At 40.6% G+C, this 71,415-nt stretch overlaps 4 protein-coding genes across 5 annotated transcripts in view; 2 read left to right on the top strand and 2 right to left on the bottom strand.

Annotated features, from left to right (window-relative positions):
• LOC141471470 (dipeptidase 2-like) overlaps positions 1 to 4,411 on the bottom strand; it is a 20,235-nt gene extending 15,824 nt beyond the window's left edge. Inside the window, exon 1 of the mRNA XM_074158024.1 lies at positions 4,202 to 4,411. The gene's annotated coding sequence lies outside the window, so the exon portion shown is untranslated. The remainder of the gene's footprint in view (positions 1 to 4,201) is intronic.
• Positions 4,412 to 20,628: 16,217 nt separating this feature from the next.
• Positions 20,629 to 34,741, top strand: LOC141471530 (galanin receptor type 1-like). The gene is made up of 3 exons (XM_074158099.1): positions 20,629 to 21,336; positions 22,931 to 22,996; positions 34,424 to 34,741. The coding sequence occupies exons 1-3, from the start codon at positions 20,629 to 20,631 to the stop codon at positions 34,739 to 34,741; spliced, it is 1,092 nt and encodes a 363-aa protein (XP_074014200.1).
• A 3,663-nt stretch (positions 34,742 to 38,404) lies between these two features.
• On the bottom strand, positions 38,405 to 40,060 carry DDX28 (DEAD-box helicase 28). The gene has a single exon (XM_074157993.1). It carries the CDS (start codon positions 40,058 to 40,060, stop codon positions 38,405 to 38,407), a length of 1,656 nt encoding a protein of 551 aa, XP_074014094.1.
• DUS2 (dihydrouridine synthase 2) lies at positions 40,059 to 70,290 on the top strand. Of its 2 annotated transcripts, XM_074157994.1 has the most exons (16): positions 40,059 to 40,193; positions 40,581 to 40,720; positions 43,689 to 43,734; positions 45,310 to 45,401; positions 46,325 to 46,368; positions 47,156 to 47,216; positions 50,203 to 50,250; positions 54,771 to 54,836; positions 58,087 to 58,157; positions 59,009 to 59,095; positions 62,095 to 62,263; positions 63,235 to 63,356; positions 66,547 to 66,690; positions 67,818 to 67,905; positions 68,521 to 68,594; positions 69,814 to 70,290. In XM_074157994.1, the coding sequence occupies exons 2-16, from the start codon at positions 40,598 to 40,600 to the stop codon at positions 70,049 to 70,051; spliced, it is 1,473 nt and encodes a 490-aa protein (XP_074014095.1). In that variant the 5' UTR covers positions 40,059 to 40,193; positions 40,581 to 40,597; the 3' UTR covers positions 70,052 to 70,290. The 2 variants fall into 2 exon arrangements, with proteins under 2 accessions (XP_074014095.1, XP_074014096.1); XM_074157995.1 differs by lacking the exon at positions 40,059 to 40,193 and having other exon boundaries at positions 40,547 to 40,720.
• Positions 70,291 to 71,415: the final 1,125 nt, after the last annotated feature.

Raw genomic sequence — 71,415 nt, 5'->3', positions numbered from 1 at the left:
CGGGCCGGCAGCACACGGACACGCGCGGTGGGGAAGAGATAAGGAGGGAGGTGCAAAACGCAGCTCTATCCCTTCTTCCACATTACGCTTCCATATCTACTTCTGTGTGTCTTGTTGAGAGCATCACTGCTTTTCATCCCCACCACCCATCCCCCTGCACACGGGATAGACACAGCGATTCTGGGGCATCGAGCTTCGAAAAGCCACCAGCCCGCAGCCCAGAATAAACGGTGGCCGTCCCTGGAGAGCTGCTCTAGGCACAGCGTGGGGCTTGGTGGATCACGCTGCAGAAATAAAGCTTTACTACTTTGCACTAGTTAGCTTTTGCCATTGGTTTACATTCTCCAAGCTCTGCTCGAACAGCTAGGAAGTCGCTGTCGATAAAAGATGAATGCTGAGACAGCGTACAGGACACTGAGCGTTCCCACGTCAGGGAGCCCGGAGCCGCAGGGAGGCAGGACGGCCGCGTCTGCCGTATAAGGATGCAGCGAGGGTGGTTTGCTCTTTTAAAATAGATACATTTTAATGGCAAGTTTCACAGTAAAAAAAAAGGAAAGTTTTTCTGCGTGCTTCTGTCATTTACCATCTTCGGAAGCGTGGGCAAGCTGCCTGGCCCCTCTTCTCCTTTCCAGCCAGACCTCAGCGCAGAGCGTCCAGTAAACAGCTGCTATTTAAGCGCAGCAAATCTCAGTTAGGAATGGCATTCCTTTCATCCCATTTGAAGTCCTTATTTTCCATCTTAATCTTTATTAAAACACCGCATGACAGCCATTACACGAAGACTTAAACTTGTTGAATTACTGTGCCAAATCAAATATATAAAGTGCAATAAAATAGAGCTCGCAGACCAAGATAGTAACATATCCTGAAAAACGAAGGTTCCCCCCTGCCCCCGGTCCAGTTATGCTGAGAGCTCTTGTAGATAATTCTAGGGTAGCTCTGAATTAAATACCTCAGCTTAGTTGCAGCAGCACAGAAAACACAAGATGACCAGGACCCTGGGTAAAAACTTTCTTGCTGATTGCTGGCAAAAGCATGGATTCTCCCTATTCCTTAAATAATAATTAAAAATAATTAGTAATACATAAATATTAATCATACTTCTGGGAGCAGTACCCACGCATCATACTATGAAGTATGTTTTTAAGAAAAGATACCGATCCCTTTGAAATTCACCTTGTCATCAAGAGAGTCTTTCAAATCTTTCTCAATTTTTGCTTGAAATTCCTTCCGCCAGCATCAGCTGTGAATCATGTCAGGTTTATCTGTCCCCTGCTTAGAAACCGCCTCAGTGCTTTCCCAATCCAGGTATTACAATTTATAATTTCCAACCTGCTATTCCTTCCCTGCCTGTGCAAAGGTGCAATGAAGCGCCGCCAAGGAATGAGAAAAAAATAGCCCTGTTAAACTTATTGCTTAAAACAGGCATAAAAGGGAATAAACACAGTAAGGGCTGGAAGGCATTTCAGGATCTCTAGGGAAGAGAAAGGAACAAGCAGAAAAGCGTGTCCCAAACTTCCTGGAAAAGAGGAACCCACTAGGGGAAATTACAGTGCTTCCATATATAGAGATAGTCACTCAGCCTTCAGTCGTGAAGAGGCCGTGCAATGTCCCTGGGCATTACACGTGCACCCACCAGGCATGCAGACGGCAAGTTTTTCAAATGCAATATAACCTCAGTTGGCAAGAATTCTTTGCGAGTGAAGTACAGGAGACACATCGCTTTCTCCCTTAAAACAATTCCAAGGCAGATTTTATTATTACAGATAAAAATGACGTTTTAACTCCAGAAATATTTCTCACAACTTCCCTTAAGAAAAGGACAGCTACTGAATTTCTTTCGTATTAGGTTCTCATCCTTTACTTCACTGTTGCTTTTTCCTGTCCACAGTTTTTAACACTTTCTGAGAAATGCAAATTGCTGAGTCCAGTAATTTTGAAGTAAACAGGAGCTCTGCTAATTCTATGCGGTTTGTTATCTTATTACTAACGATAAGGACTATTTTCTCAGAAATCCTAGATTACTGAAATTCTTTTAATTTCAAGACAGATACGCTTTATGGCATTATTTCCTAAAGGCAGAACAAATCAGAACAGCCTGACAACTACTTCTGTAGTACTGTAGCGGACCACCTATTATCGGGCAAAACTGTGTCCAGTTTAAGAGTGCTGACCTCAGTGGAAGGGCTTGGTGCAGGGAATCTGCCGGCTTCTTTGTTAACGTGCGGTCTCCTCCGGCTCCTGCCTGGTGACGCTGCTTTCCCGGGACACAAACCGGGACCCATCGAGCAGCACCCACAGACCTGAGCAAACAACTCCAGGGTTGTCCTCAGCGAAGGTACCCTCCACTGTAGGGACCACAACAGGTTCCAAAGCTCCAGACAGCAGATTGTATGACAGCGATGCTCTTCCTGCCAGTCACCCCGTTTGGGACCCCTGCCCCACGCTCCTGTCCCATCCTTATTGTGTCTCTTCTCCATGCCCGGGTCAGTGCAAGCCGTGCCCCCTCCAGCCCCTACTCCTGACAGAATCATTCTTTTTGGCAGAGTTTTGCCCAGCTCCAAAGTATTCCTAATAGTCTGGAAATGTCTGGATGCTGTTTCAAAAAAACAGTGCTACAAACTAGTGAGAGAGACAGACAAAGGCCACAAGGATGAGCATTTCTGAGCATTCACAATCGATTTTAGCTGTAATGGGTGCAGCCTGGGGAAATACTGCTCTCACAGGAGGTGATGAACTTTGCTGCAGCACGAGGAAGCCTATTTGAGTACTTGTGCCGTCGTGGAGTTTACCTGCCTCTCCTCTCCCTCACAGCTGGTAAAAAGACAGCATTTTCAAACACACCATCTGTTCTTTTTTTGGTTGGTATTTTTTTTTTTTTTGGTGCTGCCCACACATTGCCAGTCTCAAAAAGAACTCTTTGTTTTCCTGTTTTCTTCATCATGGCATGCAAATAAAAGATTTTGAGGAACATCAGTTACTGAAAACACAATCATCTTCTCAATCCTTCCTCAGATGGGAGTGCGGTCTTAGAGGAGAAGTTTTTCTTCTGTAAACATGCATAAAAAATATACCTAAGTTCTGAGACCCAAAAACTTTAGTGAAACAGCACTTCTACAGAACTGTAAAAGAGAGAGAGTAATCACAAGTTGTATCTTTTCTGCTTTGTGGCAACCATAGAGATTTCCCTCAAATGTCAAAGCACAAACACGGACTTACCTTTTTTACCACAAATGCTGACTTTATTAACACAGTGAAAAAAATTCTTGTATCTCTAATCTAGAAAATGTTAAATTTGTTTGTGGCAGCTCAGCATGCTCAATGTTAAAAAAGAAAGGTCAAAGAATTGCCCAAGCATGAGGATTCTGGCAAAGTGGCATCACAAAGGCAAATTAGTTTATGCAGGCATTCTTTGGTTTCAAATTCCTCAAACCAAAATACAGATCAGATCTGCAACCTGTATCTCTACAACTCTGCCAGATCCTGACGAAATGACTCTAAAAGGAACAAGATTTTATAGCTTATTATGTACTCTGTGGCATAGTACAGTATAACTGCTATTCCAGAAAGCCACATAATTTGTCAGTTCAAAATGCGTAGCGAGAAAGTAGCAAGCCTCGTTCACACCATAGCACTGTTCTGATGCTATAAAAACTGCTACACAATGTAAATTTTGGTCCAAATATTTACTATTTTTCCATCAATATTAAGTCCGTAGAGATTTTCAGGAAGATTTTTAAGCATGAAGTGTACCTACATGTTCTTCAAGCAGTTTGACTGCTAACAGAAATTATATTTATCTATCCATTACCAAATCTCCATTCCGTGTGTTTGTACAGCAGTGCTAGTCTTGGTAGCTACAAGAATTTCTTATAGATTTGCTATATAAAAGTACCTTCTAGGTTTCATGCAAAATAGCCTTTATACTTTGACAGTAAGACTCACTTGCCTTTGGAACAGTTTAGGTAGGAAAAGGCACAGATCATCATTCAGAAATCAGTTCTTGAAAACCGAAGGAGCATCGCAAGCACTACACGACGTTAGGAACATGGTTTAGACACCCCTATTTAAACAACAGTTAAAATACAAAAACCCACATAGCTTTTTTTTCCATGCTGACTGAGCAGAGTTGAAAAGTGGAAGCTGACATGAGATTTATAGCTTTTTCTGGTTTATCTAAAGGATCCTTGGAGCAGGTTACCTTCTTAGGAAAATGCAGCAGAGTCGAAATCCACATTCCACTGTGTTGGATGCAACAGCTAAAGCTTGGCACCGGGTCCTCCTGGCATCAGAGCAGCAACCAAGAAACCTCCTCTATTTCTCTAGCTCACGTCACAGGCTTCCCACTCACACAGGCATTTGGAGATTGCCCCTTTCAGAGATATAAAGCCTGTGAGAGAGCTTTCAGTTCAGCTACCGCCCACCCGGGAACCCACGAGCCTCGTGCTGAGCCGTGTTCAAAATCTGGCATTTCCTCCCTCTTGCGGCAGGCTGTTTGTGCAGTCCATCAGGCATCTGCTGGAGAACATATGTGTTCAATGCTGCTCTGGGGATATTGGTTTGCAAATAGGTGCCCCTCATGACAGAATAACTTCGTTTGGAAGGGATTTCTAGTGGAATGCCATTTAGTCCAGCCACCTGATCCCAGCTAAGGTAACTTCAAAGACAGAATGGGTTGCTCAGGCCCTCGTCCAGTGGAAGTTTTGATGTCTTCGAGGAAAAAGATTATCCAGCCTCTCCGGTGCTTGCTTATTCACATTGTGATTACCGTTTTTCCCCTTACATTCAACTGGACTCTCCCTTGCTGCAGTCTGTGATGGTTGCCTCTCATCCTCTTGCTGACCTGCTCTGAGAAGAGTCTCTTAGACTTGAAATCACAGTGACCACAGGCACAGGGATGCACCTTACTGATGGCCTGATTCTCCCACATTGAGTTCACCTAAACCAATAAATACCAGCCCCTTGTTACTATCCCTGCTGGATTTTAATCAGGATCCAGATTGCCATTGTGTGATAGTTGTGAAGGTCAAAATGCTCACAAGTTACAGATGACCTTTTCAAAGACACCTATGTCTCTGAACTTACTGGGACTTCTCCTTTGTGGGAGCTGACAGTTTGGAAACAAAAAAATGTGTGCGAAAACATGATCCTGCAGTTCCACAAGAAGTAAGGTTTGCTTATCATAATTTTTATGTTCATGTTTTCTACAGAACAGCAAAAGGGCATCAGTGCTTTTGTTTATGATTCCATTGCAGAGAAATAACCAAGTCTCCCAATCAAAACTCCCACAGAGCTGTTGCGCAAGTCATGTCTTAACTGGAACGTATGGCTGTCATCAATCCTCAAGTTCCCAGTAACGAGAACACTTAAACAGAAACCCTCACTTCACTTGGAATTCTGCTGCACGTTTCTAATTTGGTGAACTTCACTTATAAACATTTACACATCAGCTCAAGTGGACTAAAGAACCTAAACAATATGAATTCAGTATCAAGAGAAAAGACAAATATTTTCTTTAGTTAACCTCTACCTAATCTGAAGCTTGATCCAGGCCAGGTCATAGGCATTTTTATGCCTATGACAGGAAATTATCTTCCAAATTTAATTTAAAGCAACAAATAACAGGCTTAGATTCATTTTGCCACTTGTGGTCTAGTTCTAGCTCGCGTTTCCTTGTTAATTTTCAATTTTTCAAATTCTCATCCTCTTCTTCTAAGGTAAGTAGTATCACATAACTATCATTGTTTGCAATTTATTTTTCCTATTTTCTCAGTTTTCTGTCCTCACAAAGTCAAGCTTCATCTGTAATCTGGTTTCTGCCTAAAAATCTCATTTCCACATGCCTCCAGCTCCTTGTTCAAGGACAATTTTTGCTGAACCACTAAGCTTCTGCTCGGACTTTTAACAGCTCACCTCTTTGCAGATTCAGAATGTAACTGATTTTTAAAGCTACTAAAAGCCAAATTCTTCCTTTGGCTCACAGTTATATTTCTTCTGTCTTCTTATTCCGATAGCCCTGGATGAGCCTTAGGAGCTGATTGTGTATAATAATTCGTATAATATGGCATTTGTGATGTATGTCCTTCCCGCAGAGTCCATCTGGCAGGACTGTTCTCTTAATAAATACCCTGAGAGCTGTCTTTATTGTCCAGAATGTTGTTACGCAGCTGTCTCTCCCTGATAATAGCTATATTATATCCCTATATGTTTATATCATCTTGGATTCACTTCAGACATATTTTGGGGCAAGCTGAGAAGCTATAAAATAGCTGCAGCCTTTACACTCGTACCAGCTGCTGTCAGGACGCAGAGGGATAACATTACGTGTTGGAACTGGTTTTCACACTGGGAAGGCTTGTTCCAGCCACAGGACAGCTTCACTAATTTCAATACTTACACATCCAAAGTGCTAGTGTTTTTACTACCAGCAGAGATTAAACTGCAGATTACTAGAGCTGGGAAAGTAGGGCTTTGCAAACGCAGATGCCTACTGTGGCAGCCGTTTTTAACCGCAATTTGGTTTCTCTATAAAATCCTTATACTCTACCAGCTTGTGGCATCTTCTACCCTACGTAATTGCACTCCAGCATTTGGCACGGGTAAAGTTTTGTGCGGGAACGTGCTTTAAACCCACATACAGTGAAATGACTTAGGTTCGAGCCACATTAACACAGTATTATAAATGCTGCTTATCAAGTATCCAAACTTGGTACCTTACTTCAAGATAAAGATTGCAGTCTCCAAGACTGTCAGTTTAGCATTTCGTGAGCACAGGCACCGGTGTCTTAATTAGAACCTGTTACAACATGTTAGGAAGAGGAAATCCCATGCGTCAAGACTTCTGTTTGCATAAAAATAGCAATACAGACAGTCTTAACTATTGCAAATTAAATGCCATCTGTTTCTCCTACTGATCTCAGTATTAGTTTCAGGTCCTAAAATGGAGTGAGTTTGCACTTGGGGGGAGGAGGGGTGCTGGGAGAGTTGTTGGTTGCTTTAATCTATTTAAATCAGCACGGTTGCAACATGTTTCGTCAGATAAGATGTTGCGAGAAACATTAATCTAAGCTTGGGAAATCAAAGTTACAAACCAAGTCAGTAAAAAACTTCTTTTTTCCCATGCTACACTGTCTGGCGGGTGGCTGGAGCTGCCACAGTTTCATGACCCCGGTCACCCTGTTTGATCAGCAGCCGTGAAACCAGTTGCCACATACTCTCAGGGTATGGATATACAGAACCACATCAGTTGACAGCAAATGCAAAAGAAACAGGAAGGAATACCAAGATAAACATTCCTCTTCACAGATGTCGGTTTTATTTTCCCATGTTCTGAGCGGAGAAAAGGCTTCATGAAGCACATCAAGATGTCACAAAAGCTTTGTAGTCACCAGGAAGGAAGCTATAGCTGAATGTTTCCTATAGTTGAAAGCAAACAGCGCCATAATGAAAGCAGATACCTTTCAGGATGAACACAAATGAGTACTACGCTGACACCTTCAATTACTCTTGTCAACAACTTTTTCTACAAATACCAAAGTTGTTGTGGGTTCCCCTGGCTCAATACTCCCACAGAATTAATTTCCGTAGTGTGTTGCCAAGAAAGATGGAGAAGCAGCTGTAGAAAAAAAGTCGCCATAAAGTTATCTATTCATTTAAATTATGCTTATTTTAAAATACTAGCAATATTTACAAGTGATAATGCCCAAATAGTGAAGCAAACCAGACAAAGCATCTGGTCTCGTGCTTTCTGCTTGGTTAGCTAAACATTTGTTCTACCAAGGTATTAGGTATCCATTTTAATTCTTTCGATTCAAGAAAGGTGAAAGTTCTTGCCACAAGGTGGCAGGAATTTCCCAATTAAAATCATACCTAATTTGTGATCTAATGACAGATTACTAATTGTCAGGACTATGGACCATTTCTGCGAACCAGGATGCTAACTAGCTTGCTTCAGACGGGTGCTTTTTGGTGTTGAGTTTGTTGTGGTTTTTTTGTTTTGGTTTGGGTTTTGTTTGTTTGTTTGTTTGTTTTTTGGTGGTTTTTTTTCGCCACAAGAAGAAAATAAAAACAAAAATCTTTTTTAAAAAGCAACAGACGAGATCCCAAAAGCCTTGTGGACACCAGAAGTTGTTGCCTATTCAGTTCAGGAATTACAGCTAAAAAGGCTTCCAGAAACAGGGTTGGTTTTTTTTTTTTAAAAAAAAAGTACTTAGAAAAATTATTTGCCCATTCTGGATTGATTCCTATATAAGCAATCTTTCCTGTTTAAAAGCAGAATTCTCAAAGCTCTATTTCTGCCCCTTTCCACTCCAATTTTTCAGCAAGAGCAAAGCCATTCCTACCTATTTAAAGCAGCAGTTGCGCTTGTGACATCAGGCACCCACAGGCAGGCAGGGCAGCGAGCTCCACGCAGCGCTGTGGCTCCTGCTCAGCACAGGTTTCTAAGAAAAGCCAGTCCTTTTGGCATCAATAAGAAAACCCGATTTAGTAGCAAGTCTACTAGGTCAGCTTCATTTCTGCTACCTAATAACGGGTTGGCTTTGATCTGCAGATAATGTCCGGGTAATCCTTGACCCAGGCCTGCGTCCTCCTTATTCCTTCCTTTTCTTCCTTCACGGGAGCTCATGCCCTGGCGTGGAGCAGTTGTGCTGGTTTGGGAGATGTTTTACCCCTGCGCTCACAGGTCTCCTGGTGTGAGGTTAAGTACAGACCTAGCCAAAATCTTTCAGTGATGTAAACCGACCAATGTTCCTGAACGGAACATTGCAAATTACATTTTTGTGCCTCGGCCTATGTAATAATTGCATTTTTACTGACTTTTTTTTTTTTTCATTTGTGTTTACTCTTGGGATTATTCTGGGAAAATGGAAGACCATACAGCTCAGCAAGGACAGGAGTGTTTCATCCACTGAAGTCACTCACACTGTGCTGTCAGCAGGAAGAGAGTTACTGGGTTACAGCTATCGTGGTTCACTGGTCTAACACTTGTAACTTCAGGTTACAGTGTTCACTGGTGCTTGAGACTGTCTCCACAGAATGCTTCAAATCTACTGTCACGTAGCAACAGCCAGATTATGGTGGCAGAGAGGATGGTAACTTCTGTCTTCCACTGACTTTAAACTTTTTTCCTACATATCTTTGCTTTAAAGCTCTTACTGTTTGCTACTTATTCTGCTAAATTTTAATTATTATAGATTGTGCTCTCAAGACGTAACAAAATCCCAAAGATATTTCTGCATAAGCATCACTGAAGTTGACCATAGCATTATTTGTAGATTACAACATTTTGTTAACAAGAATAATTATATTTGGTTCCTGACAAATTCAATTTTAAGTTAGAGGTGAGGATATTGCCCTTCTCTTTCCCCTTTTGTCCCAAGCAGCGGGTCAGCTATTTTCAGCAAAACTTTTCAGTTTTGGGAAACAAGCATTTCCACCAGAAAATTGTTACAAGTGGAAGCTCCCAGCCACCTTTAACTGCAAGTTCGTCAGCATTCTCTAGGATGCTGGAAGAGTCTCGGCTCTACTGATTTAGTTTGAGTGTCCTCTATATAACACCGAAGAACACGCTCTTTTTTTATTTTTAAATGTCCATGTAAAACGCAATTCCATGGAGAAGGCCAAGGCAGTTATTCTGTAATATGCTAGTGAGCTGGACAGTAAATGCGTAAACTTAGGGTTGGGTTTTTTTCCAGTTTAACAAGATCTATTGAGGCAGTCAAGGTTTTCTAAAAATTCTTTCCAGTTTCAAATGTCAATCCTGAAATTAATTTTCCCAACAAAACGATAGCTTTTGCATTTATACACAAAGATACAGAGAGTAAAGACTAGAACTAATCATTTGGAGGCAAATTCTCATCAAGTGAATCCACATCCACTTTCCCACACTTCTTAGGAGGAATCATCTTCTGTCCCACTGCTCCTTTCCCCATCCCACCCATCCCAAACCACTTCAAGTCAGCTCCCGCTTGCCTTTTTGGTAGACGCAAGAATGCGAAAGGTCAGACATCAGCCCTCCTGCCCTCCTCTTCCTCCCAGGAGATCTCACAGACTGTCTCTCGGACTGTGGCCACACATGTGCATTGGAAAAGCAAGAACTGCCTTCAAATGACTTGGGGTCTCTGAAGCTAAGGATTTACCAGAAAGAGCTCAAACTTTCGAGAGCCATTGAAGCGGTCTCACATATGTCTTTTTTGACAAGACTCAGGATTAATGAGAGCAAAATATCAGCAAGGGATACAGACAAAAAGTAACAAGCCGTTTTCTTTCATTTTCAGGAGTCGATTCCTTACCAATACTCTGAATTTGACAACTGGTTTTCAGCCCTGACACACAGTGAAAGCGGATACGTTTTACTGCCTCCTCACCTGCACAGAGCCTGTTTCAAGCCCCTGCGGTGGTCCAGGGATTATTACTAATCTATGATATTTGAAGTGGCCACATTCCAAAACAAGACCTTTGGATTCTACAATAGCAACGTATGTAGCAGGTCCCATGCCTAAGCACAAGTCACAGGACTAAGGAGCAAACTAAATATGAGCGGGGCTACAGAAGGTCTGTTATTGACTGTTATACCTTACTGTACCACAACAGAGCTACAAATACAACAGATATCTATTCTATGGTAGAGTTCCACTGCATTTACACTGAAACACATTCGTGTTCTTCTGCCAAATTTCTAAATAATCAATTGTGTGCTTGTTGCTTCATTAGCAGTTCCTAAAGGCTTATGCAATGACTTTGCTTTGCTATATATCTGCAACCAACTGTACTGGGCACACACACAAGTAGAGGCTATTTTCCTACTTCAGAAGTATTACGAACCTAAATGTAGCATGGAAATAAATTGGCTAGCTGTGCCATCTTGTCCAGATCATGCTGAAAAAACTGGAAACAGTAAAATTGCTCATTCAATGTCCATCAAGGGCTTTCAGAGAAGTTATTAACTCAAATCTAAAAAAATTAAATTTGCTGCAAGTTTTTTTTAGGTTAGCTGCCTCAGAATCTGACATGAAGCACAAGCATGTGCTCTTAAACATTCAGAGCTGTGGGTACATAAGAGATCCTATATATATATATATTATTATTATTATTTTTTACAGAAGTGTTTTAGAAGACTTCAACATACTGTTGTCTTGGGATGTCTTTATTAGATCAGAAAATTTGCCAACTTAGGATCCATTTCTGGCTCCTAAGTTTCTGAGGTACTCTATCACCTATACAACATATTGTTATACTTGGGAACGGCTTTCGTTTAACTGAGGAATTTGGCAGTAATATGAATAAGGCGGTAGACAGAAAATTGCCATGGTTCTACTGGAAAGAGCTCCCTTGCAGCTATGAGAGAAAATCACCATGGAAACTTTTTGCTAAGATGATATTAAAGAGCAGCATGTACACTTACATCTCTCTTTTTGTAATAAGTAGCATTTTGTGATACAGTCTGGAGTGACTGAGTAAAAGGGCTATTTGCACAGCAAGAGACCAGTACTTGCTCAAGAGAATTGTCTCAGAATTTTGTTATGCTCCAGAGCTGGCCATCTGACAGTGTATGTTGTTGCAGAAAGAGGAGTATTAGGAAATGAACCAGACAAGTGATCTAACCCAACCAGCTAGGTAAAGCCAAGTTGATACACATACAGGAAAAAAAGGTTTGTGAACTCGCCTTAAACTAGTTTATCACCACAAGAAGCTAACTTAGTGTTTTCATGCTGTCATAAAACGATCTATTTTTCAAACCAGAATGGACCACGCTCATAAACTCCGGTGATGTTGTAGTATCATCTTCTCACTTTTCTTCATCTGAGCACCAGCAAGCCTGGTATTTAAGAAGGGGAGCAGCGCTTCTCCGGGGTGACGTTGTGCTTCTAGCTTTCACAACACAGTATGTCTCCTCAGACTCTGCACTGGGATTTGATTACCCTTCACACAGAGTATTTATGTGTTTACCGGTATATCACATATAAGGACCCAAATCGAGACACCTTGTTCTTCCGTGTAAGGCCAAAGTGTGAGACATCACTCACATCACTTTGACCACACTCAGTTCGAAAAAGAGCCGTGCACAAAACCACAGGAGCACACAGGAAGAGATATGTTGTCTCGAATCTGATGATCAAGCCAGGACACGTTCCTTATTCTCTAGAGAATAAGAAACAAGTATCAACAAGCATCCTGTGTTGAGGTTTATTCTGGTTTTGACATCTTCTTGTCCTAGTTTTACATATATCTACCAACACTGTATGCCCAGTCTTGTCTTTCCATAGCTTTATTCTAGTATAATTTCTATTAGAGCCAAGATCATAATTTGCTACTTGGTTGGTTGTAAATGAGCAAGAAGCTTTGTTAAACAACTCTACATGCATTATCAAAAACTAAGCTGCAGAAGAAAGTCTGCAAAGGAAGTGTGGATACAATACTTTTGGCTGCCCAAATGCACTTGTTTTATTTTTATTGTAAGTTCTATGCAAGGCAAAAGTAATTTGTAGGGTGTTTATTATCAGCAACAGCTGTCATGTATCTACATGTCCAGTAAGGAAGACATGAAAAAGTCATATGAAGTATTTATCCCCACACTAAGGGGCATCTAGCCTGCTGTGTGTTTAGCCAGACCTGCCTCATCGTGCCTGTGACAGAGCCAGTTTCGGAGAGATAGGGAAATCACCAGTTCTTAATTCACTTCACTGCAACAAAAGAGGCGGCCAAAGTACCTAAAGCAAATTCAACGGCATCACAGACCTCAGTTTACAAAAGGACAGCCCAAAATTTCTACGCTGCTGCTTTTACTCATAGGTGCAACCATGAGATCTACTACACAGAGATGTCACTGCCTGAACTTTGAATTTTTACAGTTTTCAAGTTGCCACTGCTTCAAAAGTGGAGCCAATGGGACCTAGACTGTTGACTAAGTATCAAGCTAAAGCTGAAAAACTTTTACTGAAGTACTAATTTCATTTCTTAGCAGTCTAATTCATCAGCATGGCAAAAGATCTCTGGATATTTTTTTGACATGTTCTCAAGTAACTGGAAAGTATTATTACTGATTCTTTACCAAAAGGAAAAGGTTTCACTAAAAGGCTAGAGCCTAACAAATCAAAGACAGCTGAACAGTTCAACTTCAGTCTTCCTAGTCATTCAGCTTTGATTTATTTCTGCTAGTAGTGCTGATTTGTACCTCACTTTGAAGAGGCTCTCACTGGAGTTCACAGAAAAACGTACTCAAGAGTTCCTGTCACGTCTGTATAGTTAACATAGATAATCTCAAAGAAATTTAAACGAAAGAATCAGATCTTGGATTGCTGGGTCATACGCTGTGGGAGTTGAAAGATTTCAAACACAGGTTAAGTTAAAATGGATTTTGACAAACTACCCTTTTGTATTACCTAGTGCTCCTGCAATGTAGAGACGGATGCAGGTTATTTATATTATTCACAGGTGGTTTTGAATTACATGATTGCTTGTATTACAATAACATGGAGCTTAACTAAAAACACTCTCACTGTAAAGCTACACTCACTGTATCTTTACAGAATATCTGATGACAAAAAGACTGAATCAGCTTGGGCATATTACAACCTTCCCTGGCCTAAGCATATACTGCATACTGAATCTAAAACCTATATTATAAATTACTGCAAGTTTCAAGTGACTTTTTCTATTCCTAGTGAAGAAGTTAAATGAGAATAAGCTGAACACAGCATGAAGTTGAACTGTAAAAAAGCATTTTGAACACTAAACATTCTAGTCACAGAAGACAAGGAGCAAAAGACAGTCTTTTTTTTTTTTTTAATTTTCAAAAAGTAGTCTCTGCCCAGTATACAGAAAATAGGAGATGAAAGAGGAGATAAAAAAGGAGAAAAGCTACTTTAGCAGAGCATATAAAGTGTGTTATAGTTATTGTGAGCCTTAAGTCTTTTACCAGAATGTATTTAAGTTTCTTTCTTTAGCAGATGGGATTTTCTGGCGTTGAGAAAGAAAGTCTTTATCGTAGCATACAATATAAAACAACACTTTAAGAGACAAAAGAGCTTGGCAAAGAGATTATTATCAGTTGTTTTAGTAACTATATGGTAGACTCATGCTCAGAGGAAGATTAGACAAAATGTTTCTGTGCCATTGATCTGTATCAGGTTGAATGTGGTCTGTTTATTACCAACATCATTTTCCATCTTGGAGACTGACTTTACGAGTCATTATAAGACAGCTCTTCAAGGATGAGAAAGGCAAATCTCTGATTTGTTTTGAAGCTTTCTACAGACACACTCTTAAAGATATCTGTTTGAAGATGAGCCCCATGTGTCTACAGTTTAGGCGACGCCAAATTATGTACACACTCAAGTAGTAGTCATTCTGCAGAAGTTGTTTGGATTTTTTTATTATTCTAGCTGTTCCCTGAGCTTCTGAATAACTACCTTAGTTTTTTCTCATACATCCAAGAATGTTCTGTAACACTGGATTTATCTCCTCACCGCTACAGGTAACTATTTTCACACAGTCTACATTATTCAAGAAATGAGTTGGGTTTCTGCTGAACTGCACATAAGCAAGCTGGGCAGTCAGCATGCAGGCCACATGCTCACTCCTGTGGTCTGAATCTTCTATAGAGCCTCCTAAGAGGTCTGCGAAACAGATAAACTACCCACAGGTCATTTCTAGTGAATCATCTGAAGATGTTGCAACATATAGAATAGAAAACAATTCAGCAGTACCTTCACTCATGTACTGAGAAAAACAAATAGTTCCTCTGAAAAACTGAGACTGTTCCATAAGACTGTGTGAAGGTAAACTGATGGTATACTTCAGCTTTCCCTCCCAACCCGTTACAATACACGGGAGAAAGCTGGAATTTGCAAGAGCTGACGCTCCTGGAAATGAGCATACTCTTGAGAGCAGTACGGATATAGCCCTAGAGGACTTGGAATCAAAAGGACTTTTCTTAGTACTAAACCAGCCATTTCTTTGATTAACAATCAAAACTCAGTTAGAATTTTATCTAAAGTTGTTTAATCTGTGGAAACAGTTTAACAGGGTAATCATTTGAGGGAAGAATATTAACTTTGAATCCATGCAAATTTTGGAATGAAATATAACATGAAGTTCTGTCAGATCAGAACATTTCCAGAGATTAGCTTATCATATTTTAGGTTGTGTGTTTGCTAGGAAGTAGCGCAGGCCGATAGAAGCCCATTTGGAGAGTGACTGTGGTAGAAGAAGCAGGGGCAATTAGCAGTCTCAGTTCAGAAGTGAGTTTTTGATCCAAATTTGTGTAGACACACTCTCATGATCTTCCTGTCCTTACCGGGGATGGAGAGCACTGAACGCTTTTTCTTGCTTTGTCACAATTGCAGTATTTAGCCTATATTTACATTTAAGAATATGCTTTGTTTTGCCTCTGTTACATGGTTGTATACTCTACGAGATCTTCACCTCAGCCAACACTTAAGCTATACAAACAAAGCAGATCCACAGAGCCAGACAATAGCTCACTCAAACAGTTCCATGACTAAGTCTTATTAAAGAGAAAAATAGTACAAACTGATCTAATAGATTAAGAATCAATCAATAAACCTCCATCTGCTGTCAATCCTGACTGTACCAGCTCAGTGGTAACATCACAGGGCTCAGAGCAGCTGCGCTAGAAGCTCTCATCAATTAAAATGAAAGGACTTTTCTCAGTTACGCTCAATCTAAATCCCTTTCATCGGCAAAGAGTTTTACAGCCTCCTAAACTGTTCAGGTGAAGCTGAAACTCTTCAAAAAAGACCAAGTGATTGATCTTTGGTAATTGTGACTTTAGTTACCCGTACGCAGCAGGGTACCCTTTCAGCCAGCTGTTTGATTAAACCAACCCCTTCTGCGCTTTGAAGGCTCTCGTTTCTGCACACACACAGGCTTGTGCCAAACGGGCAGTTATTTACCAAACTCCTGTCCAGCCTTACAAGATCCACAAGTGAGAGGGAACAGCTCTTTATTACCCTTGAGGTTCCAGTTTAGTTCACATACTGACATAGCACATGAACTATATCAGACTCCTCGTAAAAGATATTTCTATCTTTTCACATCACACAATATTCAACATTTTCATGGTCAGAGTGAGATTCCAATCCTCCGCTCAAGAGGCTCAAACCTTACAGCTCACAAAACTTGAAAGGATTTCCTTATTCACTATATTGACTTTTTAACCCTAAAATTGATGAAGCAGAGAAGTCGCACGTCAGAACCCCCTCTTTCCTCCACAAAGTGCCTAATTTGAACAGTCAATTATTTTTTCTTCTGGCCCTATGATGATTGTACTCTCTGCAGCACTTCATCATAGTTCCCACACAAGCAAGACTACCCTGTACAATTTGGCTTGTGGGCTGCTGGACAAGTAACTTACTGTCTAGGGCATGAAGGTTTCAGTTCCTTTAGGAAAGGGATTACATGGAGTTGGAAAGGATTTGAATCTCGGCTCCCATTTTTGGGGCAATATATGCAGAGCAGGCACCAGGACGTCCTGTTCCTCTTGGGATCATACTTTAAGAGGAACGGACACTGCGCCTTCCCTCACCAGGACATAACCATGCTCAGGATCACAACTGGAGAGGGTTGCAATCCAAGTGCAGATATTTCAGACCTACCCGGTAGCTGCATCTAGGTAGATCATTACTCAGCCTAAAGGGCTTTTCAGCCCAAGTCAGCCTTCTGAAGAGCACTGTATGCTAAGACAGATGCCAAACTCAAAGACACAAACTGAACTTTTGGGTCTGAATGCCTGTTTGTTTTCCTTTAAATGGATCTGCATCTGAGATGTAACCAACATTCTCCAGAGAGAGAGTCAGAGAGAAGTGTGACAGTAAGATTCTTGCTCGCTGTTGTGCTTGAGAGCCCTCCTTCCACTCAAAAGCCAAGAGGCTTAGCGAGCTAATGCACAGGTATCAAAAAGCTGAACCATGACTATCAAAACAGTAAGAGTGATTTGCAACATACCTGATATTCAGTGCAATTAGGAGCTGAAGCACCCATTAGCAATCAGAAAATGGACAAATTAGCTTGTACCTACACAGGCTAAAAATACTACCATCTAATGTTTTGGGTTTTTTCCCCCTACTCTTGTTCCTAGGGCTGACGTTCTCCCTCTCCTCTCCTTACTGTGGGACTGCCCGTTTATCAATAGAGGTCAAGTGCTTTCCTCTTTCAACAAGACACCTCTGATGCCTGCTTAGTCAGGCACTCAGCATGCAAGTCCAATGCTTTCATTTACCCCAACATCTACTCAGACAAAGGCAACGGTGTTTGGCTTCCAGTTCAGTCTTGACTGAGGTGGTATCTATCAGACTTCTACCATTTCCTCCTCCCACAGAGAATACTCAGTTTCCTTTTCCTACATCCTTTTACTCATGTTTAAATCTTTGTTGTCTTCATCCAGGAAGCAACAGTTTCTAAAGAACAGCAGAATTTGTAGACCTCAGATATTTCATGCAGCTCAACACACAGTGCATTAATTGTTTCTGGTTTTCAGATGAAACACCACATATTTTAAAGTACCACACCCACCGTGGATGCTCCCATCAAATCAGATATTAGAACTTCACTTGCTATTTGTGCTCCTGCACTCAGTAAAGTGCCTTGATCTTCTCCTATTTGGACTAATTAATGTGTCTTATGGCAAGTATTTTGTCTCAGCATGGTCACTTGCCTTCCAACTGCATTTGGGCTGTGAATTCTCAAGGGCAGGGGATTTCTCCCTATCAAAACACACCATTTAAAGCAGTTGAGAAGTTGCAGAAAGAGGGAAACAGAAGAAGGAATCTTTACCTTTTTTGGAACTTTTGAATGCCACATCAAGCACAGTTTCAGGATAAGAATTACTACTGGAAATTATTTCCTCCCAAGTAAGACCAGCCAGGAATACTCCTACACCAGCCAGCCTCCACTGGAAGTCAGATTTGCAGCATCTCAGTACTCAGCAAGCTGAGTTTTTGCACCTAGTTTACCGGATGTCTGATTCAGCCTGTCAGTGCCACTTTCCATCCAGAGCATTCACCTTTCCTCCCACTGCCCAGTTATAACTCTCACTGAAACCAAAAAAAAAAAAAAAGCCAAAACAAACCTAGAGCCATCCATTTTACCAAAAAAAAAAAACTGAATAGAATTCTGAAGATGGAGAAGAAAACTGGTAATGTCCCTTCGTAGGAATTTGGAGATTTTTGATTATTTTTTTTTACAAATCTAAACAGTCTTATGCTTTGTTCATCCTCCAGCTAGAGCTGTGCTGTCCTCTGCTCGTTTGCTGCTTAGTGTGCCACGGACTCTTTTAGATCTGCAAAGCTGAGTTTGTTCTGCAAGTGGCACGTACATGCACATCTCAAATTCCTGCATGCCTTGCCTCAGATCCCCTGCAGCAGAAATCATGCATGCTACAATTTTTTATTATTTTGCCCAAACCCACTAAAAGAAAAAAAATGCGTGCTTTCATTTGCTGTGATTGCTACAGGTGCTTCTTAAATAATATTTTTTGTATGACTGCCCACTAAAGAAAAGCGGAAAAAACCCCAAACCCAAACAGATCTAAAATATAGAAAAAGCTATTGAAATCGTGTTCAATAGCCTTCTCTCAAACGTTACATGAACTTCTATGAACAGTATTACAAGAAGTAACCTCACAGTGGTCGCATATTATCACAAAAGGAAAGTAAGCATAATTAAAGTTTCATGATTTAGTGGTGCGTACGTGCACAAGGATGAGACAGAGTCGGTTACTGAGCGGTCGGAGCGTATGTTTGAGTGGAAGAAAGGCCGAGCACCGCCGCAGGAGGTGAAGTGCCAGTAGATGGCACTGAAACCTGCAGCACAACCCCAGGGCTCGCAGGGTGCTGCAAGCGCTGCGCTGCAGGCGGCTGTCTGCAAGGTGCAGGCAGAGATCCCAGCAAACAGACAGAAGATTTGGGGGACTGGAACACTTGATGGTGCCTAAGGTGCTGTGCCACAGCATGCAAGGCAGCCGGGCCGCAGAAGACTAAGAGAGCTGCAGGTGGCATCCAGGTATCTGGTCCAGCCACGGTGATCGCTCACCGGCACGCAATAAGGGTAGATGTATTTTCCATTGCAACTTTCACTCCCTGACCACTTCCCGCCTCATCCCGTAACTAGCCTCAAAACTATTGGGGGGAAAATAAGGAATCTAGCTTCATAATAGATTTTAAACAAGTATATCGGAGCAGGCTATGGAAGGCAGCACTATCACCTCTCCCAACAAGAGCTTAGAGACAAGTCACAAGGCAGGGCAATTCTCAGCCACTGAACTCCGTTTCAAAAGTGAAGGGGCTCCCTCCAGTCTAACCCCCACACCCACAGGAGCCAGTGGTAGCCGCTCTGACCAAGTGCCCAGACTTGTAACCACTGAAAATCGAGATGTGCTCTGTTCTATACAAGAAGCTGTCCTGCAGAAATCACTGCGGGCAGGTACCGTTAACATTTACCTGCATTTTGCTTCCCCCCTTACTGCCTGTGGAGTTCATAGAATCCCTTAAGACGTATGAGGAAACAGACCATTAAACCCAAGTTACTTAGTGCCTTCTCAAACATACATGCTGTTTCTATAAGTAAGCATCAAAAACCCAATAACTAATCCTTAATAAAACTTTTTTTTTTAAATTCATGTCTCTGTTCCCTCGCAGGGAACATTACAGCTGCTCACAGCTACCAAGACCAAATCTTTCCTTTTCCAGTGCAGATGCTCTTGACACTACTGGGCTGAACCTGAAACTTCTTTACAGCTGGATCAAAGAGATCAATGAATCCTCAGGCACTAAGGAATTTGGGCAGATATCCAAGTGGCAGGAGCCAGCTGCTGAATCTACGGCTCTCCCAGTTCTTTGTGTTGAAAATACTACCATTCAGATTGCTTTATGCCCTAATGTGAGCACACTAAAGACTATGAAACAAAAAAAAAACCCTGCTCTGTTGATAAAAAAACATATTTTAGCCTTTTTCCTCTTCGTGCAGCCAGTTACAATGCTGCTCCTCACAGAACTACACGCGCTATCGCTCAGCAGCTGCTGCTCATCCCATCCCTTTGGATGAGAGCTTGCTTTTGCTCTGTTCTTCCCCTCCCCAGGAGCAGCAATCCATAGGTACAGAGCTGATCAGGGGTCATTTGGAGGGCTCAGGTCACAGACAGCATCTGTTCTCACTGCCACAGCTCCGAGTGGCGCTGGGAGAGCAGGTACCACAGCGGCAGATGCAGGGGCTGGTGTGGGAGGGAAGCAGAAGAGGAGGGGCGTGAGGAAGCCGAGCTGCAGCCGCTTTGCCTCTGCTCCAAGCTCCCTGGGCAGCTTCATCCTCAGCCCTGCTGGCACGGACGCTTCCTCTGCCACAAGAGCTTCTCCCGTAGCAACTGCCAAACCTGCAGTTACCTCCCGGATAAGAAAATTCCTCAACCTCCTTTTTTGCCAGTTCATAGAAGAATCAGCACCAGAGACAGACAGAGCTTGGAAAAAACATCTGGAGACAATTGCTCCCCAAAGGAAAGACACAGCATCGGAAAACCCAGGCATTCAGCCTCTGGCCCCCGCTAACAAACACAGACCTGCCCAATAGCAGCCAGGGCTACAGCGGCGGCTCCTGGCCTTCCAGCAGCCTGGCTCCATGAAGGAGCAGGAAGACAACTCTGTGCTTTCCCTCGGAGACAATACCAGCAAGTGCCGCCTTGAGACTAACCAAACACAGGCCCCAACGTGCTGGTCAGGAGCAACCAGGGGTGGCCCAGAGGTGGTGATTGTACCAGTGCTTTTTGGGTTGATTTTTCTCCTGGGAATGGTGGGAAACACATTGGTGTTGGTTGTTTTGGGGCGCCTCCGGCCTGGAGGGCGCCCATCACGCAGCGCTACCAACATCTTCATCCTCAACTTGAGCATTGCAGACTTCTCCTTTCTGCTCTTCTGCGTCCCCTTCCAGGCCACTATCTATTCCCTGCCAGAGTGGATCTTCGGTGCCTTCTTTTGCAAGTGGGTTCACTACTTGGCTATGGCAACAATGCTGGTCAGCATCTTTACTCTGGTGGCTATGTCTGTGGACAGATACATTGCTGTGGTCCATGCCAAGCGTTCACCCTGCATCCGCAGCAAGCGCAACGCTGCCCTCGGCGTGGGTGTCATTTGGCTGCTGTCTCTACTCATTGCCATCCCTGTCGCCCAGCACCAGGCCCTCATGAGTGGCCATCAGCAAGCACCCAACAGCTCCTTCTGCTGGGAGCACTGGGCAGACGGTTCAACAGCCAAGCAGATGTACAAGATTACCATCCTGCTGGTGGGATACCTCCTGCCCTTGGTGCTCATCACCTGCTGCTATGCCAAGGTGGGTGAAAGGGTTTAAATGGGCAAGTAATGTTTAAATGGAGGAAAAGATCATGCCCAGACTCTTGGTGGCTTGGGTATGTACACTCAAGCTACCCAGGGAACAAATAATAGAGCCAATCCTTCCGTATTCTCTCCTGGTATAGAATACTTCTCTGAAGCAGAGGGAGGGAAGGAAAACAGAGAATGAAGTTATATCAGCTCACGAAAGGGATTACAACTGTTGACACCCAGCCTGGCACCCAAATCCCCTAAAGATTCTTGCTGGTTTTCCTATTTTTCAGGTTCTTTTCTCTTTATAATAAGTGTTTCTGGCAAGAGGAAAAGCCAATGGAGGGAGAAACTATGCAGAGTGTACAGAAATGGTATTAGAGACATCACCCCGATTTTTTTTCTTTCCTTTCTTGACACAAAGCTCCGACACTGTGTCTTGCAAAGACTTGCAATAGGAGATCTTAGGATCGGAGTTTTATTCAGCAAGAAATCACTTCTTTTCTTCTTGTGGATTGCTATCACTTAAATTTTTGGTTTCCCCTTACTGATCTTTAGCAAGTTTAAGACTGATAGTAAGCCTATGAGCTGTGCTAGCACGCAGAATAAGTTTTCTGTGAATTTTGAATTAATACCCTATCATGCAGGGACTGGACTTTCTTGACACTAGTCAGTTGCAGGTCTACCTGCTTGGAAAAAAATGTTTTCCTGGAGTTTAAGTTCATGTTTGTTTAATCAAAAATACATTAGTTTCAGTACTAATCTGTTCTGCTATCAACAGTGCTAAGGACAGGACAACGCACTTAGATGCAAGCTAAAAATCTCTAAACTTTTGGCCTTGCTTGTCACAAGAGGAAAAAGCCACTAGAGCTATTAACTCCTGTCACTGTAGCTGCAGCTGTCTGTGCCCTCACTGCCCTACGTGAGACAGCAGCAACTGGAAGCTGAGCTGCATTTAACAGAGGCACATTTTTTGTTCATTAACCACTTCAGATAATTTAGTCTGTCGGCTCCAAAGGCGAAAGTATAAACATTGCCAGGTTACTGCCATGCTGTAACCAGGTTTCAAAAGCTTGATCTAGATGTTGTTAACTGAGAATTTCCCTACAGTGCTCTAACATTCCTTATGACTCTCCCTCTGAAAGGGGAACCCACTCCGACCGCCCCGTTTGTTAGTGCCGCGTTCAGGAGCGGCAGCACAGTCACACCAGGGTACAGAACTGGCAGCCTGCTCTCTGCTTTTGTATATAATCAGCCTAGAGAATAAACGCAGATAATCCGAGGCACAAACTGCAATTCAAAATCCATGGAAAGACTCCTGTGGATTTCAGCATAGTGCCAGCTGAGCTCTTGATACATGCTGAACTGCATCTTCTGGAAGCACAGCAGTTTTAATGCTTTTTCCAAACCTTGTTTCTTGAGGAGGGAGAACTGTGGAGGACTTGGAATCGGAAGTCTCAAAGCGTCAAATTAAACTTTGGTTGAAGTCATGCTAAAACAATTATTTTCATTTTTGTTGCTTGTATGAGAAGCTCGAATACTAATATACACAATTCAATTTCCCATTCAATATATTGCTTCTTTCCCCCCTCCCCCCCCCCAAGGTTTTATACCATCTCCATACGAAAGTAAAGAACATTTCCAAGAAGTCTGAGAGATCAAAGAAGAAGGTAAATATCTTTGGTTTAATCTGTACACTGACTATAATGTAATAGTTATCTCAGGTTTCTAAAATAACCAACAGCCTTTTCAAACTGAAGTGTCGTTCCTGTACGAGTCTTGCAGCTCAGGTTCAGAATTCATGTTGACAGTTTGTTACATCTTTATAGACACGAGACACAGTGATATTATTATTGAAATGCTATATTGGTGTCTATATGCAGGCCTGCTGGACTGCCTTTTGATTTATTGTGCTATAATAGAGTCCCACAAATACCATCTTTTTACGTTGGCACCCAGTAAGATACTCGGACTATAAAAATATCGAGGTGTTCTGGGTATACCTCAGCAAGCTAAAATGAAAATACAGGAAGAACCCTGAAACTGAAGTACTTTGGATTTGCTGCAGTTTGCATTAAGATCTTTCTTAAGGTTTGCATCTAAGTAGGTGGTGGATTCAGATCCTAGTTTGATCCCTTGGCAAACCAAAGAACAGGGTTATCCTTGGCTCAAGCTGTATGAAATAAACAAATAGCAAGTATTCACAGAGAAAAACGTCAAGGACAGAATTTATTTTCTTCTGTCTAAGAATCTTAGAGTGAATAAGCTGTAATTAATAGAAGTTTTCAGGTAGCAAACCTCACTGACTTCAGTGATGCAACATCAGATTTACCTGATGTGAAAGGCGAAAATGCTGTTTCAGTCAGAAATGTTATAATTGTTGAGTGAGCAGTGATAAATCAAACCGTAGGCTATCTGGCTAGTCAAACCCAGCAAGCAATGGAGTACTATCATTAGCTGTTGACAGGACAGTCAGGTCACAGCCTGTGCCAGTGGCACAGCAACTGTACAACCCAAATGAGCAGTGTGTGCGCCTCTGAGCAGATGTGACAGCCAGCGGAGATGACAAGGGAGTGCTTTGATTTGCTCTCAAGCCAATGCAGTGGCCAGTTCCAGTGGCTACCTGCCACATCAGAGCAGCCCTACGAGATGTTGCTATGTTGCTGCCTATGACAAAAAAAAATGAGGGTCATTACAGCAAACACGGCCATTTGATTGAAAAGGGTGCAAGACACAGAAATCAAAGATTTTACATGACTCCAGCAGAACAAGACAGACGCTGGCATCACAGCTGCAACAAGCTACATGATGTTTTGAAACACAGGACCATTTCTGGGCATGGCAAGTTGCATCCAGTAATTTACTCACCAGCATTACAGAACCACCCTGTAAACCTAGCTCACTCGCAAGATGAGGAATTCAAGATACTAGAGTTTCAGCCTGCTGCAGCTGTAACTCATAATAGCTTGGACTGGTACTGCTATCGCTCTTTTGCCAAAGAGACTTACTCTAATGGAGACAAAAAGGTATATCCCTAAACATAACATAGCCATCTGTTCCTTATCTCAAAAGAAACCAATCTTAGTAAGTTAGTGTTTTGTGTGCAGCTAAGGTATCACAGAAAAATGTGCAGTTCTCATCAGCATAGATGTCTTCACGATCAGCCTATTCAGGAAAATGCAGAGGTACTCTAGAAGCTTAGCTGTGCAATTCAGCAGGTACGGTAGCATCTGAAACAAAACTTGAGTTTTTTAATACAAAAGTAATATTATGTTCCGGGTGTATCCTCTGCAATATTGTGCTACAGTTTTAATGGTCTGGTCTGTGCTGCTTCTAATTGATTTTGAGTTGTTACAGGGATTTTGCCAATCCTTTGTGCCCTGAATCGTAACCAAGTTTATCTATAAATTATATTTATTTTCTACTTCTTCATTACATTCACTAACATACACTCAGTTTTGTTGGCAATACACTTAAGAGTATCAATCCATAACTGGTCTTGCACCTACACAGCCTGTAAGGGTAGAACTCAACTGGTATTTGCAGTATTATCTCACAATATACAAGGTGACTGTAGAAGTTATAATACACCACACAATATTTCTTTGATGGGAGGTACTTTCCCTTTCTCCTTAGAGTGATTCTGATCATGTTTTCTGTGTTCAGTTGCTGAGTTCACAAAGTAAGCATAAAGCCTCACAAATACCACTTTTTTTCATCTGCTTGTTCCTGAACCTTATTGAGATTAATGTCATTAGTTCAGCTTTCTAGTAGATTCTGATAAATATTCCTTTAATCACCATTTCTAAGGCAATAAATTATGAAAAAATTAGCTGCTATGTATTGCCTGCTGCAGGAACACCACCAGACCTAGATGAACCAGACTACATTGACAAACACCATGTCTAATTTTGCCGACTGACTTTCTGCTGAATGCTGATGCTGCCACAGATATACTGTGAATTAAAATTTGAAAACCAGGAGTATCATTTCTGGGCAGCTAATGCAAACTACAAGCAGAAAGCACAGTCAGAGTCTTGTATGCTTAACAACTAAAAAAAATACCTTTGACTTCACCTGTTCAAACAAGTTAATGGTACAACATTCTTCCTCCCTCATCTTAAGTATTCCCCTGGCCATAACTCTGGAAAGCCCAGTAGCAATTCTTGTTCCACTTGGCACAGTTAGGCCTAATTAAATGTGATCCTTTCAGATGAATGAAAAAAAAAAAAAAAAATCAAATACATTCCTCTATACACACACACATCTTCCACGACTTGTCTTCTTCCAGCACTTTCTGTGTAGAAATTGCTCATCTAGCCTTTCTGCTGCATCTTTAGTGTACCTATTTCAAGTATTTTTTTTTTATTTCAACCACTTCTCTTAACACTTTATAAAGAGTCTTTCTTGAGTAGGTTGCAGACACACTCAATGCCTTCATGTGCTTTCAAAGTATACTTGAAACACATTGAGTATCAACCATTTCAAGCAGATCTTCTTAAGAACACTTCACACCAGAGCCTAATAGGAAATTCGTTATGCATGTCAGTTCTGTTAAATTACCTTCCTTCATATGTACTTAATTGGTCTATTAGTGACAAGCAATTTTGTTTGGTTTTAATTCATAACCTTCATCAGAGATTAAGTGAACAGCTTTTGCTTATTTTGCTCAGAGATGCTTGACAAATCAATCTTGCTCCCCATTTGAAAGGTTAATTTAGCATCTAGCTTCTTCTGAAATACGTGTGTGACTTCAGTGGCTAAACCCTAATTGCCTTGATCTATCAAAAGACAGTGTAACATGACAGCAAAGTCCTCCAATACGAGGTGATAAGATTATCAGATTCACATCTGTTATGCACAGAATGTATCTTGACCACACTGATATGGAAAACAAAGTGTCACACTGGTACAAAAGACTACAATCTGGAACTATGACCCCTCAGTTCCTATTTCATTCCTGTAATTTCAAGAAAGCAGGACACTTGAGCTATTATCCTCCTCCTAAGGAAAGGGGGTTTGGGTTTGCTCTGTTTGGGTTTTTTCCTGGGGTTTTTTTGGCTGGTTTGTTTTGTTTGGGGTTGTTTTGTTTATTTTTTTAAAAAGATAAGTAGTAAATTTTGCAAACAGCTATTTGTTCAGATCTCACTACATTCATCTGGGCTACATTATGTGAGTAAAGGTCTCAAGGGAATCAAATTGCGGACTCAGAGTCCTTGTTGAACATGATTTTCCAGTGCAGTGAAATGATCGCCGGCGTTACCACTGCAAACAGTTTGTTTTGCTGTTCAGAATTCCAGAAACTATAATATCTCTTTTGCTTTGTGCGATACAGCCTCCTCAAGATGGAACACTTCCAAGACAAAACATATTTAAGAAACAAAGCAATACCATAAAGCTTAGGGAAGGGATTTCTCATAAAGAGCATTCCACATACTGGCTGAAAACACATTGCAATTATTCTCCATTATTGGCTGCTTCTAAAAACACCAGTAATATCAGGTAAGATTTTGAAAGATGTCATGATTTATTTCTGGATCTATAGCTTTCATTGATCTTGTTGGAGTCTTAGCATAATACCATCCCCTCCAACCCTACCTCCTGCAAACACTGATTACAGGCAGCAGAGTCATCATTCTAATTCACATAGTTTGAGACACCGAACACAGGAATGCATGCAGTAAGGAAGCATTACAGGAACAAACCCAAATTCAAGCCACCTGAAAGCTCATAGAGGAGCAGGTATTTTATCTATTATTAGTACATCCCGTGAACTTTGAAACATGTCAATCTGGATAAACCCGCCTGGACACGTTCCTGTGCAACCTGCTCTAGGAGGACCTGTTTTGGCAGGGGGTTGGACTAGATGATCTCCAGAGGTCCCTTCCAACCCCATGTGATTCTGTGATTCTGTGATCTACAGAACAAGTGAGAGAGACTGCTAGATGCAGACCTAGGGCAACTTCTAAAGAGATGATGATAGCATGGCCAAATGAACAGTCCCAGTGGTGTGCGAGTACATGCCTGACTTCCCTAGTTGCATTGTTGTAGCAAAGCAAAATCATACTGGATTTAGCTGAATCTGTGTATGTGAAGTGCATTGCTGGAGTCCAGATAGGCGGTAATGTAGCTCAACCTCTCCCTTTAAAAATCATATTGTAACAGTAATGTGTATCAATACCTTTAAAAGAAAAAAAGAATTTTTTTAGAATAAAATCAGACCTGCAGAAACAAAGCTTAATGAACTATAGTACTAGAAATTTGTTATTCTAAGAACTCTCTTGCTTGTTTTCTCTACCACTTCTTTCTGCCTTTTTCTGACACAGCATGATTTTCCAGTGCCTGCCCCCACAGCGCTGTGCTCAGCCATCGGCACAGGCTTACCTGGTGTGCGCTGGCTGCACCCCGCAGAGCAGCACCAGCTGCCCCGGCACCGTGCAGAGCTGCACATGCAGTCAAGTGTGCCTGTCACGTTGGCCACCCTCCAGTCATCTGGTACCTCCCCTGCTGATCCAACAATCCTGGTCAACAGGAGAGGTACCAGATGACTGGAGGGTGGCCAACGTGATGCCCATCCACAAGAAGGGCCGGAAGGAGGATCTGGGGAACTACAGGCCTGTCAGCCTGACCTCGGTACCGGGAAAGATCATGGAGAGGATCATCTTGAGTGAGCTCTCATGGCAAGTGCAGGGCAGCCGAGGGATCAGGGCCAGCCAGCATGGGTTTATGAAAGGGAGGTCCTGCTTAACCAACATGATCTCTTTCTATGACCATATGACCCACCTTCTAGATGCGGGGAAGGCTGTGGATGTTGTCTACCTAGACTTTGGTAAGGCCTTTGACACCATCCCCCACAGCGTTCTCCTGGAGAAGCTGGTGAATCATGGCATAGACAAGTGTACTCTTCACTGGGTAAAAAACTGCCTGGATGGCCGTGCCCAGGGAGTTGTGATCAATGGGGTGAAATCCAGTTGGCGGCCGGTCACCAGTGATGTCCCTCAGGGCTCAGTTTTGGGGCCAGTCTTGTTTAATATCTTTATTGATGATCTGGATGAGGGGATTGAGTGCACCCTCAGTACGTTTGCAGATGACACCAAGCTAGGTGGGAGTGTTGATCTGCTTGAGGGTCGGAAGGCTCTACAGAGGGACCTGGACAGGTTGGATCAATGGGCCAAGGCCAATGGGATGAAGTTTAATAAGGCCAAGTGCTGGGTCCTGCATTTCGGTCACAACAACCCCAGGCAACGCTACAGGCTTGGGGAAGAGTGGCTGGAAAGCTGCCCAGCAGAAAAGGACCTGGGGGTGTTGGTGGACAGCCGGCTGAACATGAGCCAGCTGTGTGCCCAGGTGGCCAAGAAGGCCAACGGCATCCTGGCCTGTGTCAGGAACAGCGTGGCCAGCAGGAGGAGGGCAGTGATGGTGCCTCTGGACTGGGCACTGGTGAGGCCTCACCTCGAGTGCTGTGTTCAGTTCTGGGCCCCTCACTACAGGAAGGACATGGAGCTGCTGGACCGTGTCCAGAGGAGAGCCACCAAGCTGGGGAGGGGTCTGGAGAACAAGTCATAGGAGGAGAGGCTGAGGGAACTGGGCATGTTTCGTTTGGAGCAGAGGAGGCTGAGGGGAGACCTCATTGCCCTCTACAACTCCCTGAAAGGAGGGTGTAGAGAGGTGGGTGTTGGGCTCTTCTCCCAAGGGAATAATGACAGGACCAGAGGAAATGGTCTGAAGTTGGGGCAGGGGAGGTTTAGATTAGATATTAGGAAGAATGACTTTCCTGAGAGGGTGGTCAGGCACTGGAACAGCCTGCCCAGGGAGGTGGTGGAGTCATCATCCCTGGAGGTATTTAAGGAACGTGTAGACGTGGCACTTCAGGGCATGCTCTAGTGCCCGAGAGTGTTGGGCTGGGTGTTTTTGTTTTGTGTTTGGTGTTGTGTTGGTGTGTGGTGGGGTTTTGGGGTTTTGTTTTTTTGTTTTTTTTTGTTTGGTTGGTTTTTCGGGTTTTTTGGTGTTTTGGGTTTTTTTTGATTGTTTGGGTTTTTTTGTTTTGTTTTGTTGGGGTTTTTTGTTTGTGTATGGTTGGACTTGATGATCTCAAAGGTCCCTTCCAACCGTAAAGTTTCTGTGATTCTGCTGTCTGTTATCCAAGTATGGAAACAAAAACCCAGTTAAAAGTTAAAACAATTATATGGTTTTCTCAGCTGTCTGCTGGATTAAGAGGAACTCTGACACATACACCTGCAACAGTGGCACTGCCACCCAATTTCCCCTCAAGGGAGCCTTGTCAAAAAGTTCCCAGTGCACACTGGTATAACAAAGCATCTTCTCTAAATAAGTCTCAAATGCCAGAATTTACTTCAGCAAGATCTGAAGACCCTGCTGTTGTCTGCCAGACAACACTGCCATAAGATTTACCTGGGGCTCCAGTGTGGATTTCATTCTCTGCGTGGTGTTTGCAAAGTGACCTTTCCCTTCTCTTCCATTAGTGATGATCTTTCTGCTGTCTATCATTGCCCCATTTGCCACAATATTGTACTGAAAGTTTATATTATTTGAAAGTATGTAGGGGCTAGAAGGACAGACAGGAGAACCCTGTTTTCTAAGGCCAACCTACCTGTGGGCAATGTGTAGATACATCATTGCAAACACATTTTGTTTGAACGGGACCAGTTTATGAATAAAGCCAGAGAGCTCTGACAGCCGCCCCATCCAAGTCCATGTTCAAACACCTGCTGAAAAGAATAAGAAGTTTGTTTTTAAGAGAATCCTACAGATGACGTACAATCTTCCAGGCACATACATTGCAAAATAAAAAAATTTTAAAAAAAAGGGTTGTGCCTGGGTTGCGATTTACAAGCTTTTAAGTTACAGCATGATTATGTTCAAACTACAGCAGTTTTTTCAATTTATGCACACTTGAAATTCTGCAAAAATTTCCCTTGCACAAAATTTATTGCATCCTGACTTCATATCCCATTATCAAAAGAGTTTGACCTTTATCTCAGATTCCTACTTTGCAAATTTTTATATATGGTTGCTATCTACATGTCAACGTTGGACATGCTCAATTTAATATGCTTTTCCATTTGCATGTAATATTTGTGAATTAGATCAAGAAAGAAGTTTAGGAATTTTTGCAAGCTTAGGCTGAAATTCTGCATGATGAACTGAGGCTGTGCTTGCAGAAGGAATACATGACTCTCCGTTTCCCCATTTAATGCCATACTAGCTGTACAAGTTTCCCAACCTTAAAATTCAGATGATATGATGCTGTAGGATTCCCCTTTGCAGTTTTAGATAATCATTTCTTGAGGCCAGCCAGCAAGACCACATGCTAAGATATTTTGTGCACCCCTCTATCACAAATAAAGTGTATTTCAGTTCTGTTATTTCCTTTCTGCATCACGCAGAGTACAGCAAGTCTATAATTTGACTCCAAGGAAAGTTAACAACGCCCTGCCTGACAGTGTTGAAAAGCGTTTCATAAGAGCCCAGCTCTAGGAACTCTGAACGTACATCTGCAGTAAATAAGATGATTTAACGACGGAAATTAATGCAAACCAATGTCTACTCTGATCATGAAATGACCCTGTGGTGTTTCACTGGCCTCTGGAGCACACCAGGGTTCCTCAATGTTTACTCAGTTTTGTCTTGTACATCTTTAAAGAACAAATAACAAGAGTTGCAAACTGAACAACCTGAAAGGCTTTTTCAAGTTTAAGAATGTTTCTGGGGATGTGAATTTCACAGCTATTTTGCAAGCTCCCTTGAAAGGGCAGTAGAAGCTGTGGAACCTTGAGGCCAAAAGCTACAATTAATAGACCAATTGAGCCATTTAAAGTTAACAAATTAGTACTACACTTTTCTATTGTTTAGCTACAATAGAAAGGTGAACCACGCTTACCTGGTGGGAAAGCAGTGTCTCTTGTTTTGTTCTCTATTCCTTTCCTAATAATTCCTAAAATTTTATTTGCCTTATTTTATTACTTTTTTAAAATTTCTGCTCTTCTAGCCACTACTTGAGAATGAAGCTGTTCACAAAACTATCGTAAGCCCAAGATCCTGTTCCAAAATTGTAATGGTCAGTTCAAAGCATATCTTTCTCTATGAAGCTGATTGTTTTCTTCCTCAGCTCATATATTCACCACCTTACATTTACCTACATGCAAATTAACTGTTCATTGCTCCAAGATCTAAGTAAATACAAATAGAGCTGATTTGGGACATTCTGTGGAGCACTGCATTTTGAAGGTCATAGAGCAGCTTGAAGGTAAAACATACAGAATTCCTTCAAGGGTATTGGTCAGGAGAGACACACAAAAGTTGCACTGTAACCCCTTTCCTATATGCTGAACTATTTCTTTGCCTTCCATTCACACAAATAGAAGGGTTTTGATATAGACTTAATGAATGCAATGTTCACGGCCTTGGCACTTGAACAAGAGTAAGTAGAGCAAAGGAGCATGGGAGATCCTAGCATCCATCCAGCAAACAAATGTTAATCAGAAGTAAAATCCTGCAAGTTGTTTCGCTAACAAGAACCGAGGGCAGTGGGAATAGAGAGCATCATTACCAATTAGTGGATAATAGGAATATCATAATGCTCATAGGCATTTGTGAATACAAAGTGAGTAAGTATTAAGGGCATCAAGAGAGGAGATTAGTGACATAATCACAGAATGAGAGATGTGCAGATGAGCAGTTAGAATGCTGCAAGCAAGCCGCTGAGAAATGAAGAGCACAGCTCTCAGCGTGTGATGCAAGTCGCCAAAATGAACTGATAATAACTGAAAATCTATTTGTTTCAATCCCTTCTCTTCTTCATGACAGACAACTGCCATCACTGATTGCAAGAAAGAAAATACAGAACAATGAAAAAGAACACTTTCAGTGTGATTTTCAGACCACTGAAGAGTATTATTACATTCAAGTGTATTCAAGTGTAATAAAAAAGACCAAAGGGCAGTGAGAAGTGCATCAGAAGTAATTAACAGATGCATTTGGTCTGAAGCAGAGGAAGCTGCTACCCAACATTTAAGTTAGTTAAGAATAGGTATGGTATTTTTTGAATCAGCTATTTGAAAACATTGTGTGTTTATCACTAAGCCATAAGCATGTTTCTGGAGATCATATTGTGTTTTGGGACCTTTCTGTTAGAACTCTAGGGTAGACAGCAAAAGGATGTTTGCAAACGCGTCAGGGGGAGTGGAATTTGTGAACAAAGGAGAGAACCTGGCACCATGAGAGAAGAAATTGAGAGTTTTCACTTTGCACATTGGCTTTGAGAGGGACTTGGAGCAAAGGGATGCTCTTGACTGATTTCTGTCTTCAGAAAACAGAGGATCCCAGAATCTAGAGCCACAAAAATAATCTTCCTCAGAAGCTGGTAAGTACCTCCAGCAATACACTTGTAGATTGTGCTAAGCCACATGTCCTTCCTGGGCACTAACACAGTGTACCTGCACTATCTAAAAGCAAAAGCTTAGGGCACCACTGGTCACTATTTTTTTGCCAAGCCTTCACTACAGTAAAAGTACAATATACTCTGTAGCTTACCCAAACTATGACTAAATCAGGAAAGTGACAAGCTCTCTACCTTTAGACTGCTCTGTCCATGCTATGTTTTAATCTTGGGAATGTTTATTAATCTAACATATCAGGTAGTTCTGCCAAAATTAGAATGTCCATGGAATACTCGAAGCATTTGACTCATTACAGGGCAATCTTAATTTTGACCTTAACAAGTTGCCCAACAAGTTGAGGCAGCTTCATTAAAAGCTTATCAAGGACAACAGCTAAAGACTTCATCATCCTCCAGAAAGAGGCATCTCCCCCAGTGTGTTTTTAAACACATTTCCTATTATTTTTGAAGTTCGGGGAAAGACTAAAAGCAGGAAATAGCTTGTTCAGAGCTGGGGGGAAAAAAAAAAAAAGAGAGAAAAGAAAAAAAATCCAAGGGAAAACAGACAAAGAAAAGCAGGAAAGCATAAATGAGAGTACGATCACCTATAAACACAACAAAAGAATAAGCAAGCAAATTCTGGTCAATCTGTGCATGGCAGAAACGATAAGAGGGGAGAAATTTAGCTATTTATTTGAGAAACAAAAATTTTTATGACTCTCCTAGTCTCTATTTCCCACCATGCTGTGTAGCTTAAGCACACTTGCTTTGTCTGTGCAACAAATACTGCATTAAGTAACTTTGAGGAGCTGCTTGAAAGACTTCTAGGAGTATTGAGAGAGTTAGATAGTCCAGTAGTGGCCATTTTACATGTCTATTATGGACCCACAGAACCTTCAGATATGACTCAGAAGCATCAAGTGGGCACAGCTAGACCAACAGCAATCCATTAACTGTGCAAGTTATCACAGCCCACTGAACAAACTCAAACAGTACTTTTGGATCAGTACTCTGCAGCTGGTGACAGTCTATATTAACATTAGTTTTAGCTACAACAAAGTTATCACATTAAAATCCAAACATAATGTTTTGTTTCAGTTTCCTCTACCTTAACTAGATATTCCCTAACTGAAAAAACAGACACAAGTTCCATTTCCAAAACATGTTTCTCGAGTCATGAATTATGTATATTATTGCTCTAGTATTGTCTGTGTTTTCCATCTGCAAAATCCCAAATAGCCGGACCTCAGAAACAGCTTTGTGTTACCACATAGCAACTGCAACTCCATTTTTAATACCCAGCCCTATGTTAAATGTGCGGTTTGTTATTTCACAGTAAAAGGAAAAATGAATCTAGGTATATGTGCCTTAGTCAAAAGAGTATTTCAGTGCTTGTAGCCCCCTAATTTAAGCAGAAGGATGCTATGAAAGGTTGCCTTGGTAACAAGGCTAAGCTGCTTAGCATTGATAGAGGGTAAAAAAGCAGCACCATTATTGCTGGTGAAAGCTAAGGATGGGACCTGTTTATTAATAATTTCTTTAGTACCCGTCAAACCACAGTAGGCAAGCTAGACCCCACAAGACCACTATGTCTGTGACACTCAGTTCCAGCAACTTCTAATCATACATATTTTTAAGGACAGCACCTGGTTCCCAGTGATCACTGCAACCATTTACTATGCGATCTTGTCTTTTCCAGACAGCGCAGACGGTGCTTCTCGTGGTCGCCGTGTTCCTGCTCTCCTGGCTGCCGCACCATATCATCACCATGTGGGCAGAGTTTGGGCAGTTTCCCCTGAACAACATCTCCTTCACCTTCCGCATCATCTCTCACTGCTTGGCCTATGGGAACTCTTGCATCAACCCCATCATCTACGCTTTCCTCTCGGAAAACTTCCGCAAGGCCTGCCGGCAAGTCTTCACCTGCAAGTTCTTCCTGAGGCCAGTTCCCACTGAGAAACTGGTCAGGATACGCATGGAGAACTTCTCTACCACGCACTCGACCACCAACATGTAAATGGGGCTCATAAATACATTCCAGGAGGAAGAGAAGGGGAAGGGGTGCTGTGTGGGGAGAAGAGGTATACAAGGGAATTTCAGGGAGCGGCACAGCCTGGAAAAACGTGGACTTTGTCAGATTACCAGAGTGGTAGGACACTTGACACAGCTTGTCCTAGGGTACCTCGCCAGGCACAGGGCTATGTGCAACAGAAGTATCTGAATGTCCTTGTAGTGCCAATAAGATAGAACTCGTGTGCAGTTGTAGTTATGCCCGTAAAATCTAAAATAAAATAAGATTTACACGGAAGGTAGAATATGGACAGACAAGAAAAGAGCAGTTAATTATGTGTGTAGAGAGTCATTAGGATGTGAACAATGAGTGATGTGACGTTTAGAGAGCACTGAAAAGCAGTTTGGGAAAACTCAAACTAAAAAGTCTTTGAACATGTCTGTTTCTTAAACAAGTTTGACCACGGGAGCTACATACACTTTTAGCTCGCTAGCTCATGGTAAAGTCTCCAAATCTCCTTGAAGGCTTTGCTACAGTATTTACCTATTGGGTAGTGAAACCTTTCCCACGTGTCAGTGGTGTGGATGTCTGCGTTTGGTGGCAGCTTATGTATCTCAGGATTTGAATGTCTGTGTGCTCTTGAATGTAATTACTGCTGTTAATCACTGGCTCCAGTAATTGTCTCTTTGTGAGCAACAGTAGGAAAGTTGTATATCTCAATGGATGTTTAAAAGAACTGTGGTTTTGTTTGAAAGTAATGTTTACAAAAGGCTTTATTGGTAAATGTAGTGTTCTCTGAGTGTATCTACCCAAAGCTTTTTATTGCCCACTTCAGTATATAAATGATCAAAAAGTTTTTGGATTTTGTTGCTTGGTTTTTTTTGATAAACTGTTTTGATCAACAGTGCCCTAGTAACGCTCAGTTTATAGCACTTGTACTGAGTGCAAGGTTACTGTTTGTAAATATATAAAGTGCATACTACTTCAGAATTAAGAAGCATATGGCTCAAATAACTTAATTATTTCACTCTGTTGTCTAATTTGATAATATTGTGTGGTGCAATCCAGACTGACCTGTCATGGGATTCACTGTAACGCGATTCCAGATTCATAGACTATGCTACTGAGTTTTTAAAAGTGTGTTACAGAAGTTAAACTACAAATTATACATCTAAAAAAAGGTAACAAAAATATCCAAATATAACCCTGTAGAACATCTTCAGCGTCTTTTGTTATGGCCAACAGAACACACGCAATTAATTTCTGTAACATGTAATATTACCAATCATTCATTTTTAATACATTAATTACAGGTATATTAAAATATACCTCGGTGCCAAGTATTCCTGCATTGCCCTTTATAATCTGCTTAATTTATGAGAAGTCAACCTTCCTCCCATTTTTGTTCCACGTATTTTAACTCAAGAAAAAACCTACTCTTTTATCACCAATGCCACTTAGTTACTGATACAAATTAAAAGGATGTATTAATTATGAACAACCATTGCCTCATCGTTTGACTGTGGATCTTGTGTCAGAAATTGTTGTTTATGTGACATTATTTAACTTTGGTTAATTTGGTTGCATTATTTAGCTGGAAACAGCACACAACCTCTACAACAGTTATGACATTTTAGCCTGAACAACTAATGGATTTAATCCTATAGAATAGCTATATGAGAACAGAAATGTTGAAGTCAGACACCTGAAATCCCCAGCAACAATTTCCCTCAGAAACTTGAAAGGGCAACTCTGTATGTTGGACTGGGAAGCACGGTCACCATCACCAGCTGCCTCAGAACAGAGAGACCCTCTATGAAGCAGGTAGTAACTCAATATTTATGCTAATACAGTGAAGTGCTACAACTTTGCAAAGGATCAGAGTCAAATTATATGACACTTGAGATGGAGTCGGCCTGGAATTGCTTAGGCAAAGCAGGCAAGCAAATATTAAAATTTCTTACTTGGAGTTTCTGGAATACAATTTACTTCATTAATATTAACCTCTGCATCTACAGTTAAAGGAAGCTATTTCTCAGCAGTTCAGAGGACCTGATACAACATAAGATACATACTAACAAATGGAAATGGGATTTTCTCTAGATTATAATACTATAGGTTGTCCCCAGATTTTTGTTTAATTTGTCCCCAATTCTGTTTAAGAATTTACCCTACTGCTATACATCAATAGTAAGCTTCTGCTTGTGGACACAAATTGCCTGATTTGCAGTTGAATTAACTACAGATGAGAGCCAAGTAGTCCATGCGATGAAAGGGTCCAAAATATAAAAGGGTTTCCAGTCTCTGAGTGTATGTCTACTGTCTCCACTGTATTTCTATAAAGTTGAAAGCTTTCTGTCCTATTAAATAATTTTACTGCAGCTTGTTAAGAGCCTATTAACTGTGCGATGTGAACAGAGTACACGCAGACAATTTCTAGGATAAGGTTAAACGGCCTTATCCTTGAGTGATCACCTGTGCAAGTTTTCTGGTTAGTTCTTACTCTAAGTAAAGTAAGAGTAGCTCCAGTGTCTTATTTCCTCTGAAATCAATGATTTAGATACTATGCTGTGATCTTTTCATTTAACAGCTTACTATCTCTACATACCAAGTACTAGCATGGGCGAAAATGGATAGCATGGGAAAAGGAAGCACTAAAGGAACAGGCTGGGATAAACCACTGCAACAGAAACCAGCTCTAAAATGCTATTTTTGTGTGATTATTTACCATGGATACAAAATAGCAGGTAGATACGAAATAACCTCAGCCTCGCTTTAATCCTTTTGGCTTAAAGCAGAAAAAAACAATGACATAATATTGAAAAGAAATCTCATAATCACTCTGTTACCTGGGAGTCATTAGAACCTTTGAGTCAACACACTTCTTCCCTTTAACAGGAGGTTTTTTGGTGGGTTGGGTTTGGTTTTGTTTTTACAATCAGTTCAGAGGCTGGGTATGTCACTACAGCATGCAGAAAAAATGAGCAGAAAAGACTTAAAGCTTTTTCCATTTATTTAATAGAACACAAAGCAGCAAGATCCCCTTTCTCAGTGAAAGGGAACTATAAAATGACAAATTAATACATTGAAAAAGCCTCGAGCTTTATTGTGCTTTCTTGTGCCCACCAAACTTTAGAGGTATATGGTCTAGAAGTGTCTGAATGAACTGCTACATCACAAGAAAATCAAATATAATTTGTCCTTTAGTCTTTCCAGATGTCCAAGTGATCAAAGTTACAACAAAGTTAGAAAAACTTTTTTTTTTCTTGCCACAGAAGTTTCAATAATGAATATTCAGCTGCAAGTGGTGGGAAGCAATGAAATGCAACAGAGTTGCACATCATACAGGCATGCTTTAGTTCTGATTTGAATTTTAAGTCTCAATAAAATTAAACAAAACCAACTGATGAGATCATTCTTCAGCCTTCTCCAAAGGCATTTTGTTACTCACTTACTAGCTCCCTCTTGGAAAGCTGCGAGTTGTGATGCCTATGAAATGACTATTGCAGCTTCCAGAACAGTGCACAGAGTTAACCTGATCACCTGGTTCTGAAACTCAATTATCTATTCTTTCAGTCCAGCTTACACACACAGAAGCTCATTCCCTCTGCTTTAACGACGTCAAGCTTAGTCCCCAACAGGCCATTTATTGCTGCTTAGCAACCTGAATCAACCTCCTTTAGGTGGAGGGTTATTAATGGAGGAGTCCATGCCTGGGAGACCTGTCCTTTTCCGGGCTGCAGTCTCTATTTTCCGCACCAAGTCCACATCCCACCGATGGGTGACAAAACTAACCACGGCTCCAGGCGCCTTGCTTCCGACCCGTCCAACCCGCCCCGCGCGGTGCAGGTAGTCCTGCAGGGTGTCTGGGAAGTCATAGTTGACCACTAGCTGCACGCTGCTGGTGTCCAGCCCCCGCGAGGCAAGGTCAGTGCAGACGAGGACAGACACATCACCCTTCTGGAAGGAGGCAAAGATGCCAGCTCTAGCAGCTGCTGACATCTGTCCCTGCAACCTCAGGTGCTTGACCTTGTGGTCATCCAGGATATAGCCCAGCCAGTTGACAGTGCTGGCACTGTTGCAGAAGATGAGAACAGCCCCCCCAGACGCTGGGCGCTCCTTCAGTAGCTGCAGCAGTTCGGGCAGCTTGTCCCGGCCTTTTAGGCGAACAAATTTCTGCCGGACGTGGGGCGGCAGGCGGTGCAGGCTCTGGGTGGAGAGGGTGACGAACCGGCCCACATCGGTGAACTTCCCCAGCGTCTGGCTCAACCCCGTGGGGAAGGTGGCTCCGACCACCACCACCTGGGTCCTCGCCTCCCCGGGGCCGGCCGGCCCGGGGGCACCGGCGGCCAGGGGCGCGTGTGCCAGGATCTCCTCGAGCGGCTCCACGAAGGACTCGTCCATCAGGGCGTCCGCCTCGTCCAGCACCATCCACCGCAGCCGCCCCAGGGCCAGGAAGCGCCGCCGCAGCGCCTCCCGCAGCGCCCCGGGGGTGCCCAGCAGCACGGCGGCACCCGGCGGCGCCGCCCGCAGCTGTCTCCGCAGCCCGCCCGCCGCGCCGCCGCCCGTCAGCCCGCGCACCTGCAGCCCCGCCGGCCGGCACAGCGCCGCCGCCACCGCCCCGACCTGCGCCGCCAGCTCCCGCGACGGCAGCACCACCAGCCCGCGGGGCGACGCCGGCCCCGCCGCAGCCTCCTCCTCCTCCTCCTCCGCCGCCGCCGGCCCCTCGGGGCGGGAGAGCAGCCCGTCCAGCAGCGGCAGCAGGTAGGCCAGCGTCTTGCCGCTGCCGGTCTCGGCGGCGCAGAGGGCGCTGCGGCCGCGGCGCAGCGCGGGGATGGCGAGGCGCTGCACCGCCGTGGGGCGGCCGACGGAAAGACCCTCCAGGCCGGCCAGCAGCGCCGGCTGCAGCCCCATCTCGGCGAAGGACGGGCCCTGCCCCGCCTCAGGCGGCGGCGCTTGCAGGGCGGGAGCCGCCTCCTGCGAGGGCTCCAGCTGGAAGTAGTCCCCGCAGGCCTTCCTGTGCTTCCAGCCCGCCGACACCAGCTGCGGCCGCTCCCAGCGCCCCACCGTCTGCCAGCAGGGCTGGCTCAGCTCCGGCCGCCGGCTCCGCAGCAGCAGCTTCCCGGACCGTCCCGCCGCCTCCCCTTGCCCGCGCCGCCGGAGCTGCGCGCCCCGCTGCAGGCGCAGCCGCAGGGCCCAGGGGATGCGCACCACGCTCTCGGGGGGCTGCGCGCCCGCCGCCGCCCGGGTGGCCGCCAGCCGCCGCGGCGGCAGCAGCAGTAGCAGCGGGAGGGCGGCCGCCATCCCGCCGCGTCTCGCCGCCATGGCGGCCTCTCACGTGGCAGCGGCGGCGGCGCTGCCCGATGACGCCGTGAAGAGACGCTTCTCCCCGGTCCTTCCCCCCCCCCGCCACCCCCACACACACTCCCGGGAGCCGCGGCGGAGCCACGCGAGGAGGGTGAGTGGCACGGGTGGGGGGCGCGCGCGCGGCCGGTACCTCAGGAGAAGGTGGCGGCCCGTACCTCAGGAGAAGGTGGCGGCCCCTTCGCCTCTTCAGCTGACGGCTGACCCCCGCGCCGCGGGAGCAAACGTGGCCCCGAGGGGCTCTGTCAGAGCCGGGGGAAGGGGCCCCTGAGCACCCCCCGGGCCGTCCCGACACCTCAGCTGAGCTCCCTCACGGCTCCACGCGACTGTCGCCGGGGGAGCAGCCGGCCTGCGAGCTGCTGAGGGAGCCCTGCCCGGTTTGACAGGGTCACACGCTCTCCCTCCCGCCAAAGGAAAGTTCTGGGCGTTTACGAAGAGGGAATTCTATTCCGTGGCAATCCCCCTGGACGTTGTCTTTCAGGTAGCACCGCCACAGGGATGACGGTGAACACCCCCCTGTGTTTCAGGGGAAAGAAGATCCTGGCTCCCATGGTGCGGGTGGGAACGCTGCCCATGCGGCTTCTGGCTCTGGACTACGGTGCCGATATCGTGTACTGTGAGGTATGAGCAGATGAGGCAGTTTTTTCTGATAACATTATTATTAAGAAAAGTACAAATAAACTTTGTTTATTGTAGGACTTTTGTAGGAAGAATTGGGAAAGAAGAATCTCTATGGCTTTAGACATATCCCTTAGAGCAGTCCTCAAGTTATGGCAAACCCATATTTTAAGACTGTTCAGTAATCTCAATTCAGTTAGACAAAACACCATAACAACTTCCTCACATTCTACTGTGTTTTGGTTTTTATTTATTTTTTAATTATTGAATAGAATCCTAACATTGGAGGAAGTTTCGGACTGACCGACCCTCTCGCCCAGTTAGTTCTGTGCTAACCCTGCCCCTCCATACGTGCCCCTCCATACGTGCCCCTCGCAGCGCCGCTCTCCTGGTTGCTGAACCGCTTTTCTTAAAGCTGCCTAAAGTCGAGACCCAGTTTGCTATAGATGTTATTGGTAGGGCTGGTCTGTAACTCAAGGCACTTAGTCTTCACTACCCTTATTGTTGCAGTGCATCAGTATTCCCATTTTCCCCCTTAGCGCTATTATTAGCTCTTCTCAAATGTAGGTGCTGCTACAAGTTACGTGACTCAACCCAGATTTAAAAAAAAAAAAAAACAAAAAAAACCCAAAAAACAAACCAGTAAGGAGTTAAATATAACGTAAATATAGCTTAGATACTGGCTTTCCTGGAGAACATTTGATCCATACCAGTAGAAAAGGCTGAAACAGACTGTCAGAATGTGTCATTTTCAGTCTTCTCGGCAGCTCTCTGGTGAGTTAGCTCACTGCCCTTTGGTGGGGGAACGGAAAGACAGACAATATACTGTTTTTATCTTGGCCACAGCTCTCTAGCTTCTAGAATTACAAATGATATTGAATTAGTTGGATCAGTACCATGTGAAAGTATAGTTATTGCTGGATGCTTCAGGAGAAATCTCAACATTCAGTAGAATACAGCTCTCTACCATAAAATTGTGAGTAATGTGTTTTTCTTCTGTGAGAAACAATAATTTAGAGTTTCCCGGTTTGTGAATTATGACCTCTCTGCTTTAAATGGCATTAAGTGAGAATATATATTTTTTCATTCTCTGGGGGGTTATCTGTAGATGATATAGAGAGAAGTCACAAGCTTGGAGTTATAGAATCTAGAAGTCTTAAATACTAAAAGCAAGTCAGGCTTCAGACGGCCTTTATACTTTTCCAGTATCTCTTATGCTTCTCAGTAGGAGCAAAGAACCTTGTTACTGAGTAGTTACTGGATTTTACTAACCACAGATTTGACAGGGCCATTGTCTAGGAAGTTGGTGGAAGATGGTAATGTAGAAATTGTTGTGGTTTTTTTTTTTTTAAAAGAAAAAACTAAGCCACAACAGACCACACTAATAAAGGTATTGCTTTGCTTGCTACTGAAGTCACAGAATATGGGGTTTTTTAAACTAGCACTGCAAACTGTGTAGCGAAAGCAGTTTCTCCTGCTTTTTCCATACTTTTTGTCACAATTCCAGAGGAACAGTACCTCAAAAAAAAGAGGCCCTCAAACTTACTTACCAAGTTGCACTATGTAACAAAACTTGTAGTGTGGAAGTTATTCCTGTAGCCAAAAACTGGTTGTAGTTTTCCTCATCTCAACTCAAAAATAAGGTCTCCTAGGTTATCTTTCCTTTTTCCCACATTGCTGTTGAGAGACAGGAGAGTTAAAATACTTTTGACGTGGATTAACATTTGCTGCTAGATATTATTTTTAACAGATTTTATCAGAAAAACTATGCTCGTTAGGTTTTCTTACGAACTAACAGGATAGTATGAAATAGAACAGTTATTTTAGGCAATTATACTGCAGTTGTTTACCTACTGAACAGCATGAATAACTACCTTTTGTAAATTTATTTCTGTAGAGTAAAATTTTTTTTTCTGATTTATTGTTTTGCTTTCCAGTCCTTCTTCCCTAGTTCTCTCAACATTTTAGAACTCGAAGCTCTTTCAGAATTGAACATAGACAGTACCTGATGAGGAGCATGAGTTAAACTTAAATAAAAAGTGCTTCATATAAGACCTATGGTATAATGCAAAGAGATTGAGAATGGCATAATTTATGGCTTGTTTATCTCTTACCTGTAAATCAGCAGTTCTTAAACTTTGTCTTATTTGCTAAAACAAAGACTGTATAGTAGACTAAATGTCTTCAGATATCTAACGCTATACTATGGTGGGGTTTTCTCTCAATTTATATAACAGTTGGATTAACAGCTGCATATTTATTTCAGCAGCTAACAAGTTATATTGGCTCAAGCTGTACCCCTATGTCAATTAAAGGTAGTCAGTTTGTCTAAAGGATTGCCTGTAATCAAGTTGCTGAGATACATATGAGAAAAGGACTTAAATAGTATTCTTAATAAATTGAATTGCATAAATCTGCAGTTAAGCTAATATATGTAGATTGAAGTTTTGGGTTTCCTCTAAAGTAAAGCTACAAATTTTAGAAGAATGGTGGCTGCATATTAGGCTCTGCAGTAATGGTCAGCACAAAGCTTTGTTTTGTTTTCTAACAAATGCAGAGGACTGTTAAAATTCAGGAGTAAGATAAAGAAGTCTTAAAGCTTAATGCTGCTGGTTTTTTCACCTGTGTGTCTGGCCAGTACAAATCTACATTGATTCTTGAGGTGGTCTGTTGTTAGAGCGTTATCTATCCCTTCTGCTCTGGGTGGTTTGTTGTGCTTTGTTTGCGGCTTGCTAGATAGGTATTTGAACAAAATGATTCTTCTAAAACTGTGTAAACATATCACATTCATATATTCTGTTCATATTTTGAAACTTCAGCTGAGCATGTTGTATAGTTAAACTCTTGTTTTCACTTGCATTCTTTTTCTGTATTTAGTATCTCTAAGATAGTCTTTTTAATAAAATGCGTAACTGTTTAGAGTTGGGGGGCTTAAACACTTCAATTCACTGAGATTTTTCATTCTTTTCAGGAGCTGATTGACATAAAGATGTTGCAGTGTAAGAGGGTTATAAATGGCAAGTATAGCATTTATTTTGTTAATGTCTGTGAGCATTCTTTTTTCAAGTTAAGAGAACAGATAATTATTTCTCTGAAGTAACTTTATAGTGATATCAGTACATATTCTCTCAAAACAGTGTCTGGGGACATAAAATAAGCTTTTGAAGCTCTACGTTATACCTGTTTGCTGCTCTGCACTTCAAACTTTCCATTTCCCTTCTTAAGGAATCTCAATAGTTCAGTCAGTGTCCCTCGGGAAAACCATAAATGTTTTTGGAGGAGAGGGCTAATGTATTAGTAACTCACAGTTTGTTGTTCTTTTTAGACCTAACACAAGTTCTTTCTCCACTATTGACTTAATTTATTGCAAGGATTCTATGAGTTTTCTGCTAAACTTTTTGATAGAGGTCAGGTCACTGGGTGTGCAGGTCCAGGCCTTCTAAAGTGAAAGTCTTTGTAATTCTAGCTCCTGGAATTATGTTTCTTTTTATTAAGGAAAATTGCATTAGTGTTGGAAATTCATTACTAATGTTTCAGCATTATGCTTCCTGGCAGCAGGTGAAAGAATCTAGTAGCTGGAATAGACAGGACATTAAAGTTCCAGTGTGTTGTTTAAAGTTTTAAAGCTCTTAGTTTTATATGGGTTAAAAAGACAAATAATAAAATTAGCAATAATAGATTATCCTCCTCAGTTCTGTATTTACATACTAGCTTCAGCCTCTCATTCTCTGCTGCCTTTGTATGCTATTATAGTAAAGAATAAAAAGTAAAAAACCTCTTATTTGGTTTCTTGTTTGGTTGTTTTTTTTCAGAAATTTTATATGTGTCTGTGCTAACGTAAGATCTAATTTCCTGAGCAAAGCTATTAATAATAGTTACAAAACCTTTTAATTTTTCAAAAGTTTGATAGTGTCTAAGAAACAAATTCAGATACAGTTTCCAATCATAAGTCTTTATAAACATTAGCTCTTTGTGACATAATATACACACCTTTTAGTTTACTGCTTTAAGGAAGCAAGATGTACAAGAGCTCACTGTTTATCATCCTTTTATTAACTTGAGATCCATGGGCTAGACTTGACCTAACGCGATTTTCACAGACAACTTCTTAAAAATATACCTTTGAGACCCAGATTGTTGGGGATTTTTTATGTGTGTGTGTGGTTGGACTTGATGATCCCAAAGGTCCCTTCCAACCATGAAGATTGTGTGATTCTGTGAGACCTCCCCAGCCAAGTGGCATGAGAAGCAGTTGTTTGTAGTGTCCCTGTTGGGGAGCCGAAGTCCACTACAAATTTACTTTCCCCTCCTTAAAAATGGTACTGTTGTGTTCATTCTGCCTGATTCATCATTAGACTTTTGCTGGTGCTTGCCCAAGAAACAGGCTGGGGGCTAGCGAGGGAGTACTGTGGGAGGGAAACAGCAATGTGCAAGGACATATAGGAGGTAGGGTGCCATTAGTTCTGCTGTTTGTGGAAGACTTACTTGGTAGCATTTCATTTATATACAGGTTACGTAGTCACACGACTTCCTTTATGATTACATTTATATGTAATTTTTTGTCTGTTTTATGTGTTTCTCATTTCATATAGAAGTACTTGAAACGGTGGACTTTGTTGCACCTAACGAAAGAGTTGTTTTCAGAACTTGTGAAAGGGAGAGGCACCGTGTTGTCTTTCAAATGGTAAGAAACCAACCACAGCTACTCTTCTAATAACAGAGTTAAAACAAGGTAGGGCTAGTCACGTTAATCTAAGTCTAAAGCAGCTGACTGCATTGCAGACTCTCAATTTCTTGATCCCTCAGGTGGAGGTAAAGTTTCAAACCAAATGTTTTGCAAAATTTCTAATCTTTTGGTACACATGAGTCAAGATGCTACATTATAAGCTCTCAATACAGGTGTTTCCAGAAGAGGTGATTAAGACAAATTCTGTACTCTATGACAGCAGCTTGTTTTTGTAATAGGAATCTTTGATATATTTCCAAGCATATAGATATAGACGATAAATTATGCTGATGTTTGATCACATGTTTAAGTCTTGCACTGTCCAGTAAACAGTCTCACTGGAAAGACTGAAAAATGGCATTGTTTAGTGTGGATAAGAGAGGATTAGTGAGTGCATTAACATTGCACAATTAGATTAAAGGCTGCTGGAGAGAAAAAGGTGGTGATTTGTTCTTTGAGACCACTCTGTGTAGAACAAGAGATAATGGAGGTTGGAGGAGAGGAGGGAGGGAGGGAGGGAGAAGTGTGGACTGCATTAGATATAGAAAAAGACCTTTTTCAGTGGTAATGATAGCCCGGGAACTTGTTGCCTGTAGAGGCTGTAGAATTGCTACTAGTGGAGCTTTTTAAGAAAGTGATAAATATCTAATGGTGGTGGGCTAAGAACATCCGATACTGCTGTAGCTTATGAGCGTGGGCAGGCCTCTGTGGATACCTTTTTGCATCACCTTTTGTCATTCCGTAGCTGACTTAGTACATGCTTTAGCTAATTGTTTTAAATGTTCAGAGCAAATACAGTTATACAAATGTGCAAGTGAGGAGTTTGGTTTTTTTAAGGTGATGATATTTTATAATTTTAAATCCTCTTGTTTTACCAACAGGGTTCAGCAGATGCTGAAAGAGCTCTGGCAGTAGCTAAGCTTGTGTAAGTCATCTTCTCTCACCCCCTTCCCACCACAGGGTTGTTTGGGATTTTTGTGCAGAGGAATGTCATGGAAGACAATTTTTTTATGATTGAAAGGGTGTTGTGATAGGACCAAGAAAAGTTCTGTAGGAACCGCGTGGTAAAGTGTAGCACTTTGAAAGTCTAGGGGTATAACGATGTAACTGCAACTTCAATTTAAAATAATTCTTGCTCAAAACAATGGCTGCATAAGCTCTGTGCTGGGTTCGGTTGTGTTTTGCTAGTGCAGCAAGTGTGTCCTTGTTCTCTCCAACGTAACATTTCGCTGGGTATGGCACAACTGCAAGTCAGACCAATATGCCTCTTACCGTTTGTGGTTTGAAGCTTCCAATAAAGTATTGTGCAGAAATGAAAAGGGTCTCTCAAACCTTTTTAAGAGATGTTTTTAAGTCTCCATTATAAATAGAAGAGAGTTTCAATAGGACTTGCTTTAGTGACAGTGGTGAATTTAGTGTTGGATATACTTAATCCTATATGGACATATTTAAGATGAGTATTTGCAGCTTCTTCACAACACTGGTCGTTGAAACCTGGTGACAAACTGATCTTCAGACCACTGTTAAAATAAATACATAACTTAAATAAGTGAGAAGCTAAAAATTCAGAAGTTTAAATAAAAACTTAACCTTAAATTCTCATTTAAGCCTTAATGGTGATGGAACGAATTTCGTGGAAAGATGTCTCTTTCCTGATTCTTGTTCTAATATGCTGAAAAATATTTTTTAATAGTTTGTTTCTTCTCTTTCAGAGAGAGTGATGTAGCTGGTATTGATATCAACATGGGATGCCCAAAGGAATATTCTACTAAGGCAAGTGGATTTTGTTTACTCTTAAATAAGCTTTTTCTTTCTTAGAGGTGTGGAGTGTGGAATATGTTTTCTGGGCTGAACAGATTCAAACAGCAAAATTTTTATGCAGGTAAACTTGAGTTTATTTTTTTGCAATAAACAAGAGTCTTGAAGGTGTTATGGCCCTAATACAGTAAAATAACATAGTCTATTAGAAATCTCCCTTAAGAATAGGTTTGGTCATGTAATTAAATATCCCATATCCTTAAGTGAGTAAGCATGTATGAAGTTTGTGAGCTTAGGTTGGAGTGGATGAGTACCACTGAGCAAGTGGTCATTGTGTTTTCTGTCAAGACAACCACTGAATATTGAGAAAAACGTAATGAGGTCGTTAAATTGTATTATTGTACAAAGTTAACATTAAAGCTATTTAGAATTCTGAAAACTGACAGGCTTTGTTCTATGTTGCATTGAAAAGTAAATTCTGTAGGAAAGTGGGGGTGGGGTTTGTTTGTTTTCCTGGGGTCATTAATTTTTTGGATGAGTGAAATATGTTCTGCTTAGCCTTAATAAAAACAGGAATCACAGTTTGTCATGTAAGCAAGTAAACCTTTGCATCTTAGCAACGCTGACTTCAGTTACTGGTCAGTTTTAAGTGAGAGGAAGATGGATCAGTCAAAGCACGAATTATTTATTTATTTATTTATTAGTTGAGCACATGCAAATCTAAACTAGTCCTCTGTCATCTGTGTCTAAAACAGAGTAGTCAAACTGGTTGTTAGCACTGTGTAGTCAGTTAATGTATAAAGTATCAATGAATTAGGCCACAGAGCTAGCCATTTTGATGTCAGATGTTCACGCAGAATAGGTAAGAGAAATTTTGCACTTATTGTCAAAGAAAAAGAACTTCAACTTAGAAGACTTAAAACTTGATTCCAGGGAAGAAGACGGGCTGATGCATTTAAACTTTCTGTCTTCTAGTTCTTGTAGTACCGCCATTCTTAGCATTTGAACCAAGTTCTCTGTCATGTGAAGCTGTAGTGCTTCATCCTTTGAACAGAAAAACCAATATATCCACATTAGTAGTACTTTGACTTCCTGTTTCTGTGTTGCCTGTCTTTACCTCAGGAAGCTTTTTACTGGTCTTTTACTAAAGCAAGAGCACAAATGTAAATGGTAGCTTGAGATCTGCCCTAATTACTAGTATTGGCCTGAGCTTTTATAGATCTTACATATTTTCTTTTGTCAAACCAAATTGCCTGTGAACCAAGTAAAACTGTTTTTTTTTTTTTTTTTTCCCCTCCCCCCCTTTCACAGTAGAAAAAAATAAAGTTCTGTGGCAGTTTATTGGATCTGGCACATAAATACATGGCTGATTGAAATGCGGTATCTGGTGCATGAGAACAATATTGTTTTAAGCAGGCAAATAGTAAAGGCCAAAGGTGACACTGCCAAACATGCCTGTACCTTGCATGATGCCATGACATTGTGCAGACTCTACTCCACATAAGTGTATTGTCCTCCTTTCTCAGCTTTTCGGCCAAAAGAGAAGAATGCTTTATCCAAATGGATTTCCATTAATGGAACATATCTTTTGATAAAACTACTTGAAAAGGGTTAATTTTAGATCACAACGCCTTAAATAAATAAAAGGACAGACTGTGTCATGGAGTTTTGGAACAGAAGAGCCAAAGGGCCCTAGTGGCTGTACATAGACTATATAAGGGAGGGCTGATCTTTTCCATCACAAAGATTGCTTTTCCTTTGGAGCATGTGAGGTGTGTAAGAATGTTGGACACCTTCCAGTTATCTAGTATCTTCACTTTAACAGTTCATAGTGTCTCAGCCTGGATCTGGCAATGGTCAATGTTGAAAGTACCGGGTGACAATGCAGGAAAACCATAGGATGGATCAATTTAGAGGGGGATTTTCTGTTTCACTACTTCTTAGTTTTGTAGGGTGGCTTGTATTCTGAAGAATAATTGCTTGAATTCTTCTAATGTGGCCCATCTAACTTGTGAATAATTTTGCCCACATACGTTTCTAGGGTTTTTCTGTTTTAATCCCATTTACGTTTTTGTTTCAATGATAACTTATGAAAATGACAAGGCAAGTGAGGTGTGGTGAAAATATTTCGCATTCTTTTAAACTCAAATTTTAATTTCCCATGTTCTGTAGTCTATTTATGTATTTAGGTTCTGTTGTTTATTCTCTTACTCTGTTTTTCTGCTAGATGGCTTTTGAGATAAAGTGGTATTACCAAGAAAATAGTCATGTTGAGAACATGTCATTAAATTCATAACGGTCTGATGATATTTCCAGTAATGTTTCTTTAGCCTTTATTACTTTCTTCTGTATTATAACTGATTACATGGAAGACTATTTTATCGTTCCATAGAATCACAATTAAGAACAAAACGTCAAAACATCCACCCCGTACTAGGGTAAAATTCATACAATTTTGAGTGTATTTCTTACGTCTGCCTGTTGGCCTCTAGATCTATGTATGCAGATGAGATAGTGCAGAAAGAACAACTAAAATATTAAATTGTTAGTGTTCATAATTTGTAGTTAATACAACCACTTAATTCATCTTAGCTTGTTTTTCTAAATGTAGTGTGCCTACAGAAACTACTGACATCAAAAGCTCTCAAATATGGTGTATAATGTTAAAACAATAGATGTGTTCAGCTCTCACTTAGTGAGTAGAAAGCAGATGATTACAGTTGCTAAAAATGGCTTTTTGAAATCCTCTCTGTTCCACACAGTAATGGGAGCAAGTTGGTGTCCTGAATTACTACCTAATTATTCTGATACAGTTCTAGGAGGTGTTTCACCAAAGTGTTCACTAATGTTCCTGCATTTTAGATTTTGCCATTTTCTCCTTTTTTTTTTTTTTTTTTTTTAATGTAACGTCATACTTTTTCTACAGACTGGTATTAGGCAAAATAATTGAGTTGAGAAATATGTTTGCCTAGTGTGTAACAGTTTCTGTGTATTTTCCCAGGGAGGCATGGGAGCAGCGCTGCTATCCGATCCTGACAAAATAGAGTCTGTAAGTATCACCTTGTGGGTTTTGAACTGCCTTGGAAGGTATTATATACTGTGCTCTGCTGGAAGCAGGAATGAATGCATAGAAGACAGATTTGTAAAAGCCAGAGTGGAATAATCAATTTTGAATACTGAAATTAAGGTTATGGATAACTAATCCTGATTTAGTTCTCCTTGTCATTGTTCCGACTGTAAAATTGCTGCCTTCTTCCTCTTCAGTTTTAGAACTTTGACAACATGGTGCTGTATTTGCAGAGGGAGGAGTTTTATGTGCATATGTATGTAAATCTGTATAAAACCCTATGAACGAGTATTTAAAAGGTTCATACATATGTATGTGTATATTTATGTGTGTATATATTCTTTTACATATATACAAACCCTGTATGAACCTATATGAAAGATGTATGTAGTCTGTCTATATGTAATATAGATAGGTATGTAACACATCTTTTATATGTGTGTATAGATATTCCTAAGGACTTCTAAACTTCCTGAGGTTAAACTGAGTTCAGACATTGCTCTGGGTTTCCAGGAATGTTCTTAGCGTATAGCTCTTTTCTTTCTGTTTAAAGACCTGATTCTTCATAGTTCAGATGAGTTGACTGTGAACTTTGTCTTGCTTCCCCTTAGCTTTTAGTCACTCACTGCATCCTCCTTCAGAGGGCAATTCTAGTTTACAATTCACCTCTCAGTTATAGCTGAATCATGGTACATGATGGCAAATGTTTCAAGGTAGTTGTTCTTTACTTCTTGTACTGTCAAAACTATGCAGATCCGAACAAAATAAAAATACCAAAAGCATTGCTCTGCCTTTTGGGTGTGGTTTTTTTAAGGATTCTTTGATGCCAGTCAGTCTCTTGAAACAATCAGACCCTCTTCAGTCATCTGCATGACTCTTTTTTTTTTTTTTTCTTTTTTTTTTTTTTCTTTCTGAATGATAGCCAGTCTCTTTCTCATCCCTGCGGTTCATGCCTTTTCCTTCTGTCTAAAATGGATGTTGCATCAGTCTTTCTTTTCTAAGTCCTTCCTCTTATTGTGATAACACCATTCAGCTTTGTAGGCCAATAGGACTTTTACAGTTTCAACAAGCTGATCCATTGCTTAGTTACCCTTTTTTATAAACTCAGACATGAAAGCAGGTTGTTCTGTGTCATTTATTTCATTCTCTGAGGACATGCCATTGGAAGAGCATGTCATCAAAGTTATAACCATGATGGAGTGTTAGCCTTTTCCCAAATGTAAGAATCTCTTGGTGTCAAGAGTCACATTGTTAGCCAAGCTGTGTAGGCTCACCATTCAGGAACTGGAAGCATTATTAATTGTGCCAAAGCAAAAATTTAAATGGAATAGACTGGACCTATTACTCTCTCTTTCACTAGCTGGTGGGAAAAACAAAAGTACAAGTGATCCTGTCTTGATCTCAAAACATTTTTAGAGAAGGGTAGTATCAATTTTTCAAAAGAGGAAGTACAATAACAGATCGGAGCATCTCCCTGATGAGGAAAGGCTGAGAGAGCTGGGGCTCTTTACCCTGGAGAAGAGAAGGCTGAGGGGAGACCTTATTAATGCTTATAAGTATCTCAAGGGTGGGTTGAAGGAGGAGGGAGCTGGACTCTTTGCAGTGGTTCCCAGCGATAGGACGAGGGGCAACAGGCACAAACTGGAACATGGGAAGTTCCATTCAAATATGAGGAAGAGCTTCTTTCCGGTGAGGGTGCCAGAGCCCTGGAACAGGCTGCCCAGGGAGGGTGTGGAGTCCCCTTCTCTGGAGATCTTCAAGACCCGCCTGGATGCAGTCCTGAGTGATGTGCTCTGGGCAACCCTGCTTTAGCAGGGGAGTTGGACTAGATGGTCTCTAGAGGTCCCTTCCAACTCTGACAATTCCGTGATTCCGTGATCAAATAAGTGTTGTTATTTGCAGAAAGTCACCTAATAATACAGGCAACAGAACTGGAACCAGACTCCAGATTTTTTGAGGCCTATATGGTCTTCCGTGAATTAGGTAAGGTGGGTCATACTACCCAGAATTAAATTGTAATTTATGAAGCATGAGGTGATGAAGGCTGAAAGAAAAAAAAATTAGGAGTGGGGATTGAGAGGAAAATATTTAGCAGGCTAGAAGTAAATCTGGTAAAAATACTTCTGATAGGAATGAGAGGTAGTTGTAAATATGATTGCTAACAGCTTCCCTTGTCCTCTACAGTCATTACACTGTGTTTTGACCTTCAGAAGAGCAGGGAAGTTGATGTTCAAAAATTTTGAATTGTTCTTTCCAATTTAAGATGTTAATAGGCAGCAAAATCTCAGGCATGAAAATTACTCTTAGCCAACTACGAAGGGATAAGTAAACTTACAGCCTGCAGAAGACATCTGAAATTAATTCCATATGATTAAAAAGTGTAGGATTTGGTTCTCACGTTGGAATCCTTAATGAGACTGGCACTGAAAAAACTTCAAAGGTTTGCTTATGGGGCTATTCTAAGAAAGATATTGTAGTGATGGTGTTTGCAAAATTTCGTCACTTCAGTTTGATTTATATACAAAAAATAATACAAATTAAAAATTCTAAAGAGAAGGAAAGGGTTAGATAATTATCTTGGATCTTACTGCTTTACTTGAGAGAACACTACTGAGGAAAGATTTCAGTAGATGGCGCAAGGTGACACTAATTACTTGCCAGCTGTTCTGAGTATAAGAACTTGTGAGTGCTAGCTATAACAGCTCATTTCTGTATTGGGAAACTAATAAGTGTAGTTTACATTAAACGAAATTCAAGTTTCGGAGTGTACACAACCGTGAAAGAAATAATTTACCTGCAATTCCAGCCGTTTTATACAAGGGAAGCATACTTACAATAACATGCATGATAATATCTCAAAAAAAAAAAACAGTTGAAAAACAAGCAGTCTCCTAATAAGTCAGTGTGACGAAACGGGAAAAAGGACTTCACTGAGAGGTTCAAATTAACAATTTATTTGGACTTCACTCACAGGTCCAATACGTCACTATTGCGAGTTCTATGTGTACAATGGCAATTACACTATTGCGATTTAAAAGCCATTCGCGGAATACGCTGTTGCAACCTACAAGTGATCCAGAAAAGTAACAACAGAAGCCACAAGCGTGCTAGATATGAATACCTTAAAAGAGTGCACAAATCACGATCTTAATAGCATGCCTTATACCATACATATGTTTCTTTATCACTTACCCTCTCTCTCAGGTAAGGCCGCTCAATCCCTTGGAAGTTACCCTGTACAGCGTCCTGGACAAGGGGGGACGAATCTCCTACAGGCTAGCTGTATCGTTGGAAGATTCCCCTTTTTTGTTCTCAAACCTTGCAGTTTATATTTCCTGATTCTGTGGGGGTGCAGGATTATGCCTGCGTGCATTACACTATCTGGGATATTTACCTCTGGTGGTGCGATGGCTGAGTCTCAGTTGCCAATTTTGTGATGTCTAGCACTCAAAGTCACGGGAGTAGTGGTGGGATGGGACTCAGGGCATTTTTATTTGTTAAGGGAGTTAAGGCTCCATTAGGTTTCGGTTCTTACTGTGATGCAATCTTGAGACAACCCCAGGCTGAGCCGTTTTTGCAGCTCCCCCCAAGTTATCTCTGCATAGACAAGGCAAGGCGAGATGAAGCTGAGTCGGATGACAACCCCCTGCATCTCACCTATTGTGCTCTGAAGCCGGTTTGGCTGGGTGCTCCCATACAGTCAGGATCAGTTGGTTTCCACGCTTTTTTATTTATAGAGCTATTTGATTTCTGGTACCATTTATTCTATAGTCATACAGTGACTTAAACATGTATAGGTCATTACATGGCTCTTTTAAGTATGGTCTGGTCAACTTAAATTCACCCTGTGAGAAGGAGATTCTGTCTGTAGCTCAGTTCTTAAATGGTTAAACTAAGAACTGCTCGTTTGCTTCTGAGTTTGTTTTAATGAATAAAATGTGCTTTGTGTTAAGTGTGGAATTCGGTTTACAATTTTTGTTTTCTTTCAGAAGATTCAATGATGTTGTTGCGTGATATTTTCCCCTCTTTTTTTTTTCCATTTTGAAGGCCTTCTCACTTAAAAAAAAAAAAATCTCTTTAGGAAATCCTTGGTTTTCATAAGAAACTCACAACTGGAAAACAGACTGTGAAAACAATTGCGTGAAAATGAAAAACTTTTGCACTTTATTTTGAAATGATCAGAGAATACTGGTCACCTCATATTACAAGCAGTGTTGAAACTCCAGCAGCAGTTAATTGCTCTGTAAAAATCCAGTTAAAATAACAAAAGTGATGGAAATAAAAATGGCTTAGACTAGAAATAGGTTTGTATATCTGTTGGATAAAAATCTATACTCAATTACAGACTGCATGTGCTCGTCTGGCATGCAAGATTCTTTATAGAGAAACAGTAGCTAGTGTTACATTTTTCTAATTTTTTTGTATTTCTAAGAGAGAAAGGAGAGCTTTATTAATGTCACTGTTGTGATCATGGTTTTGTCTTTTTTTTTTTTCCTTTCCAGATACTGACTACCCTTGTTAAAGGAATTTGTAAACCAGTAACCTGCAAAATCCGCATTTTGCCCTCAGTAAGAACATAGATCATTATGCTAAAGTGTTTAATTGATTTTAATTCTGTGATTTAAAATTAATTAGAGTATATGGTATTCTAATATATTGGCATTTTAGACCTGTTATTGTGAAATAATGCTTGGAATTGCAATTTCTGTTTGGGATGCTGTCACAACCTAAAGGGCTATCTGACCTGCAGGTGATAGAGATAGTGACTGTGGGTTTGTTGAATTCCATGGTACATGAGGACACAGAGGCTTTTATCCTCTGAATTTCTAAACTTTATTACAGATTACCACAAATACCACAAAAAGCACTGTAGCAAATATACCTTTTATTAATAAAGCAAGATATAGATACATCTATCTATAGCTATTATGAATTATTAGCAGCAGCAGTGGTATAACAGAAATTATTAATATGGCAGCAATCAATTATAGCAACAACCAAGTTGGTATATACTATTACAAGTTCCTACAGACTTATCACCTGCGAAGCAAACTTGCCAATAATGTAACAGCAGATATGGTAGATTACTTATATGCATATACATATATATATGTTCATATATATATGTTCATAGTATGTTCATAGTAATAATACTGGTATCAAGTGCATTAGACAGATCCCAGAAGGGGTCCAGACCATCCCAGACAGAAGGACAAACTGGTGGTCCCAGAAGGGGGACCCAGCCATCCCAGAAGCATGAAGACAAAAGTAGGCCCAGGGGGGACCCATAAAAAAAGCAGAGACTCCAAAGGTCATGTGTGTCATGGAGTCTGGAGTCAGCCAGGTGTCCCTGCCAAGAGCCCAATATCTCATAGAAAGTTTGTGCAGAGAGTTCAACCTGTTTAGGAAAAGTATGTGCAGCATGGGAAGCTCTCAGAGAGAGAGAGAAGCTCCATTTTGGATGAAAATTAAGTCATTTTTATGTCATGGAAACACAGAGGCCATAGGCCACCACCCCTCGAGCAGCCAGTAGATGCTGTTAATTCCTATTTTTCACCTGGGGCAGCCAATAGATGATTGTTTTCTTTCAGATGAATTTTTATTTTTTCCAGATGGACTTCATGTTCTTGCAGTTAGAACAGCCAATGACGGTTACAGATTCTTTCTTTCTTGGGATATTTTCTTGTTTTTTCCAGCCTGTTTTTTACCTTTTCAGATGATAAATTGCTGATAAGGTTCCTTGGTTTTGCACTTATTGATGGTATCTCAGGATGTTGCTGGTTTCTAGGTACCCAGCTGCACTTAACAAGGATGTTTCTGGTTTCCAGACTAACAGTTTTGAGGCTGGCATGAATTTTCTCTCTCGGTATGTTTCAGAAGATCTTTTTCTTCTGTTCAGTAATTCTCCCCTTACAACCAGGTCGCCTTTCTGGCTGCTCACTTCAGATGCCAAACTTCATTTTTCCTCTCTAATTTAAAAAGTCAAAAAAATACTAAACATTAATGTCTACATGGCCTTATTCCATTGAACTCCAAATGTGGATACTTCTGTTAAGTACTTCTGTACCTCTGAGTTAATCCCAAAGCTTTTGCTGGTGGATAAGCAAAAAAAGGAAAAAGACACTCTAGTTTTAGAAGGCAACTGCCAAATGTGGGATGGACTGAGAGTAATACTGTGTGTATGTAAGCAGTGTGATGAACTTTGAATTTCTTGACAGTCTGCTTGAAGAGGGGAAGACCAAGCCCTAATGTCACTTCTCCAACATTCATGTTAACAATGAAGATTTCACTAATGAAATTGTGTTTACAAAAGGAACTGCCTGTGCTCTATCAACTACTGATATTCTACACTGCAAGGAAATTTGGCATTACTTGAGTCCTGATTTACTGTACATGCAATGACAGCAATAAATACTACAAATGATACCCCAATTAAGAACAGCTTCTGCAGCCTTTTTAGAATTTTTTTGATAAACTGAAGCACTGAAATTGCTAGCTTATACAGAGAGGTTCATAATCTTCCTTCTCGGAAGCAACATCTTCATTGCAATTAGAATGACTTTCTTTCTGGATAGGTTCTTGGGTACAATAATTTATTTCAAAGAAATTGTGCTAAAGCTGTTGCATTTGGTTTTGTCAGTATTTTTCTACAATTTAACTAGCGAGAATGTAGTGAAAATACATGGGTTCTGTGGTTTTTTTTTTTTTACAACTGATCTAGCTTCCTTACTGGATTATTTTTTTTCACTTGAGTTCCCTACATATTTTTAAACCTCCAAAGATGATGTACCTTCTCTTTTAATGACTGATTATTTTGCGATTGTGTATTTAATTACCTGCCTAGATACCATGATTGCATATGACCTGGATAGACATTTCGGTAGGTGGGTGAACTGTGCCTGAGCTACCTATTGTTCAAAAGTCATTTACACATGCACTTAAAATGATTAAAAGAACAAATGAAGCCTATATGAAAAGAATCGGTAACTCTGGGATCATTTTCGTTCTGAAGTACTAAAGTATGAAATCAAAGAACTGGCACCTTTCCTTTTTATTTTCTACAACTATCCTAGAGCCTCTTCCTTTTTGTTTCAAGCTGCTTTTGCATAACATGCCATCCATCAGAACAGCAGGTGAGTTTCTATCTCTACGTCTGTGCCAGCTGGGAGATGTTGCATTTTTCAAAGACTGAATGTGCTAATTTTGTGATGAGCCACAGATCATTCTTCAGATTTTGAAAAGAAAATTGGCCTTATCTTTTTTTCATTCTGCCTTTTAACAGCATCTTACCTCTGAAGATATACTGGGAGCTTCCCCTTTTTCCCCTCTATCTTTTGATGTCATGTACAAGTATCATTAGAATTTTTTAGGTACTAGTTAACTTTTTTAAGACACATCTGAGAGGAATATTTATAGATGTGTGGTTGTGTGTTACATTGATTTCAGAAGGCATCCTCTTATTAAGATACATATTAATTACAATTTGCAGAGTATTTGTTAGAGAGGACTTGCTAATCAAGTGTTTTGTATCATTTTCAAATGATAGTCTAAAAACCTGTTGGAAAATATTGTCCTACTGCAGAGTATTGTGTTACCTGGTTTGAGGAAGTTTGATATCTATAGTTTCAAGGAAATACTGAAAATGGGTTCTTATTTTTGCCATAATATATAGTTCTTTATTGGGAGTTAAGGTTGAAATACAGGAATCATACCTCTTGATAAAAGAAAAGACTCCCAACATTTGTTTGTACAGTGATCGCGTGATAGTTATTCCTTTTGCTTTGATCTAAAATCATGTCATTCTCTCTTATCCCTCAGGTTGAGGATACTGTGAATCTGGTAAAGAGAATAGAAAAAACTGGTATTGCTGCCATTGCAGTCCATGGAAGGTAAATCAATTTCAGGCAAGAGAGACTTAGATTTTTATATTTTTTTTAGTTTGCTGATGAAAGTAGCACAGTAAAATATGACTAGAATGTACTCTACATGTATATGTAGAATGTATTATGTAATATATGCAATATGTGGTTCTGATTTCAACAGCTAAGTCACAGAATCACAGAATCTTTATGGCTGGAAGGGACCTTTGAGATCGAGTCCAACCACAAAAAGGAACAAAAAAAACCAAACAAACAGAAACCAAACCCACAAACAGACACAAACCCAACAATCCCGGGCACTAGAGCATGCCCTGAAGTGCCACGTCTACACGTTCCTTAAATCCCTCCAGGGATGGCGACTCCACCACCTCCCTGGGCAGGCTGTTCCAGTGCCTGACCACCCTCTCAGGAAAGTAATTCTTCCTAATATCTAATCTAAACCTCCCCTGCCCCAACTTCAGACCATTTCCTCTGGTCCTGTCATTATTCACTTGGGAGAAGTGAAATAAATTGGTGGTGTAGAAAATCAGGCCGGTAGTTAGAGAATTGAATGACTTGTTGCTATTTTTCTAAAATTTTTGTCTCAAAGGCCAAATAAAACTAAAATTATCTTGCATACTCTATCTAAAAAATGCTGCTTATCTCGATATGGAATTACAGTAACAATGTTTTAAAATTTATTTGATATGAAAGAATTCTCATGTGTTTAAAGAAGAAAAAAAAAGGAAAATTACATCAAATATATGAATAAGTGGAAATAAGTATGTCCCAATAAACCTTGAGTCGTGTTTGCTGTGATTCAGATACCTACAAATTCCATATGAAATCTTTGGTCTTGTCTATTTTTGTTTGTTGGAAAGGAAGAAGGAGGAGAGGCCTCAGCACCCTGTGCACTGTGATGTGATCAAAGCTATATCTGAAGCAGTCTCCATTCCAGTAATAGCAAAGTAAGTTGGACTAATTAGCTCGTTATTGCAAGGTGCCTGTACCTACCTAACTTAAGATTTGCAAGTGCAGGAAGATCTGTTGTGTGGAGTGAATACAGTGTTACATGTTACCAAAAATCACATCTGAATAGAGGTGGCAGTGCCAGAAGTTGGCTGTATGAAATACCACCTTACCTCAGTTTTTGGTTTAAAAGTTTTATGTATTTGTAAAAAAATTTTTGCTTTTGTGTGTCACAATCTATCCTACGCAAGCTGTTTCTGATTGATTGCATCCAGCAGTTGAATTCTCTGTGCTTCTAAGCCCTGTGCAGTGACTGGTTATAACCCTACCGCTGTGTGTCTGGGACACTTGCACACTAGAGATCACCTGTCCCACCGCTCAAAACCAGTGGGATATTCTGTGGCCTCACATTTTCCCTGAGACCTCGTTAGTCTCCAGACTTATGGACCCGATGCCACTGAATCTCTCTGCTTGTATTGATAGATCCTTCAGTAACTCTGTGATAGTAAAATAAGGAACTCAGTCGTAGAAAAGTTTATCTACAAACTGGTAAGTTTAAAGAGCAATTTTGGAAGCAGAGGTAATGAAAAGTATCAAACTGTCCTGAGTTGTATCTGACCAACATCTTTAGATGTTTCGTCTCTCTCTAAGTGGCAGTAAAATACCCCTGGGCAGAGAAGCAGTGTCCTTAAATGAAGTTCTCTCTTCATTGATCTTGAGTTTCCATGGAAAAGCTGCATCTCTGCAAACCATATACCTGGATCAGGAATTTGAGAACTGTGATCCTGTTCACATTTCTATGTACATGTGTCCCGGTTTGAAGTAAAACCGAACCAATTTTCTGTTCTGTAACTTTACATCCTAGCTAGGCCTCCTCTAACTCTCTGAAATTAACGGCATATTGTGGAGAAAACTGCTCGTTCTCAGAGTGATAAGACCAATGTTTGTGCTCCATGCCAAGGGATGGTATGCAGGGAGGCCCTTGCTTATACTTATTGCTATAACAACCAAGGTCAGCCAATTTCGTTATTTGCCCCCTTAGAGGGTCGGAAACGGAAAAAACGTAGAGGGGTCACATCGGTGGGGAGGAGTGGACAGGACAGGTGACCCAAACCTGACCAACTAGGGTATTCCACCCCATCTGCCCCATGCTCAGTATAAAGGCTGAGGGATCAAAGGGTCAGCCCCTTTCCTGCGATGGCCGACGTCCAGAGAGGACTCTGTCTGTTCATCTGCCTTTGATCCCGATCCGTGTGTTCCTGACTCCAGAGCTGGAATCCAGTTCCCATTCGTCACTGAGTCCAGTCTGGGACTTCCCCAGTGCCTGCCGGTGATGTGACTGTCATCCTGGGAACTTGATACGGTTTTGTATATATTGTATCTATTTCATTATTTTTCTTCTTTATTTTTATTTTAATATTAATTTTTCATTAAAGTAGTTTAGTTCATTCTAAACTTCTGAATCTCCTTATCTCTTTCTCCTCCTCTCTCCTCTTTTAGGGGGGGGGAAGGGGGGGGGAAGGGCCATCTGCCGGTCCAGTTTTGGTAAATTCAGCCAAAACCACGACAACATGTAGAAAATACATTGAAAGTCACAATTTTTGCAGTTAGAAAACCTCTTTCTGTACTAGATAAAGGCAGTATTCCATGCTGATAATCTTTGTTGATCCACTTCTCGGTGGTTCACCCCTTTCTAGTTTTCAGAATAATTTTTTAAACAATATGGTGAAGGCTTTGTTTGCCCGGGTAAAAGATGAGGCCAACAATTTTTCTTAGCTTTTGTGCATGTCACAGAAATGTCAGCTCTATGTGAGTACTTTCTATGATGTTGATGTGTGTAATTAAGATACAAAATATCAGAGACTTATTGTTGATAAATTGCTTCTAATTAATCCCCACATCAATTTACTTCTTTGCAAGTGTTCTAAAATGCTAAACGAACCTTAACCATTCTTTTTTTTTTTTTTTTGATGGTTTCTCTGAAAATGATATGACCTTTGTTTTAAGTCCACTTAGTGAAACTTTTCCCTCTCTAAAGAAATCAAAATGTACAACTTGGAATCTTGCTTATTAAATATATTTGGTCCATCATACAGGAATGAGTAAAAGGAAGTAGGCTGGTGCTAAAGAAAAGCAAGAAAACTTGAATTGGTACTGTGATTTCTAGAGTGATACTGTGTTCATGGAATAATCTTCCATAAGAGCGGGAAGCTTGCTTGTGCTGTTTTCACAATGTAAATATCTGGTTTTAAAGTAATATATCGTTCTCTAGTTTTTATTTCGAATTTGAGAGGGTTTTCACTTTTGAAGGGAAAAAGATCCTACTCTTTCTTGATAGTTCAGAAGTCCAACTTTTATTTTGCATTTAAAAAATGTTGTGAAGGGAAACTTTTAACAGAAAGAAAAGGCATTTTAAGTGTTCTTTTTGCTTACTAACGTGTGACTTGCTGGCAGAGGCAGTACAATAGCAGTGCAACTTTATTGTACTTTAAAAGTGCTTTGTGACTGATTTGGAATTACTATTTGTAGTTGCTCTGCATATGTTAGTGCCAGTACTGAATGATTCCATCCATGCTTAACTTGTTTTCAGCACCACTTGTGCCAGCACAGGTAGTGTGCAGCTGAAGGTTACAGAACTGTTACCACCATTTTTCAAACAACACGGATGTGATCCTTTGTGAGCCTTATCCATTAAGAACTCTGTGAAAGCACATAGTTTGTATAAAACACGAAGTATGTTATTTCTTCACAAAAACAATCTTCCTTTTTTAAGAGAAGTGTGCTGATAATGAAAAATATTATATATAATCAATGATTTAATGAGCCATTACTAATAAAACTCTCAGACCCATTTATTATCTTAGATTTGAGATACTATCCTAAGTAGATTCTGCTGCCATTAATAATGTAATATCACACTGAAAATACAAGGTTGTGTTAAAGTATAAGTAATAGCAAATAAAACTTGCATGATTATAACAGTTATGTTAATTTTTAGTGGAGGATCTCATGACTTCATCAAAGAATATACGGACATTGAGACCTTCCAGAAAGCAACAGGTGCCTCATCAGTAATGATAGCTCGTGCTGCCATGTGGAACCCATCTATCTTCAGAAAAGAGGGTCTTTTCCCCTTGAAAGATGTCATGCAAGATTACATCAAATATGTATGTTTTTTGGAAGATCTTACTTGTAGATAACATTGTTTAGAATTGTCAATCCACATCTTAGTACAATATTTTAACTCCTCTTAATTTCAAAGACTTAGGCTCTGGGGACATTTTAACACACTGCATATGACATGAGTTTTTCAAATCAACCACTACTACTTCTGTTTTATTTTGTTCAGAAAAAAAAAATTCAGAAATCTGTATTTGGAAAACAGTTGTTCCTGAACATTCTTCTTGTACATACCATGCTTTATAGCCCTAGTTTCTTGGGAACATTTATGAGGCTTTTCAAGGCTACCTAAAAATGTCTAGGAGTCTGAAAAGCTAATGATATGTAGGCCAACTGTCTTGATGTTACAGTAATACAAATAATATTGAACAGAGAGGTGAAGGAATCTTAAATAGTTACTGCTTGAGTCATTTTTATAAATTAATTGCTTTTCACAAATACTGAAAAGAGTTTTTAACAGCGGGAAGCAAAGGGACTGATTTGCCGATGAAGTAATGCTGTATATCTATAGCTTCATTAGCTGGGTCATCTACTGTATAAAGTTTTATCTGTGATTCAAATACACAATTTTAGTGACATAATAGGAAATTAATCGGAAATTTGTGGCTTTGATCATGTAATCAATTAAAAATCTTTTGTTTTTTAAAAATTTGGACTGCCATTAACTAAATACTTACTAAAATGTCACTGCATCGCTAGTCAGTTATGTAAACTGATCCATTCTTTCTTCCTAGGTATATAGAATAACTTTGTATGAATAAATTGAACTTCTGTTCATGAAAGCATGCCGAAATAATCAGATTATACTCATATTCATGAGTAGTCTTGAATATGTTATTGAAAAAACTGTACATTGTGGTTTGCCTTTCAAAAAGGATTTTGAAATTAATCAGGAGACATGAGCATTGTATAAGATAAATTTGTTTGGTACGTTTTTATATACTTTGTCTCTCTCCAGGCAGTGAGATACGATAATCACTATACCAACACAAAATACTGTTTGTGTCAAATGTTAAGAGAACAGCTGGAAACTACTCAGGGTAAGAAGCTGCATGCTGCACAGTCCACACAGGAGATCTGGTAAGTACACACTTCAGAAATAGGAATCATAGAATCATAGGATTGTCTAGCTTGGACATTAGTCCAACCGTCAGCCTAACTCTGATAAAATCCATCACCAAACCATGTCTCTAAGCACTGTGTCAACCTGTCTTTTAAATACCTCCAGGGATGGTGCCTCAACCGCTTCCCTGGGCAGCCCATTCCAAGGCTTAATAACCCTGTCAGTGTCAAAATTGTTCCTAATATCCAATCTGAACCTCCCCTGGCACAACTTGAGGCCATTTCCTCTTGTCCCATCGCCTGTGACTTGGGAGAAGAGACTGACCCCCCCGGCTACACCCTCCTTTCAGGGAGTTGTGGAGAGCGAGAAGGTCTCCCCTCAGCCTCCTTTTCTCCAGGCTGAACACCCCCAGCTCCCTCAGCCTCTCCTCATAAGGCTTATTCTCCAGACCCCTCACCAGCTCCGTTGCCCTTCTCTGGACCTGCTCCAGCCCCTCAATGTTTTTTTGTGGTAAGGGGCCCAAAACTGGACACAGCATTCAAGGTGGGGCCTCACCAGTGCCCAGTACGAGGGGAAAGGTTGTACTCTCTGGGAATTGTACTCTCTGTCAAGCTTGCAAACGACTTCTCTGTCTGTAGCAGTGCCTGACACTTCTAAATTCCTGTTAGTGAGATGTGGAATAATACAGTAAGTATTTCCGGGTTTCCTCCATGCTCAAGTGTTAAAGCTTTAACCCTAAAACTGTCTATGTCTTTGACATACTAATTTGATTGGTGGTTCACTGAGTTTCAGACATTTATCCAGTATTTGCATTAACTCATTAAGAAAGGTTTCAGCATTCTGTAGTGGCAGTCTGGAGGGTAATCGTGTGGAGCTTGTTTTCTTTGAGATATATTTATTTATTCTGACTTTCCCTTTTGCATGTGGGGTTTTTAATGTTACTGGAATTTTTATGATAAGGTGCTTGTTGTAAATGAACACTTAGAGATAAACTCAAAATGATGTATGAAGGTTGTCTATGTGATACTTAAATGTATTTCTTTTGTGCTGCTTTTCATACCTGAAATATGCTAATGAACCACGACAACCTTTTTGAGGAAACATAGTAGCTTTAATGAACCTCTTCATCCTGGACATCTGAAATAGTCTGGATGAAATTTCTCAAAGGGGTAGACAGAAAAGGAAGAAGGAAAAGTTTGAGAGAAACCATAAAATAGACACGTGATTGAAGAATTCACACAGAATGCAGGAGAATTCAGCTTTGGACCCATCTCAAACTGAACAAAATAAAGTTCTGAGCATGCACGTGTCATCCATGTTGTGTGCTATAGTTATCCTTCTGACGGAATGGAGAGGAAGAGAGTCTCTTTGTTTTTATAAAATAAATAGTCTCAAACTGTTATCTTACATGTATGAAAACGGATAAAATATTGAGAGCTTGCAGTATTTTGCAAATAGAGGTGCTGTTTTCCAGCAAGCCCTAGTCAGCATTCTGTTCGTGTGAATGGAAATGCCTGTAATCCTTCAGCCAGTTTATTGTCATTTACCAGTTTTGGCTCTCTATAGACACTGCTGTCCACAACTGTTACATTACAATACAATACAATGAGAAGAATTTGTATTTTATATATAAAAGGAGCTAGTCTTCATTAATCACAAAGGAGCAGTGGAATTCATGAACAACATTTATACTTTTCAAGTTACTTTTCACTTTTGCAATGTAAATAGTTTAACAATATTTAGTATAGTAACTTACCATCTATTTTGCTTATATTTTTCCAATTTGGTTAGAAGAGATATAGTATAGATTGAAACGGAAACAATTTTTTACAACTTCAAATAAATCGTAGCCGAAAGGGTGATGGTGTTCTCTACTGACTGAATAGTAATGCATAGTACGGAGAGAAAAGAAATTGTAAGTAATAGTCAAGCCTTTAAATGGGTAATAAACAGGTAATTAGAAGAGTCGCAGTTTATACACTTAAGCACTGGATAGAGGTCTAAGTGTAAAAGTTTTGCCTATGCCTAACAATTCTTTAGGGCCTTCTAAAATTGAACATAATCAGTTTTTGTATGTGTGATGCAATAGCAATTTCAAAATTGGCTTAGGCAGTGTGTGTGCATGAGAGAGGGACAGAGAGCCACTTGAAAATTTATAAGACTGCTTTCTATCAGCAGACTCAATCTTTTAAGCAGTGTTCTAAACAGTCTGGTTAATGTCCAGATAACAAGAACATTCAGTGCACCTACACATCTTCAAACAAAAATGCTACTTAATACTGCTGTCTCCTGGTGATGATGGCATATTACAGCCATTCGAGGTTTTGGCCTCAATACTGAATGCAAGAGAACAGGCTGCTGCATTTCAGACCAAAAAAAAATTACATAACAGCACATAAGTTGTCTTCTCTTAGAAGCATCGGTTGGCATTATTCAGCTTCGTTGCTTTTCCACTTAAAACATTGGAGATTGTTTTGTGGCCAGAATTCGTGTTGTCATTGAACAGCTTTATACCAATGAGCAGTCTCATAACAGTCAGAAAGTTAAAGTTTTCTATGCTGCATGCTTTATCGTTGTTGAACGATAAAGAAAATGAGTAGTCTCATTTTTTTGAAAGTAAATGCAGCCTGCTATGGATCTGAAATTTAGAAGGATTTGAGGCTCTTGCCTTTGACCCAGGTCTTAGTTGTACTCCCTTGTACTGGGGCTTGTGAATAATACTCTGAAGTCAGAAAATCTGAGATTTTGAGGTATTTGGATATTATAGTGTTTATTGCTTATAGTATTTTTAAATACTAAAATTAGTTTTTTCACTCATATTGCCCTTGTGGAGGTGATGCAAGAGGGAGGCACTTGGAGACCTTCTTTGCTAATTCATCCACCTGCAAATTTTTAATTGACCTAATAACTTGGAACATTGCAGGACCTGTATTTCTGATTGATTCTGCCTGGACTTTCAGGCTGCAAATTGACTATATAGTCCTGGAAGTGAAAACATTCTTTTCCTATTTGGAGGTCAACAGTGTCTGATAAGAATTGAAGGAGAAATGATATAATGTCACCGTGCAGAACACAGCCACACTTTCATGTGATTCTTTGTACATATATATTCTATTTAAACAATTGATTTTTGTACTTTTCTCTATCATAATGTGATACAAAAATTTACTAGCTGATCTCTAATACAAAGACATTCTGTTTGACTAGTGAAGTCTTTGAAATGGCTGACTTCTACGAAGAAACAACAGCTATTTTCGAAGCAAAGAAAACATCTCTAGAAACCGAGACACAAGATGAAGATGACCAAATGGAAGATCCAGATGTAATAAAAATGGCTGTTAGATTTGACAAGTAAGCATACCAATTAAATTCTTCACTATCCTGCTTCTGCAAATAAAAACTGTGAATTGTGACAGTGACAGACATCATTATTTTGAAAGTAATTATTTTCATAACAGCACTTACTGAGTGAATGAAGCAATTTGTGTACGTCATTACATCGTCATTAGCATCACCGCTCTTCTGGTGCTGTTCAGGTGTTGTAAGATGTTCTTTAGTCCCAGGCTTCCTGAGACTGTTTAATTCTCTCAGTTAACCTGTTAAAAGGGGTGAGTGATTTTAAAAAAAAATTCAAACATCTGTACTTAAAAGAATGTGAGTACACAAAGATACAGAGTTCAGTTATTTTTAGTGAAATTTAACTAAAATGGAATACTTCTTCTATAGAAGGTCCTGAACAAATTTTATAATACACTTTTCTAAGCAGATAATGTATATGCTTATCTGCAGTCTTCTAAATGTGTTCCACTCATAAGGTATCTAATTCATGGAGTTATGTACAATATTATTTTAAGTAACCTTTGATTATAATCTGTAAAGCCTATAAAAATGTTGTTATTTTCCACAGTATACCCATGTTTGCTATTTTTGCTATGTTTGCTATTGAGTCTATCAAACAGCCCCAGAAGAGTGTGATACAAAATGCTCCTCAAATCCAGTCATAGTGCTTTAATATTTAGAGGAGATATTACCTGTCTCCCTGAGGGCTGACTGTTGTGGTTTTACAGTATTTCTTTTTTTCTGCCAAGTATGAGGGGCTGTAAGCTCCACTGTCTCATAACAGAAGCAGCTTCTTTTCTATCTTCAAGTGTTTAATCTTATATTGTTGCTTATAATAAGCAGTGCCAAACCGTATCTCTATTCTGTGTCGTATATTTAGTTAGAATATCCTTTCTGGTAAGTAACTTTTCTCTATTTGTATTACTACAGGTTGTGAATGTTTGGGAAGGATTAGTAGGAACGTTTAGATTTTTAGATGTTATATCAGACATATTACTTGAATTATCTAATAAAGAAGCAGCGTTTTTCTCATAATTTGAGCACAAAGAATAGCTGGTAGAAGCAATACAGTAAGCAGCGCTATCTGATTTAAAATAGAACTCTGTGTACCGTTGTTGACCACAAATTTTTCTGTCTAGGCGAGAATATCCACCACAGATTACTCCAAAAATGTATCTTCTGGAATGGTGTAGGAAAGAAAAGCATCCTCAGCCTGTTTATGAAACTGTGAGTCAATGAAGAAACTCTTTCAAACTTCTTCCTCTGCCTTGTCTATGAAATTAAGTATTTTAGGACTCCTGGTAGTGAGAAATTCTGCTTCCCAGGCTGGCATAGCTCTTGAGTAAGCAGCATCAGATATGGTAATTCACATATGTATGAAAACCGTGGCTTATTTTATTAGAAAATAAAAATTTACAAGTCAGGCCTTCAGTCTAGTTTTGATTCATGTGTGAAAAGTTGCTGTAACTACAGGTTGTTACATAGTTCATGAACTTCCTTTTACTTTTTCTGTGAAGTAAAGAGTTTGGATTCAGAATGTTTTCTCTGTTGCACACTGTTATAGGTAGGAACTACTCTGGGCAGGAGCAACTGATTGGTTAGATAGGGAAATTAGTTGATTTTTTTTTTGAAAGCAAAAAGTATTTGCAGTTTGAAAAATTTCCTCTTTTTTAATCTTAAAATACACAAAGTTAAATTTGTGGTGTGAATTACAGTAATTTTAAAGATGTTACGCAATTGTGGTGTAACGACAAGACGAGGAACCTTGACAATGTTGTGAATTCTGTACATGACGTGACTGATTTTGACACACCCCTCCCTTTTAATTCCTTTTTTCTCCAGGTTCAAAGACCGCTGGATAGATTGTTCTGTTCAGTAGTGACAGTAGCTGAGCAAAAATACAGATCAACTCTGTGGTAAGCTATCAAGTGGTTTTTGCAGCTGTATTGTAATTGTTTGTGAAATGTTGCTTAAAACTTGCAATGAAAGGGTGCTCCAGTTTGTTCCAGTTGACATTGATCAAAGTCAACTAAAAGCTGCTATCTAAAGCTACCTCTGGGAGGGAGAAAGGATTCAAAATTTCTGAGAATTGAATGTGACAAGAGGAAGTAAGCTTTAGCATAGTCAAGTAAACCACTACAGATTTTAATTCACATAGTACATTAGCCCACAGATTGTATTGGGAGGGCAGCAAATAGGTGACCCAATTGTGTCTGTGAAGAGTTCAGAAACTAATCCTGGAAGGCAGAGGGGAATGTTGAAGGAGGTAACATCTACAGACGCTACAGCACATCCATTCTCAATAACAAGTCAGGATTAAGTCTCTATATACAGTGAAGCAGAGGGCAGTTTAGTGGCTTCTCAGAGATCCCAGATCAACAGTTACATCCAGGGCTGCTCTAAAGTTCCATGACAGTAGTTTGTACCATCATCTGTTAATACTGGAGTTGACTTCAGGCATTTGCACCTAAGTTGATTTAACTGCAAAGCTGGAGCTCAGCATTGAACATTTTAAAGAGGACAAAAGCACAGAGAAGTGACTGGTGTTTGCAGCATTCCTGCTGAGAGACCTTAGGAAGTTAAGCTCAGTTGAGATGAAACTTTGAGAAGAAAATGTTTTCAAATATTGAACTTTACAAATCTTTTAATCTGCAGTCCCTCTCACAAGCGACACAATTTTTATTATTATAGAACAGTTCCTGCTTTTGCCAGTGTCAATGAACTTGTGCACCTACCAGAGATTATATTTGGGCCTCAGCGTCTTTCAAAAAATGTGATCCTTCCAAACTCAGTTTTGTTTAGTGATCATATTTGTAAAAGGTAACTTTGAGGATTGCAGCCACTTGAGCCAAACACGTGTTGAGTTCGTACCTCTGAAAAGAAGAGTGTTTGAGACACAAAAGCCTGATAGATACTGATTTTCTCGGGATGTTACATCAGGAGTGATGCATCAGCATTAGCACCTAGCAAGGTTCAGATAATTTCTGGAACTGACTATTTTGTTCTGCTGTGAGATGACTACAAATGCTGTTTATTTCATGGTGTTGCATCAGAGACAGGAAACTGTTTGTCTCTTGGCCGTGTAGAGTCTTCAGTTTCTACTTTTACCTGTGCTTTGTCTGCTTTGCTCTTCAGGGACAAGTCAAAGAAACTAGCAGAGCAGGCTGCAGCTATTGTCTGTCTGAGAACATTGGGTGTCCCGGAGGGGAAACTGTGTGAGGGAGAAAGTCACCTGGTTAACAAACGCAAGAGGGAAGATCGGGAGCATTTGAATAACAGAGACCACGGAGAAGATCTCGCTGAGCCTTCCCATAAAAAAGCTAATTTTATTGAAGGAACTTCTGACATGAATGTGCCTAAGATGCCACGATAGCATGGAAATTAGAGGTTTCACACCTACGCAGCTACAGATTAGCTCCTGTTTGTATATCTTGCTATTCACATTTCATTTGGATTCTCTCGGAGACAGATAAATTCCCCGGTTGTGAAAAATGCCAATGAGATGTTTACTGTTCACCACTCGCTATCCCTATGGTGCCTTTCAGACAGGATAAATTATCAACATGATTTTAAAGAATATTGAGAAGATTATCCAAAGTAATAAATTTTTTTAAAATATCTGATATTCTCAAAGCAATTTGGTCATTGGTTTTATTACCTGTGTTTTTATTTTTAAGAAGTCTGCAGCATACTGGTAACAGGTGTATGAATACATCATCCATAAGCTGATGGATTCATTGTGGAACTATGTAGTTAATCAGAAGAATCAATGTATGAAAATATTAGTAGCAACGTAGACGTGGTATTGTCAAATGGGTTTTGTGCATGTCTTGCAAGCTTTATTTACAGCTGTCATGTATCAAGAAAAAGTTTTTTGCAGAGATAAGGACCTAGAAATTATAAACAAGGATGAAAATAACATTCTTCTTCCATAATTTCTACTACACTTTACCCTCCAGAAATATGATAATAAGAATTAACCATCCTTTCCTGGTCTTAGGAATTACAATTGTGCCTTTCCAATAAGGAATTGGAGCCAAGCCTGGTAGCCATCGATTTGTTGAATGAAGGCACTTTGAGCTGTTTTGTTCGTTTGAACTTGGAAGTTTTAGTAAATATGTACATGTTTATTACTTGCAATAATGGGCATCCAAATATGGCCTTATGTGCGTGTTCTTGAAATGTGACCTAGTTTGCCTCAGTATTTAGCTGTTAGTGATATTGGTGGCCTTAATCAAAGGCACATGTTCTCTTCTTAATTTGCCGTCATCATAACTTCCTATTAAAGTAAACTATAAGTACATGCTGTGTGCCAAGAGAGGATACAGACCCAGTCTGATTTCATGGCAATCCAGCCAAGCTTGTCTGATTTGAATTAGAGTTTTGAATCCCCAAAAGAATGTTCATGGATTAAGCGAATTCAGGGACTTCAGTTATTAACAGTTTATTGAAATGGTGGTTTAGTTGTCCTCAACAGGGTGAGGAATCTTCAGATTTTCAGTTCTGGTCTGAACACAAAATGACAGGGATATCATGCCATGGCTTCTGAAGTATTTTTCATAGTCTTCCTATTTGAAACTTTGAACCTCTTTCCTCAAGTGATAGTGCCGGCATCAAACCATTCTTTTACAATGGAAGAATGATATTTCACCAGATCACATGCAGACTTGTGAAATTAGATAGATACGTATTTATATTTAAAATGTCTGCTGTTTAGATCAGAGTAATTTATAGTAA

This window comes from Numenius arquata, chromosome 13 (genome assembly GCF_964106895.1).
Source record: "Numenius arquata chromosome 13, bNumArq3.hap1.1, whole genome shotgun sequence".
Lineage (NCBI taxonomy): Eukaryota > Metazoa > Chordata > Aves > Charadriiformes > Scolopacidae > Numenius > Numenius arquata.
Note: the sequence above shows the minus strand (reverse complement) of the source record. Positions and strands in the feature narration are given on the sequence as shown.

What these genes read in the sequence shown, in the direction of transcription:
- DUS2 (XM_074157994.1), top strand. Translation starts at nt 40,598, where the DNA reads ATGACGGTGAACACCCCCCTGTGTTTCAGGGGAAAGAAGATCCTGGCT. An exon ending in ATCCTGACAAAATAGAGTCT is followed by an intron (nt 50,251 to 54,770) that starts GTAAGTATCACC and finishes TTTCCTTTCCAG; the next exon opens with ATACTGACTACCCTTGTTAA. An exon ending in AAATACAGATCAACTCTGTG is followed by an intron (nt 68,595 to 69,813) that starts GTAAGCTATCAA and finishes TTTGCTCTTCAG; the next exon opens with GGACAAGTCAAAGAAACTAG.
- DDX28 (XM_074157993.1), bottom strand. Translation starts at nt 40,060, where the DNA reads ATGGCGGCGAGACGCGGCGGGATGGCGGCCGCCCTCCCGCTGCTACTG.
- LOC141471530 (XM_074158099.1), top strand. Translation starts at nt 20,629, where the DNA reads ATGAAGGAGCAGGAAGACAACTCTGTGCTTTCCCTCGGAGACAATACC. An exon ending in TCACCTGCTGCTATGCCAAG is followed by an intron (nt 21,337 to 22,930) that starts GTGGGTGAAAGG and finishes CCCCCCCCCAAG; the next exon opens with GTTTTATACCATCTCCATAC. An exon ending in CTGAGAGATCAAAGAAGAAG is followed by an intron (nt 22,997 to 34,423) that starts GTAAATATCTTT and finishes TGTCTTTTCCAG; the next exon opens with ACAGCGCAGACGGTGCTTCT.